At 45.6% G+C, this 62,082-nt stretch overlaps 1 protein-coding gene across 9 annotated transcripts; it reads right to left on the bottom strand.

Moving 5' to 3' along the window:
- Positions 1-5,799: 5,799 nt before the first annotated feature.
- LOC132393028 (MICOS complex subunit MIC26-like) lies at positions 5,800-45,467 on the bottom strand. 9 transcript variants are annotated; one of them, XM_059967735.1, is made up of 10 exons: positions 45,371-45,409; positions 44,737-44,838; positions 42,382-42,477; positions 27,028-27,147; positions 22,985-23,039; positions 16,630-16,728; positions 15,905-15,996; positions 9,137-9,253; positions 8,380-8,429; positions 5,800-6,364 (listed from the first exon to the last, which is right to left on the bottom strand). In XM_059967735.1, exons 3-9 carry the CDS (start codon positions 42,388-42,390, stop codon positions 8,388-8,390), a joined length of 534 nt encoding a protein of 177 aa, XP_059823718.1. In that variant the 5' UTR covers positions 42,391-42,477; positions 44,737-44,838; positions 45,371-45,409; the 3' UTR covers positions 5,800-6,364; positions 8,380-8,387. The 9 variants fall into 9 exon arrangements, with proteins under 9 accessions (XP_059823718.1, XP_059823717.1, XP_059823711.1 ...); XM_059967734.1 differs by lacking the exon at positions 45,371-45,409 and adding an exon at positions 45,160-45,358; XM_059967728.1 differs by lacking the exon at positions 42,382-42,477 and having other exon boundaries at positions 27,028-27,174; positions 45,371-45,467.
- Positions 45,468-62,082: the final 16,615 nt, after the last annotated feature.

Raw genomic sequence — 62,082 nt, 5'->3', positions numbered from 1 at the left:
TCCCAGTCTCCGGCCTCTCCCCAGACTGCTCTGACCGCTAATCCGGGTTCAGGAATATTGGATGGTATCTGTTCCTGAACCTGGAATTGTGGCAACTAAGGCTTCTGGCAGATGGTAGAAGTGAGAAGAGAGCATGGTCTGGAAAGTGGGGGCCTTGATGATGGATGCTGTGGTCGATAATCAGTTCTTTGATTTTGCCGACATTGAGCGAGAGATCGGCATTTTAACCAGCCTTTCAATCTCCCTCCTATACAAGCAACACACACAGAATGCTGGTGGAACACAGCAGGCCAGGCAGCATCTATAAGGAGAAGCACTGTCGATGTTTCGGGCTGAGACGCTTCATCAGGACTAACTGAAAGGAAAGAGATTTGAACTACAAGGGGATCAATATACTTGCAGGGAGGTTTGCTAGTGTTATTGGGGAGGGTTTAAACTAGATTTGCAGAGGGATGGGAACCAGAGTGCCAGAGTAAATAGTGGAACGGGGGTAAAAATAAATGATGTTAGTAGTTCATGCAAAGTCACAAATAGTAAGGTTGTGTGTGGTGGTAACAATCTTCTGAGGTGTATATATTTAAATGCAAGGAGTATTGTGGGAAAGGCAGATGAGCTGAAGGCCTGGATTGACACGTGGAATTATGATATCATAGCCATTAGTGAAACTTGGCTACAGGAGGGGCAGGACTGGTAGCTTAATGTTCCAGGGTTCCGATGTTTCAGACGTAATAGAGGCAGAGGGATGAAGGATTGGGGGGGGGGGGTGGCTTTGCAAGTCAGGGAAAATATTACAACAGTGCTTCGGCAGGACAGATTAGAGGGCTTGTCCACTGAGGCCATATGGGTGGAGCTGAGAAACAGGAAAGGTATGACCACTTTAATAGGGTTGTATTATGGACCACTCAATAGTCAGCGAGAATTGGAGGGCAAATCTGCGGAGGGATAATAGACAACTGCAGGAGACAGAAAGTTGTCATTGTAGGGGATTTTAATTTTCCACACATTGATTGGGACTCACATACTGTTAAAGGTCTAGATGGGTTAGAGTTTGTGAAATGTGTTAAGGAAAGTTTTTAAAATCAATATATAGATGTACCAACTAGGGAGGATGCAATATTAGATCTCCTATTAGGAAATGAGTTAGGGCAGGTGACAGAAGTGTGTGTAGGGCAGGGGTCGGCAACGTTTACCACTGAAAGAGCCAATATGGACCCATTTCCCACAGAAAAGAAAACACTGGGAGCCACAAAATGAAATAACACTGCATACAACGGGTTTTTTTGCCTTTATGCTATGTATAAACAAACTATAATGTGTTGCATTTATGAAATTGATGAACTCCTGCAGAGAAAACGAAATTACATTTCTGCATGCAACAAAAACATTTTGAACTCCGAAAAAAAGACGTTGGGTTGAAGGTTACTCCGTAGGTAGCCTACCTTGGATCGAAGAATTAAAAGAATGCGCGCACTGGTGGGTGTCAGGCATTGGCAGTTGTGATGTATATTAATAGCGATAAAAAAACACGTTGTAGCGCTGTGCTACACGCAGCGCTAAAATAAAGACTGCAGTCAAAGGTAACTTTATTCGAACTAAACAGCCTTGCTTTAAAGCCTCCCTCAACCCGTCCCCTTGGCCGCGGATGCTCCAAAAGACACGTACTCACAAACCCCCGTAGGCTATCTCCCTTAGCCGGAACGCTGGCTAATTGTGAGCCGGTTCGGATGTGCCAGGAAACGGTGACTCCGCAAAGTTTTCAGATTGTACAAGATCACCATAATCTTCAAATTTCGAATTACATTTCAAAAGCTAACAAACCACGGGGAGCCGCATCACAGAGATCAAAGAGCCGCACGTGGCTCCGGAGCCGCAGGTTGCCGACCTCTGGTGTAGGGGAACACTTTGGTTCCAGTGATCATAACACCATTAGTTTCAACTTGATCACGGATAAAGATAGATCTGGTCCTCGGGTTGAGGTTCTAAACTGGAAAAAGGCCAAATTTGAAGAAATGAGAAAGAATCTAAAAAGAGTAGGTTGGGACAGGTTGTTCTCTGGCGAGGATGTGATTAGTAAGTGGGAGGCCTTCAGAGGAGAAATTTTGAGAGTGCAGAGTCTGTATGTTCTTGTCAGGGTTAAAGGCAAAATGAATAAGAATAAGGAACCTTGGTTCTCAAGGGATATTGGAACTCTGATAAAGAAGAAGAGAGAGATGTTTAACATGTATAGGCACCAGGGAGGAAATAAGATGTTTGGGGAGTATAAAAAGAGTAAGAAAATACTTAAGAAAGAAATCAGGAGGGCTAAAAGAAGACATGAGGTAGCTTTGGCAGTCAGGGTGAAGGATAATCCTAAGAGCTTCTACAGGTATGTTAAGAGCAAAAGGATAGTAAGGGATAAAATTGGTCCTCTTGAAGATCAGAGTGGATGGCTATGTATGGAACCAAAAGAAATGGGAGAGATATTAAATGGGTTTTTTTGCATCTGTATTTACTAAGGAAACTGGAATGGAGTCTATGGAAACAAGGCAAACAAGTAGGGAGGTCATGGAACTTGTACAGATTGAAGAAGAGGAGGTGCTTGCTGTCTTGAGGCAAATCAGAGTAGATAAACCCCAGGACCTGACAGGGTATTCCCTCGGATGTTGAAAGAGACTAGTGTTGAAATTGCAGGGGCCCTGGCAGAAATATTTAAAATGTCGATATCCACGGGTCAGATGCCGAAGGATTGGAGGATAGCTCATGTAGTTCCTTTGTTTAAAAAAGGCTCAAAAAGTAAGCCGGGAAATTATAGGCTGGTAAGTTTGACATCAGTAATAGGTAAATTATTGGAAGGAATACTAAGAGATAGGATCTACAAGTAACACACACAAAATGCTAGTGGAACACAGCAGGCCAGGCTGCATCTATAGGAAGAAGCACTGTCGACGTTTTGGGCCGAGACCCTTCAACACTGCTTCTTCCTATAGATGCTGCCTGGAATGTGTTCCACCAGCATTTTGTGTGTTTGAATTTCCAGCATCTGCAGATTTCCTCGTGTAGGATCTACAAGTATTTGGATTAGACGGGGACTTATTAGAAAAAGTCAACATGGCTTTGTGCGTGGTAGGTCATGTTTAACCAATCTATTAGAGTTTTTCGAGGAAGTTACCAGGAAAATGGATGAAGGGAAGGCAGTGGATGTTGTCTACATGGACTTCAGTAAGGCCTTTGACAAGTTCCCGCATGGGAGGTTAGTTAGGAAGATTCAGTCGCTAGGTATACATGGAGAGGTAGTAAATTGGATTAGACATTGGCTCAATGGAAGAAGCCAGAGAGTGGTAGTGGAGGATTGCTACTCTGAGTGGAGGCCTGTGACTAGTGGTGTGCCACAGGGATCAGTGCTGGGTCCATTGATATTTTTCATCTGTATCAATGATCTGGATGATAATGTGGCAAACTGAATCAGTAAATTTGCTGATGATACATAGATTAGAGGTGTAGTGGACAGTGAGGAAGGTTTTCAAAGCTTGCAGAGGGATTTGGACCAGCTGGAGGAATGGGCTGAAAAATGGCAGATGGAGTTTAATGCGGACAAGTGTGAGGTATTGCACTTTGGAAGGTCAAACCAAGGTAGAACATACAAGGTAAATGGTAGGACACTGAGGAGTGCAGTAGAACAGAGGGATCTGGGAGTACAGATACATAATTCCCTAAGAGTGGTGTCACAAGAAGATAGGGTTGTAAAGAGAGCTTTTGGTACATTGGCCTTTATAAATCAAATATTTAGTATGAGAGTTGGAATGTAATGGTGAGGTTTTATAAGACATTGGTGAGACTGAATTTGGAGTATTGTGTGCAGTTTTGGTCACCTAATTACAAGGAGGATATTAATAAGGTTGAAAGAGTGCAGAGGTTTACAAGGCTGTTGACGGGAATTGAGAAACTGAGTTACAGAGAAGGGTTGAATAGGTTAGGACTTTATTCCCTGGAGTGTAGGAGAATGAGGGGTGATGTGATAGAGGTGTATAAAATGATGATGGGTATAGATAGAGCGAATGCAAGCAGGCTTTTTCCACTGAGGCCAGGGGAGAAAAAAGCCAGAGGTCATGGGTTAAGGGTGAAGGGGGAAAAGTTTAAAGGGAACATGGGGGGGGCTTCTTCAGACAGAGAGTGGTGGGAGTGTGGAATGAGCTGCCAGATGAAGTGGTGAATGTGGGCTCACTTTTGACATTTAAGAAAAACTGACAGGTACATGGATGAGAAGTGTATGGAGGGATATGGGATGGGTGCAGGTCAGTGGGACTAGGCAGAAAAATGGTTCAACACAGCCAAGAAGGGCCAGAAGGCCTGTTCCTGTGCTGTAATGTTCTATGGTTCTATTTGAAAGTAGGAGGGGGAGGGGGAAATGCGAAATGATAGGAGAAGACCAGAGGGGGTGGGATGAAGCTAAGAGATGGACAGGTGATTGGCAAAAGTGATACAGAGCTGGAGAAGGGAAAGGATCATGGGACGGGAGGCCTAGGGAGAAAGAAAGGGGGAGGACAGCACCAGAGGGAGATAGAGAGCAGGCAAAGGATGATGGGCAGAAAGAGAGAAAGAAAATAAATAAATAGATAAAAGGGGGGGGGGGGACTAAATATATCAGGGATGGGGTAAGAAGGGGTGGAGGGGCATTAACGGAAGTTAGAGAAGTCAATGTTCATGCCATCAGGTTGGAGGCTACCCAGCTGGTATATAAGGTGTTGTTCCTCCAACCTGAGTGTGGCTTCATCTTGACAGTAGAGGAGGCCATGGATAGACATATCAGAATGGGAATGGGATGTGGAATTAAAATGTGTGGCCACTGGGAGATCCTGCTTTCTCTGGCGGACAGAGCGTAGGTGTTCATCAAAATGGTCTCCCAGTCTGCATCGGGTATCACCAATATATAAAAGGCCACACCGGGAGTACCAGACTCAGTATACCACACCAGCTGACTCACAGGTGAAGTGTCGCCTCACCTGGAAGGACTGTCTGGGGCCCTGAATGGTGGTGAGGGAGGAAGTGTAAGGGCTCCCAGTGTGGCCTTTTATATATTGGTGTGGTGTACTGTATCCAGGGCTCCCAGTGTGGCTTTTAATATATTGGTGATGTAAGCGGAACAAGTGCTACACTTGCCCTTACACTTGATCCTTTCCCTTTTCCAGCTCTGTATCCCTTTTGCCAATCACCTTTCCAGCTCTCAGCTTCACTCCACCCCCTCCGGTCTTCTCCTATAATTTTGCATTTTCCACTCCCCCTCCTACTTTCAAATTTCTTACTATCTTTCCTTTCAGTTAGTCCTGATGAAAGGTCTCAGCCGGAAACGCGACAGTGCTTCTCCCTATAGATGCCGCCTGACCTGCTGCGGTCCACCAGCATTTTGTGTGTGTTGTTCGAATTTCCAGCATCTGCAGATTTCCTCATGTTTCCCTCCTATACAGTATGCCAATTCATCATTTTTGATTTGGCCAGCAACGGTGGTGTCAAAGGAGATTGTGTATGCAGTGCTGTTGTCTACACCCGTTCTCCTTGTCCCTTGGACATAGAGATTATTGATTTCGGTGGTCCTGAGTGAGTACCCTCCAGTGCATAGTGCAGGAAATGATACAGATGGCGAACAGGCCACAGTCGAGAAGACTGCTTTACCCTGACCAAGCAAGAACTGCTTCTATATCTTTGAAGTTATACTCACCCAGTCAGGTATCATAGTGGAGCCACTGCCTCACAGCACCACAGACAGGTTCAAAGTTGACCATGGGTGCACATACAATTATCACACAAAATATTCACCCATATTACTCGCTCTTTAATTGTGTTTTATTAGATTATATTGAATATACAGATTTCCAAGCAAAAATAAATTTCTGATTATTTAACTCATCAATAAAGTGTGATTAATTGAACAACAATCATTCAGGCTTATCTTGCTTCACAAGAAATACTACTTCACTCATAGCTTTGTTCCTTGAAATAAACCTTTTAAATTAGTCCACCTATCAGAAAATAATTTGGGGTCAGTATCTTTACGAAAGTATCAGACAGTTCTTTCCTGGTTAGGTGCCAGGGTGAGGAGGATTCAGGTGACATTGGAAAGCCGAGTTTCACTTGACACTTGTCTGCCACAGAGTACTTGCTGGAGGTTGTAGGGCCATCAGTATTAGGGAGAAATTATGTTGAAGAATTCTGCTCGTAAGGCAGGAGAGGCGAGAGTTGGACTTCTGTCAACCACACTGTGGTGGAGGTGTCTGTCTCCTCTGGCTGGCATTGCCTGAAGCTCTGGGGTGCTCTTAACACAAGGGATGTAGATAGTGGAATTTGGAGCCATAAACAATCTGCGGGAGGAACTCAGTGGGTCAGGCAACATCTGTGAAGGTAAAAGAGTGGTCAATTGTATAAGACTGAAACCCGGTATTAGGACTACTGGTATAAAGAGGTGGGGGGGGGGGGGGGGGTAAGTAATAGGTTGAACCAGGTGAGAAAGGGGATGATGGGAAAATGCAGTCAGCTGTCAGGAATGGAGGGAGTTGTGGGACAGCAGCTGATGGTTGATGGGCAGAGACAAAGCAGCACATAGAAAAAGGCCTATCTCCAGCACGTTTTTACACCACTGGGTCTCCTATCCTCTCCCCCAACTTGTTCCCGCTATCTGGAGGAAGCTGCCAACCTAATTGAAGATCCTTCTCACCCTAATCACTTTGTCTTCTCTCCTCTTCTGTCACGCAGAGGATAGAACAGCTTGAGAACACATACCATTCTCTGCCATTGTTATAAAACTCTTGCGAGCCTCATACCATAAACACAAAATCTTGACCTTTGAATCTACCTCATCACAGCTATAAGACATAGGAGTAGAATTAGGCCATTCAGCCCATCAACTCTGCTCCACCATTCCATCACATCCTCTGCATGTCTACTTGATCTTCTAATATTCAACGCTTCAATGAGATCCCCCCTCATTCTAATGATTCTTGAAAGATCAGTATTAATGCTTCCACAATCTCTTCAGCTACTTTTCAGAACTCTTGGGTATAGTCCATCTGGTCCAGCTGAGATACATATACCTTAATATTTTCCAGTTTTCCAAGCACCTTTTCCTTAAAAACAGCAATTACTCACAATTCTGTCCTAACGCTCCCAAATTTCTGGCATCCTATTGGTGTTTTACACAGTGAAGACTGATGCAACACAGTTGTTGAGTTTGTCTGCCATTTCTTTGTCCCCCATTCCTACCTCTCCAGCAGTCCAATATTCATTCATATTTATATATCTGAAAAAATTTGATATTCTCTTGTATTATTTTGGCTAGCTTATCTTCATATTTCATCTTTTCTCTTCCTATGGTATTTATGGTTGCCTTTTGTTGGTTTTTCAGAGCTTCCCAATCCTCTAACTCCCCACTAGTTTTTACTATATTGTAAAAATATAGCATACTCTTTTGCTTTAACACTGTCTTCCCTTGTTAGCCACAGTTACGCCATCCTGTCTTTAGAATACTTTTTCTTCTTTGAGATGCATCTATCTTACAAATTTCTCCCAGAAACTCCTTTTGCTCCACTCTAATACTGATACTTTGACTTTAGCTTCTTCCTCTCAAATTGCAGGATGAAGATTATCATATTATGATCACTGTCTCCTAAGGGTTCCTTTAACACCCTAATCATTACACAACACACATCCAGATTTGCCTTTCCCTTACTGGACTCAACCACAAGCTGCTCTAAAAAGCCATCTCACAGAAACTCTACAAATTCCCTCTCTTGGGATCCGTCACCATCATCATCAGCTTGACTATGAGCTGCTCTAAAAAGCCATCTCACAGAAACTCTACAAATTCCCTCTCTTGGGATCCGTCACCATCATCATCAGCTTGACCATGAGCTGCTCTAAAAAGCCATCTCATAGAAACTCTACAAATTCCCTCTCTTGGGATTCAGCTCCAACCTGATTTTCCCAATCTACTTGCTTTGGAAATCCCCATTGTCCTTTTCACTTGTCTATGAACCTTATTTGTCTTTGTGCATTGCACTTGCTGCAAACGTAATAGTATTTTCAATTCTTTTACTGTCCTTTTGCACTAACTCGATGTGATTATGTGTGGATAGCACATAAACAAAAGCTTTTCACTCTATCTTGGTACATTTGACAATAAAGTGATTATGCCTGAACATCATCCCTCCCTTATCTGGTTCCACTCACCACCTTTCTTAATTATCAAATTCCAACAACTGAATGTGGTAATTGTCACCACATTACCTACCAGCCTCCAGCCTCCCCTTCTCCCAGCAAGCTCCATCTCCCCCCTTTCGCTCTCTCCATGAGTGCTGTCAGGCAGTATTCAATGCCATCATTAGAGGACAGGGAAAAACACATGATGCCTACCTGTACTTTTAAGAGGAACTTTTTGCATCTGATATTTGAACCTTGGTAACCTTTAAAAAAAATTGTCAATAGATTCTTTTTAAAAAGAGTTGTAGAACAAACATAAATAATTTTTAAATAGTCATCATCCATATATGAAGTTAACGTGAAGCACCATTGTCTTGCATACCAATTCTTGAAGCAGTTTGTAGAGATACGTACTTCTGCATGATGTGTGTGGGGAAATGGAGTTAAGTCTGATAAACCATCTGTATAGTCGGTCAGAGTTGGGCGATTCTTTCATAATGTGACAATAAATCAGTGTGTTAGTGGACATGGAATCCATGTGTCAGAGGTGAGAGTATTTAATGAACCCTTGATCTATATAGACATATGCTGCAATGCAAGTGCTTCACAATGAGTCACTCTATCTGACCAAGATGTGGTGCAATACCATTCTTTACAAATCTATCTCTGTAGTACATGGTGACGTACAAACCTTTTCTAACATATTATGGAGTATAAGCGTCAGGTTGTAAAGAAAGTAAATGAGAGGAACTCAGCAGTTAGGCAGCATCTATGGAAGGGAATAAGCAGTTTCAAATTCAGGCTGAGACCCCTGGCCCATTACGTCATTCCCTTCCACAGATGCTGCCTGACCTGCTGAGCTTCTCCAGCATTTTTTGTGTATTTCCAGGATCTGCAGAATCTCGTGTTTAGAAATAGGAGGGCATACCTGGGTGCATCACAGCCTGGACAAGAGAAAAAGCGGCAGTACCTGACTATTCCCTGGTATTGGGGAAGCTCCTGGCTTCTGATCTCTGAATTTCTTCCACAGAGATTCAATTGTTAAATATGTTTGCATGGACAATTCATAAAGTGATGAACCAGTAGCCTGAGGAAAGCACAGTAATTAGCACATACCTTATCTACGTATCACAAATCATCATGACATTAGTACTTATATTGATTTTTTAAATAAGTTACTGCCTTCCCTCTCTGCTCTGGACCAGGGTTACACAGTGTCTTTAACTAGCTGTGAATCAAAACTCTCAGTGGCATCTCAAAAAGATCAAGTAGAAACGGCTGAGTATTCAGCACAGAACATGGTGCATCAGCCCATTAATCTCTGTTCATGCTTTCACCACACCTTGCGTTTAACATCAACCCTCCTGTCCCACTGCTCACGGTTGTTCCTTTTACTTCAAATCTTACTAAATGATTTCACTGGATAATGAAAGTTATGGATACAGTAGACATTTCCATTAGGACAGACTGAAATCTGAGAGCACAGCCTCAGAATAAGGGGATAGCCCTTTAGAACAGAGATGAGGAGGAATTTCTTCAGCCAGAGGGTGGTGAATCTGTGGAATTTCATTGCCACAGACAGCAATGCAGGCCAAGTAACTGGGTGTATTTAAGGCAGAGACTAAGTCATAGGCTCCTGATTGGTAAGGAGGTTAAGGTTATGGGGAAAAGGCGAGATAATGGATAGTTAAAACATTTATTTATTTTATTTAGAAATACAGAGTGAAACAGGCTTTCAGGCCCAATGAGCCATGTCACTCAGCAACCCACCTATTTAACCCAAGCCTAATCACAAGACAATTTACAATGACTCATTAACCTACTAACTGGTGCACCTTTGGACCGCAGGAGCAAACCCACGTGGTCACAGGGAGAACGTACAGATGGTGCCGGAATTGAATTCTGAGCTGGAATTCTGAGCACCCTTAACAAAAAATCAACCATGATTGAAGGCAGGGCAGACCTGATGGCCGAATTCTTCTCCTACATGTTTTGGAGAAGGAAGTCGGAGGATCAGAACGGGAGTGCGGCAGAGCCATCTTGAATTTTCTTATTCTCATCAGAGTTGAGAGAGGCGGGACTGTGCAGGCGTGTGATGGCGGGCAGTGAAGCGGGGAAGATTTAAAACGGGCAGAAATCCTGAATCGGTTTTCGTTTGGAGGAGGAAGTCGTAGGATCACAACAGGAGTGCAGCCGGAGCCATCTTGAATTTTAATAATAGGGGACTCGATAAATAGGGGGTCAGATAGGCGATTTTGTGAACGCGATCAGGATACCCGGATGGTAGTTTGCCTCCTTGGTGCCAGGGTTCCAGATGTTTCTGTTCATGTCCAAGATATCCTGAAGTGGGAGGGTGAGGAGCCAGAGGTCGTGGTACATATAGGTACCAATGACATTGGTAGGCAAAGGGAAGAGGTCCTGAAAGGAGAATATAGGGAGTTAGGAAGGCAGTTGAGAAGAAGGATCACAAAGGTAGTAATCTCAGGATTACTGCCTGTGCCACTTGACAGTGAGAGTAGGAATGGAATGAGGTGGAGGATAAATGCGTGGCTGAGGGATTGGAGCGGGGGCAGGGATTCAAGTTTCTGAATCATTGGGACCTCTTTTGGGACAGGTGTGACCTGTACAAAAAGGACGGGTTACACTTGAATCCCGGGGGACCAATATCCTGGCGGAGAGATTTGCTGAGTCTACTGGGGAGATTTTAAACTACAATGGTTGGGGGGTGGGAATCAAATTGAAGAGACAAGGAGTGAGGAGGTTAGCTCACAAATAGAGAAAGCTAGTAGACAGTGTGTGAGGGTGGATAGGCAGGTGACAGAGAAGGGGAGCGCTCAGACTGAAGATGAAGGGGAGAAGGAAGAAAAAGATAAACACCGTTAGGGATAAACAGAGAGCAAGAGGTAGAGAATTTCTTAAATGCATCTATTTTAATGCTAGGAGCATTGTAAGAAAGGTGGATGAGCTTAGAGCATGGATTGATACCTGGAAATATGATGTTGTAGCTATTAGTGAAACATGGTTGCAGGAGGGGTGTGATTGGCAACTAAATATTCCTGGACTTCGTTGCTTCAGGTGTGATAGAATCGGAGGGACAAGAGGGGGAGGTGTTGCATTGCTTGTCAGAGAAGATATTACAGCAGTGCTTTGGCAGGATAGATTAGCGGTCTCGTCTAGGGAGACTATTTGGGTGGAATTAAGGAATGGGAAAGGTGTGGTAATACTTATAGGGGTGTATTATAGACCACCTAATGGGGAGCGAGAATTGGAGGAGCAAATTTATAAGGAGATAGCAGATATTTGCACAAGGTTGTGATTGTGGGAGATTTTAATTTTCCACACATAGACTGGGAAGCCCATACTGTAAACGGGCTGGATGGTTTGGAGTTTGTAAAATGTGTGCAGCAATACATAGAAGTACCGACTAGAGAAGGGGCAGTGTTGGATCTCCTGTTAGGGAATGAGATGGGTCAGGTGACAGAGGTATGTGTTAGGGAGCACTTCAGGTCCAGTGATCACAATGCCATTAGTTTCAATATAATTATGGAGAAGGATAGGACTGGACCCAGGGTTGAGATTTTTGATTGGAGAAAGGCTAACTTTGAGGGGATACGAAAGGATTTAGAAGAAGTGAATTGGGACAATTTCTTTTATGGGAAGGTAAAACTTTGAGGGTACAGAATCTTTATGTTCCTGTTAGGTTGAAAGGAAAGGTTAAAAGTTTGAGAGAGCCATGGTTTTCAAGGGATATTGGAAACTTGGTTCCAAAAAAGAGGGAGATCTACAATAAATATAGGCAGCATGGAGTAAATGAGGTGCTCGAGGAATATAAAGAATGTAAAAAGAATCTTAAGAAAGAAATTAGAAAAGCTAAAAGAAGATACGAGGTGGCTTTGGTAAGTAAGGTGAAAATAAATCCGAAGGGTTTCTACAGTTATATTAATAGCAAAAGGATAGTGAGGGATAAAATTGGTCCCTTAGAGAATCAGAGTGGACAGCGATGTGTGGAACCGAAAGAGATGGGGGAGATTTTGAACAATTTCTTTTCTTTGGTATTCACTAAGGAGAAGGATATTGAATTGTGTAAGGCAAGGGAAACAAGTAGGGAAGTTATGGAAACTATGACAATTAAAGAGGAGGAAGTACTGGTGCTTTTAAGGAATACAAAAGTGGATAAATCTCTGGGTCCTGACAGGATATTCCCTAGGACCTTGAGAGAAGTTAGTGTAGAAGTAGTGGGGGCTCTGACAGAAATATTTCAAATGTTATTAGAAATGGGGATGGTGCCGGAGGGTTGGCGTATTGCTCATGTGGTTCCATTGTTTAAAAAGGGTTCTACGAGTAAACCTAGCAATTATAGGCATGTCAGTTTGATGTCAGTGGTGGGTAAATTAATGGGAAGTATTTTTAGAGATGGTATATATAATTATCTGGATAGACAGGGTCTGATTAGGAATAGTCAGCATGGATTTGTGTGTGGAAGGTCATGTTTGACAAATCTTATTGAATTTTTTGAAGAGGTTACGAGGAAAGTTGACGAGGGTAAAGCAGTGGATGTTGTCTATATGGACTTCAGTAAGGTCTTTGATAAGGTTCTGCACGGAAGGTTAGTTAGGAAGGTTCAATCGTTAGGTATTAATATTGAAGTAGTAAAATGGATTCAACAGTGGCTAGATAGGAGATGCCAGAGAGTAGTGGTGGATAACTGTTTGTCAGGTTGGAGGCCAGTGACTAGTGGTGTGCCTCAGGGATCTGTATTGGGTCCAATGTTGTTTGTCATATACATTAATGATCTGGATGATGGGGTGGTAAATTGGATTAGTAAGTATGCAGATGATACTAAGGTAGGTGGCGTTGTGGATAATGAAGTAGGTTTTCAAAGCTTGCAGAGAGATTTAGGCCAGTTAGAAGAGTGGGCTGAATGAGATGGCAGATGGAGTTTCATGCTGATAAGTGTGAGGTGCTACATTTTGGTAAGAATAATCCAAATAGGACATACATGGTAAATGGTAGGGCATTGAAAAATGCAGTAGAACAGAGTGATCTAGGAATAATGGTGCCATAGTTCCCTGAAGGTGGAATAAGGTGATGAAGAAAGCTTTTGGTATGCTGGCCTTTATAAATCAGAGCATTGAGTATAGGAGTTGGGATGTAATGTTAAAATTGTACAAGGCATTGGTAAGGCCGAATTTGGAGTATTGTGTACAGTTCTGGTCACTGAATTATAGGAAAGATATCAACAAAATAGAGAGAGTACAGAGAACATTTACTAGAATGTTACCTGGTTTTCAGCACCTAAGTTACAGGGAAAGGCTGAACAAGTTAGGTCTTTATTCTTTGGAGCGTAGAAGGTTGAGGGGGGACTTGATAGAGGTATTTAAAATAATGAGGGGGATAGATCGAGTTGACGTGGATAGGCTTTTTCCACTGAGAGTAGGGGAGATTCAAACAAGAGGCCATGATTTGAGAATTGGGGGCAAAAGTTTAAGGGTAACACGAGGGGGAATTTCTTTACTCAGAGAGTGGTAGCTGTGTGGAATGAGCTTCCAGTAGAAGTGGTAGAGGCAGGTTCGGTATTGTCATTTAAAGTAAAATTGGATAGGTATATGGACAGGAAAGGAATGGAGGGTTATGGGCTGAGTGCGGGTCAGTGGGACTAGGTGAGTGTAAGCGTCGGCACGGACTACAAGGGCCGAGATGGCCTGTTTCTGTGCTGTAATTGTTATATGGTTATATATGTTAAGGTCTCATGGACAGAAGCAGAATCAGGTTTAATATCACAGGCACATGTTGTGAAGTTTGTTGTTTTGCAGCAACATTGCAACACATAGTAATAAAAAACCCTACAAATGACAGTAAGAAAGTATACTGGATATATAGATAACTTGTATCAAATAAACAGTGCAAAAAGAGAGCAAAAATAGTGTGGTAGAATACAGGTGTCCCCCGCATTACGACTGTTCGCTTTGCGTCACTTCGCTTTTACAAAAGACCTACATTAGTAACCTGTTTTTGCATTACAAAGAGGATTTTTGCTTTTACGAAAATTTTTCCCATATAAATTAATGGTTCTTTGCTTTATGCCATTTCGGCTTAAGAAAGATTCCATAGGAACGCTCTACCCATGTGTTAATTGTCCATTCAGAAATCTAATGGTGGAGGGAAAGAAATTTTTCCTAAAATGTTGAGTGTGTGTCATCAGACTCCTGTACCTCCTCCTCGATGGTAGCTATGAGAAGAGGGCATGCCCTGGGTGTTGGGGGTCCTTAATAATGGATGCAGCCTTTCTGAGGCATCACTCCTTGAAGATGTGCTGATTGCTCGGGAGGCTCGTGCCCATGATGGAGTTTGCAGCTTTTTATGATCCTGTGCAGTGGCCCCTCCGTCCCAATTAGGATGCTCTCCACAGAACACCTGTAGAAATTTGCTGGAGTCTTTGGTGATGAAATCATCTCCCTTCGACACTTCACCCACTCTAATTCCACTGAGCTGTGCCCTGGCCGATAACTAATCGTCAGACTGATAACCTGGTGCACTTGTGAAGTAATTGGACTGCAGTTCCAATCCCGCTTCCACCGTGCTGTGCTCCACAGCACAGTACAGACCCTTCAGCCCACTAGGTTATGCTGACCCAAGATCACCTCTCTATAACCTTCCCTCCCACATAGCCTACATTTTTCTTTCATCCATGTGCCTATCTAAGACGAATCTCTTAAACATACCTAATGTATCTGACGATATCACCACCCCTGGCAGTGCATTCCATGCACCCACCACTCACTGCATGAAAAACATCCCTCCTATACATTCCAACGATCACCTCTTGTATTGATCATTTCCACCCTGTTGTGTTGTTAAAAAGTTCATAAATATTAAATGCTGATGCTTCAGAAATGTTATTTCTGTGAGGAATGCAGAGCCAATAGGTTTGACACATATCCTGAAAAAGTCGAAGTCACTCAGTTCAGGGACCATTAAGGATGGATAATAAATGCTGGATTTACCAACAACATCTACGTCAGATGAAGGTAAAAACAGGATTACTGCAGCAGATTAGCTGGTCAGATCAGTTCAATCAGCTAGCTGAAATACTCTCATCAACAGCCCATGGATACTGTCATGGGTACTACCTTCTGAAAGCTTCACTACATCTAGGCTATCTACTGATGTGGATGTGGCAGCATTTCCAGGAGCAGTGAGGGACTTTTCCCCAGCAAGGCAATCCTCCACCAACATCTACAGCAGATGCTTTGAACATTACGTTACACAGCCCAGTGGCATTTTCCTACAACAGCTGTACTAGCAAAGGAAAATCTGTAAAGGAGTTCTAAACAATCCATGATTGCAAGGGTTTAATTAATTAACTGCTTTCCTTTGCAGTAATGCTGTTTAAAGAAGGTTAAAAGAATGTTGTCATGACTTGATGGTCTGTGTTATGGGGCGAGACTGGGCAGGCTGGGACTTCATTCTTTGGACTGTAGGAACCTGAAGGTTGATTTTGTAGACATTGTAAAATCATAAGCCAAACGCAAGTGAGTAGGACCTTGCTCAGCATGGAAAAGTCGGATAGAAGAGCTTGTTGTCTTGCTGTATTACATTATGACTCTAATTAAAATTATTCTCAGGCAGGTATAAATCATCTTTGAGTAATTTAAACATCATAACATTAATTAATAAAGTTACAATATCCCCATGAGGTACAACCTCTGTACAAATGAAGTTGCAATGAAGCACTCACCTTTGCAATTTCAACAGTTTGTTGAGGATAATACAGAGAGGCACAAGCAGTTACAAACCCACATGAGTAAAACACTTTCCTTACACGGGAACCTATAATTAGATCAAAATAAAAATACTCAAATTAAACCAACGACAGACAAGAGTGGAGAAAAAATAAATCTCTTATTTAGAGAGGTTTTTGTTCCCCTCTCCCATTTTCCCATCAGCCCTCCCACTTCTCTTTGTTCCACGCTCCACCTTCCTCTCCCATCACATTCCATCATCTTTAGCCTTTTGTCACTTCCACCCAGCACCTTACAGACTCAGTCACTATCCCCACTCTCCCCTCCTCCATCAGCCCATCACCCCCCTCACTTAGATCCATCTATCACTTGCCAGCTCTTGCTTCACTCCTTCCCCCGTCTCAACCCAACAACCTGACTGTCCCATTTCCCCACTGAGATCCTGCAGTATTTGTGTTGGTTGGTTCAATATCTAACTGGATCTGGTGCTGCATCAAGGTGGTGGTACGATCTGACAAAGAAGAACAGAGTGGGGCATTTAGCTCCTAAATTGTTCTTTTTATACAATCTCAATCCATGGCTCTAGTTCAAAGGTGCCTTTGGGTTGAAGACAATATGTTTTGCCTGTGCCAGAAGGTCGCAGACTGAAGCCTGTGAATTTGACCATGCCAGGTAAAACACCAAACTGCATCTAAAACTAAAAGCTTCCTTCTGTTCCTACCCCTTCCAGCAAGCAGAAGGCCAGCCACACCAGCAAGTGCAATGACTCCAGTCCGTGGGTAGAATCCAGGTGGAGGATTATTCAGAAAGGTATAGCCATCTGCCGGAACAATAAAAAGAAGCATTTAACCAAAACAACTTCCACCCATCTATTCATCTTAATATTTCCTTTATCTAACAATTTTCTGCTGGTTACCTGGATAATGGTTACCTGTGCTGTCCATACATTGCCACAGGTGAATTTAATTAGCATTCCAAGTCATCAGATCAACTTTACCGATGTAATGAGAAGCCTGGGACCATTAATCCATTGGGTTCAATACCCATTGTGGCCCAGGTACCTCAACACTCTGGCAGCCCAATAGATTCAGAATGAGCTTTTGAGTGCACTTACCCTTGGAATATGTTTGTATTCATGGATTTACGACTAATGTTTTTTTAAAACAGAAAAGAAGGGAAAAGGCAGAAAAATTCTGTGCACAGAAGGAAAATAGCTGGTGGAGTGTTGTTGGGGGGAGGGGATTGATCAGAAGAACTAAGCTCAGAATGATAAAGTGGCCAGAAAGGGTGCACCTCATCAGGTTCATGTTGATTACTCGTTTGCTTCTTTAAGTAGTGCATGTAGAATGTAGTGTTGAAAGATAAAATGGGAGAATCTCTGTATGTTAGCATTCAGATGGGAATAACTATTGTGTCTCAAGTAAACCCTAAATATAAGAGAGGGGGAGGGAGGGGGAGGGAGGGGGAGGGAGAGAGGGAGGGGTAGAAAGGGTAGGAACAGCAGACAGCTGACCTCTTTACTGTATGGAATGTACATTTACTTGGTTTATTGCACTTGTAATTGGCTTTAGAGTGCAGAAGGAAAGCCATGATTTAGATAACCCATTTGATTCTTTATGAAGCTACTACACAACAACACACACATTCCCAATATTGATACTGGACTATCAAAATTTCACAGCAAATCACAGGACTACCAAAATTAAAAACAGAATAAAATGTGTATATGAGAAACCTTGAATTACAGTGAATTACCTTGAGATAAGGGTTTGATACATGACATTAAGAGCTTGACATAGAGTTGAAAGCACTTTAACATGAGAATGAGAATCAGAATCAGTTTTATCACTGACCTATGTTGTGAAATTTGTTCTTTTATGGCACCAGTACAGTGCAACACAGAAAATACACTGTAAATTTCAATAGGAAATATATAGTGCAAAAAAAGAGAGCAGAAATAGTGAAGTAGTGTTTGTGAGTTCATGGACTGTTCAGGAATCGTATAGTTGAATGGAAAAAGCTACTCCTGAAGTGTTGAAACAAGCTGGAGGAACTCAGCAGCTCGGGCAGCATCCGTGGAAACAAGCAGTCAACGTTTCAGGCCGAGAGCCTTCATCCTGACTGCTGTCATGATTTCTTCATAATTGCATCAATATGTTGGGCACAGAATAAATCTTCAGAGATGTTGACATCCAGGAACTTGAAACTGCTCACCCTTTCCACTGCTGGCTGCTCAATGAGGACTGGTGTGTGTTCCCTCAACTTCCCTTCCTGAAATCCAGAATTAACATCTTGGTCTACTGACATCGAATGCCAAGCGTGTTGTTGTGACACCGCTCAACCAGCCAATCTCTTTCACTCTTATATGCCTCTTTGTCACCACCTGAGATTCTGGCGACAATAGCTGTGTTATCAGTAAATTTTTAGATGGCATTTGAGTTGTGCCTAACCACACAGTCATGGTGTAGAGAGAGCAGAGCAGTGGGCCAAACATTCATGCTTGAGGTGCACCTATGTTGATTGTCAGCAAGGAGATGTTAAACATAGAAAACCTACAGCAAATTACAGGCCCTTCGGCCCACAAAGCTGTGCCAAACACGTCCCTACCTTAGAACTACCTAGGCTTTACCCATAGCCCTCTATTTTTCTAAGCTCCATGTAGCCATCCAGGAGTCTGTTAGAAGACCCTATCATTTCTGCCTCCACCACCGCTGCCACCAGCCCATTCCACACACTCGCTTTTCTCTGCATAAAAAACTTACCCTTGACATCTCCTCTTTACCTACTTCCAAGCACCTTAAAACTGTGCCCTCTCATGCTAGCCATTTCAGCCCTGGGGAAAAGCCCCTGACTATCCACACGATTAATGCATTATCTTCTACACCTCTATCAGGTCACCTCTCATTCTCCTTCACTCCAAGGAGAAAAGGCCAAGTTCCCTCAACCTATTCTCGTAAGGCATGCTCCCCAATCCAGGCAACATCCTTATAAATCTCCTCTGCACCCTTTCTAAGGTTTCCACGTCCTTCCAGTAGTGAGACAACCAGAACTGAGCACACAGTACTCCAAGTGGGGTCTAACCAGGGTGCTATATAACATTACCTCTTGGCTCTTAAACTCAATCCCACGGTTGATGAAGGCCAATGCACCGTATGCCTTCTGAACCAGAGTCAACCTGCGTAGCAGCTTTGAGTGTCCTATGGACTCGGACCACAAGATTCCTCTGATCCTTCACACTGCCAGGAGTCTTACCATTAATGCTATATTCTGCCATCATATTTGACCTACCAAAATGAACCACTTCACACTTATCTGGGTTGAACTCCTTCTGTCGTTTCTCAGCCCAGTTTTGCATCCTATCGATGTCCCGCTGTAAACTGTGACAGCCCTCCACACTGTCCACAACACCTCCAACCTTTGTGTCATCAGCAAATTTATTAACCCATCTCTCCACTTTCTCATCCAGGTCATTTATAAAAATCACAAAGAGTAAGGGTCCCAGAACAGATCCCTGAGGCACTCCACTGGTCACAGACCTCCATGCAGAATATGACCTGTCTACAGCCACTTCTGTGGGCAAGCCAGTTCTGGATCCACAAAGCAATGTCTCCTTGGATCCCATGCCTCCTTACTCTCTCAATAAGCCTTGCAAGGGGAACCTTATCAAATGCCTTGCTGAAATCCATATACACTACATCTACTGCTCTACCTTCATCAATGTGATTAGTCACATCCTCAGAAAATTCAGTCAGGCTCAGAAGGCATGATCTGCCTTTGACAAAGCCATGCTGACTTTTCCTAATCATATTATACCTCTCCAAATGTTGATAAATCCTGCTTCTCTGGATCTTCTTCATCAACTTACCAACCACTGAAGTAAGACTAACTGGCCTATAATTTCCAAGGCTATCCCTACTCCCTTTCTTGAATAAAGGATCAACATCTGCAACCCTCTAATCCTCTGAAACCTCTCCTGTCCCCATTGATGATGTAAAGATCACCACCAGAAGCTCAGCAATCTCCTCCCTCATTTCCCACAGTAGCCTGGGGTATATCCTGTCTGGTTCCGGTGACTTATCCAACTTGATGCTCTTGAAAAGCTCCAGCGCGTCCTCTTCCTTAATATCCATGTGCTCAAGCTTTTCAGTCCACTGCAAGTCATCCCTTCAATCGCCAAGATCCTTTTCCGTTGTGAATACTGAAGCAAAGTATTCATAAAGTACTTCTGCTATTTCCTCCGGTTCCAAACACACTTTTCCCACTGTCACACTTGATTGGTCCTATTCTCTCACATCTTATTCTCTTGCTCTTCACATACTTGTAGAATGCCTTGGTGTTTTCCTTAATCCTGTCCGCCAAGGCCTTCTCATGGCCCCTTCTGGCTCTCCTAATTTCATTCTTAAGCTCCTTCCTGCTAGCCTTATAATCTTCTAGATCTCTATCATTACCTAGTTTTTTGAGCCTTTCGTAAGCTCTTGTTTTCTTCTGGACTAGATTTACAACAGCCTTTGTACACCATGGTTCCTGTACCTTACCATCCTTTCCCTCTCTTACTGGAACATACCTACTCAGAACCCCACGCAAACATCCCCTGCACATGTGCCACATTTTTTCATACGTTTCCCTGAGAGCATCAGTTTCCAACTTATGCTTTCAAGTTCCCGCCCGATAGCCTTATATTTCCCCTTACTCCAATTAAACGTTTCCCTAACTTGTCTGTTACTATCTTTCTCCAATGCTATGGTAAAGGAGATAGAATTGTGATCACAATCTCCAAAATGCTCTCCCACTGAGACCAGGTTCATTTCCCAATACCAGATCAAGTACAGCCTCTTCTCTTGTCGGCTTATCTACATATGGTGTCAAGAAACCTTCCTGAACACACCTAACAAACTCCACCCCATCTAAACCCCTCACTCTCGGGAGATGCCAATCAATATTTGGGAAATTAAAATCTCCCATCAGAACAACCCTGTTATGATTACTCCTTTCCAGAATTTGTCTCCCTATCTGCTCCTCGATGTCCCTGTTACTATCGGGTGGTCTATTAAAAACACCGAGTTATTGACCCCTTCCTGTTCCTAACTTCCACCCACAGAGACTCCGCAGCCAACCCTTCCATGACTTCCGCCTTTCTTGTAGCTGTGCCACTATCTCTGATCAGCAGTGCCACGCCCCCAACTCTTTTGCCTCCCTCCCTATCCTTTCTGAAACATCTGAAGCCTGGCACTTGAAGTAGCCATTCTTGCCCCTGCACCATCCAAGTCTCTGTATGGCCACAACATCATAGCATCCATGCTCTAAGCTCATCCACTTTATTCATAACACTCCTCAGATTAAAACAGACACATCTCAAACCATCGGTCTGAGCGTGTCCCTTCTCTATCACCTGCCTATCCTCCTTTTCGCACTGACTCAAAGCTTTCTCTATTTGTGAGCCAACCTCCCTTTCCTCTATCACTTCAATTCGTTTCCCACTCCCCTGCAATTCTACTTTAAACTCTCCCCAATAGCCTTACCAAACCTCCCCACCAGGATATTGGTCCCCCTGGGATTCAAGTGCAACCCATCCTTTTTGTACAGGTCACACCTGCCCCAAAAGAGGTCCCAATGATCCAGAAATCTGAAACCCTGTCCCCTGCTCCAATCCCTCAGCCATGCATTTATCCTCCACCTCATTCTATTCCTATACTCACTGTCACGTGGCATAGGCAGTAATCCCGAGATTACTACCTTTGAGGTCCTGCTCTCAACTTCTTTCCTAACTCCCTGTACTCTGTTTCTCCAACCTCCTTCCTTTTCCTGTCTGTCATTGGTACCAATATGTACCACAACCTCTACTGCATTTCTTCCCTTCGTCCACAGAATTGCCCATCTAACCCCCTAACTATAGAGTTCCCTATCACTGCTACCATCCTCTTCCTTTCCCTACCCTTCTGAGCCACAGGGCCGGACTGTGCCAGAGGTGCGGCCACTGTTGCTTCCCCCAGGTAGGCTATCTCCTCCATCAGGAGTGCTTAGTGTTAAGGGGGACAGCCACAGGGGTACTCTCTGGCACCTGCTTCTTGCCCTTCCCTCTCCTGACTGTTACCCACTTCTTTGTCTCCTGTGGCCCCGGGGTAACTACCTGCCTATAGTTCCTCTCTATCACCTCCTCACTCTCCCTGACCAGACGAAGGTCATCGAAGGTCATCCAGTTCTGGTCTCTAAGAAGCTGCAGCTCGACACACCTGGTGTTACTTCTGATCTGCTCTGACTGTGGTCCATAAGACCATAAGACATAGGAGCAGAATAAGGCCATTCAGCCCATTGAGTGTGCTCTGCCATTGCATCATGGCCGATTCCCTATCCTATTCAACCTCATACACTCCCTTCTCACCATATCCACAGCCTCCCAATGAGGAAGAGGCAGTGGCTGGAGCAGCAGGGGCTGAATAAGCAGAGCATTGCTTGAATGTTTTAAATGGTCAGACACTGAAAGGTATTGGTGTTTAGAGGGCCCCAGCACCCTTACACTTGAGTTCCAGGACTAATGCGCAAGTTCAATAAAAATAACCCCAAAGGGTTTGGTTTCAAAGGAACTCAAGTACAAATGTAGAAACTTTGCTCTATTTATATATACAGCTGGAATAGTGGGCATAGGTATGATCCGCATACCCAAAGAAGATATACTTGCAATGGAGGAACTGCAGCAAAGGTTCACCAGAAGGGTAACTGATATGGTAGGTTTGAGGAGAGATTTTGCAGAGTTTATGAGAGGTGATCTCATCAAAACTTACTTCTTTGACTTCACAGTGTAGATGATTTCCCTGGATGAGGTGTCTAAAACCACTTAATGGGTAAAATAAGAGGATCAGAACAGAATAAATTAATTCACACAAAGAGTGGTTAACCTCTGCAATTCAGTACATTCAAGGGAAAAATGGACTGGCAGCTAACTAAAGTTGAATCAGCCTCAAGATAAAAGATCAGTCTTTAATGGAAGAGCTGGCCTGAGGGAGGGGGTGAATAGTGTAATTCTGTTTTTATTTCTTATATCATACAGAAATGGATGACAAACTCAGATAGTTTCTTACCTTTTCCAAGCTGAACAGTTTTTTCTATTTTAGGCTTAAGATCCTTGTAAACACCCTTAAAAGAGAAAAAAATGAAATAAATCAAAGTAAGATTCTATTCAATGAAGAAGAGTCCTCAAGAGCATACACCTCTTTACAACTAAAGTTAAAAGATTCTATTTCTATTTGAAGAATTTTTTTTTAGTACTATCCCTGACAGACCTGAATATTCTTAGCATCAGTTTATGAATGGAGCCCTTGTCTTTTAGAGCAGATCTGACCCACATGATAGGTTACCCATAGGGACCATCTACACCGCTCCATGGGGTGAACTTTGTGTATCTGTCTTCTTCAGATTGCCTGCCTGATGCCAGCAGACAATCTCTGATGGGTACTGATCATGGTTGGGATCACCATTTTGTAAAGATGCTGCCCAAAAGAAGGCAACAGCAAACCACTTCTGTAGAAAAAATTGCCAAGAACAATCATGGTCATGGAGAGAGAAAAGAGTGAGAAGGGCTTTCAATGGAAGACCATGATCGCCCATGTCATATGACACAGTACAAAATGATGATGTATTCTCCAGGACTTTTGTAATCTTTCTGCCGATTGGCAGAGTGAACAGTTGCTAAAGCAAGAGAAAAAAAAATAGTAACTGTTGCTGAATTTCACAGGGATTGACCATATAGAGTCTTAGCTCTATACCATTAGGGAGGGGAACAGCTTCTTCCCCAGGCTGTGAGACTACTGAATTACTTGCCACCACCAGGTCTTATCATGCCTGAATTGTCTTTACCGATATATTGTTTACCTTTTATATTGTGTTATAAATGCTATTCTTTGTTCACTTATTTGTGGTAATATTACTTTCTGTATAATGTGTGAGTTATATGTACTATGTTGTGCACCCTCGTCTGGAGGGACTTTGCTTCATTTAGCTGTATGGTTGAATGACAATAAACTGAATTTGAACTTGGCTATATTTCAATAATGTAATCAGAATTGCAACTGGTATTTGGTTTACCCAGGTAGATAATTTCATATATCGAGGTAGTACAAACGGAAAATGCGAATACAGTGAGAGAAGACGTGCCATGCAGGCAGGCCAAGTTGAAGGGTATGGTGTGCTAGACTGAGAGACCAAGAGTTCATCTTTAGTGTTTAGGTTGTCTGTTCTTGATGATTGGAACTGCAGTAGAGTTGAAGACTGTTTGCAAGATATAGACCAGTTTGACCAGGCAAAATATGATTTATGTAATAATAGACACTTAACACTGTTTACTGATTCTATGTTGACTATTCGTCATTTCAAATTTCTCACAGTGTTTATCTGGATGAAAGAAATTTCCTGCTATTGAATATGGAGAAGAATGAAGCCAGTGCTTTTGGTTCCTGCCACAAACTTAGTAACCTGGCCACCATTTCCATTGTAAGTTGTCCAGACTTGGTCTGTGTCAGACCTTCAGAGACTAATCCAGTCAGTCCTAGTCTCTTGTTCTCTTCAACAATGTCTCTTCAATCGTTTCTCTTGTGCCTAATTAATTTGTTTTGAAAACCTCAACTGATGACACTACCCGAACAGACAGAAATTCCAGAGCCTAATGGAGATGCTAGAATTTCCAGCAATAAACAACTTGCCAGGGGAACTCTGAAGGTTGATCAGCATCTATGGGGAAAAAGAAATTGTTCATGTTTTGGGTTGAACATTTCAGCTGGTTGAAAATTCCAGGCCCTAAACAGTGCATAAAGAAAACTTGCCCCCTGTATCTTTTGCCCATCACAGTAAATCATGCATCCAATTCCTGAATAGTCCACTAATGGAACAGTTTTTGTCTATTTATCCATCAAGACATTGTATACACCCATAAATCTCCTCTGCATCAGCTTCCATGGTTTTTACACCTCCAGCCTCCTTGAATGCTTGTCTGAACAACCTAACCTTAGCTCGCTCACCTTGTTCACCGGCTACATGGATTTCTGCAAGAGCACAGATTAAAGCAGTGCGGACAAATGTGCTTCAGCGAGCTCGAGGTAAAACGTGTACTGGGCAGTATGGGCAGAACAGTTTACATGAAGACAATGTAGGGTGAAACACTATTGTTATTGGGGAGTCTAGCGCAACAAGTGGACAGGTGAGGATTTAGGAGGGAGATGGGTTGAGACAAGTTCAGGGGCAGATGGGCAATGTAGTACTGTGGAAATGGTGCTTTTAACAGAGCAAGTATGTGGTGGACTCGGCCTAGAGTCAAATGTGAAAAACCTGGTTCAAATGAGAGGAGGAGGATGGATGAAGAGTAAGTAGATTGAATCTATGCTGTTCTGTGAAGTTGCTCGTCTTAAACAGAGCATTGATTGGATCAAGGCAGGTAGTAGGAGATGGAGCTGGTCTACAAGTGCAAGGTAACCAGGACTGAAAATGATGTAATCAAAAGGCCAGCACGTGGGGGGCGGGGGGGGGGGGGGGAAGGAGGGCAGATCCTTGTGATAGAGAAGTTCTGCCTCCGATTGAATACTTAACAGTGGAATTCCAATTGAGCCCTGGGGGATGACAATGTGATGAATGGTACCAAAGGCTGCAGAGATTTCAAGGGAAATAGCACCATGAAGCCATCAGAAGGTATCATTCAGGGCCTTTCCAGTCCTGAGACAGGGGGCAGATCACCAATCGTAAGATGCCCACATCAGCTGCTACCTACAGACGTCAATGGAAACAGCTTACTCATGTATACCGATGACCCCCGCGACACCCCGTCCCAACACTCCAACATGCAGTTTCCACTATCTCAATGTGATTCAATTACTGTTCTAACTTTCAAGGGATGAAAGAGAGGTGGATGAGCATAGGCTGTAGAGAAGGGATCACTTCAGCCACTAGAACGGTCATGAAGGAAAGTTCAGTGAGAATGGTGGGAGATACTGAAGGCACTGGAGTGAGGCTTGTGCTGAAAGTATAGTGGGAATGGAACAGGAATGGCAGCTTTGTGAGCAAAGTTGAGACAGATGGTCTCAATCCTAGAGGTTCATGAACTCCCCAGTGACAGGATGGTAAAATAAGTCGGATGGTAAGCCTGCCTTCATTGATTGGGGCAATGAAGAAGTCATGGTGCAGCTATATAAAAAACTTTGTTTAGGGTGCACTTTAGTCATCCATTACAGGAAGGATGTGGTGTTTTGAAAAGGATACAAAAAGGGATTACCAAGAAGCTGCCTAGATTAGATGGTATGAGCGATAAGGAGAGTCCGGTCAGTGTCAAAAGCTGAGGGAAGATAAGATATAAGTTTATAAGATTTTGAGAGTTAGACAGTCAGAATCTTTTTTTCCTCAGGGTAGGTGGCAAATACTAGAGGCATGCATTTAAAGTGAGGGGGAAAAGTTTAGATGAGACGTGCAGGGCAAGTTTTGTTTTACCCAGTAGCTGGAATGAGCTGCCAGGGGTGGTGGTGGAAGCAGATACAATAGTGACATCTAAGAAGCTATTAGACACACACATCGATATGCAGGAAATGGAGGGATATGGATCGAGTACAGGCAAAAGAGATTTAGCTGAATTCGGCAATATGCTTGGCACAGACATCGTGGGCTGAAGGGCCTGTTCCTGTGCTGTACTGTTCTAACATCTTTCAGTCAAAATCTTCAATTAATGAAAAGGATTGGCCATATGCTACGACAGCTTTATCAGCAATACAATAGGAATGCTTGTTAGATAGCAGAGTAATCTTTTAGACACATGCCCGCCTGCAAGACAAAAGTGCTTTAGGGCCATGTTTGACAAGACCCCTGAAGGATCTAGGTCTGTCTTCAAATGGGTCTCCATTTCTAGGGAGTTGTTATCAAATGGAGCACTCTCTTAATCAGGACCTGGACCTACATGCAACATATCCAAAGAATAACAGTAGCAATCCAACAACTAAAAAAAAAGGCAAAGGAATTACCAGTAGCTCAGATGATCCTGAAACCAATGTTCCTGGCAGCCAGAAACCTCTCCTAAGTCTGAAGGGAACATTAGATAACTCAAATCAAACCACATTCTTCCCAAAGGACACAGTCCAAATGTTTGCCATACCTGATACTGAGTGATATACGGTTCTGCTGACTTCCGTAAAACAGAGATGCTCTCTTCAAGATGAGTTGGTTTTGCTTCCTCAAAATGCGAAGTTTTAGTTGGGGTTGTATAAAGCGATAACTGCAAAACAAGGATGGGACGTGGCAACTGTAGGTACAGACCACTGAGTTACTCTCCTCAAAGCAAAATTAATGCCACCAATTCCATGCGATCACCTTATCAATGTAAATTACATTCTATATTAATCCAAAATTGATCCCACTGCCCAACTCATTTCTTGTAATCTTGCAACAATCCAACCAAAAGACCATTATCTCACTCTCCCCATTGCCTTGAATCGTTCGAGAATCAAATTCTACTGGCTCACTCTCTACTAAAGAAACATTAATTCCAATTGTTATATTTTGTAACTCCACTAACTGTAAGCAGAAAGACGGGAGTGCAGGAGAGCTTGTCTGAGTTTTGTTTTTACTTTCAGAGAGACATGTGTGTATGACGTGATGGCATAATGATGTGTGCCATTTATGTACTTTTACATATAAACCACAATGCATTATGTAAACCACAATGATGAATCAAACAGTATGTTTACAATATTACTCAAATATTACTGAAATATTAAATACACAGTTCCCTGCTTACCTACAAACATCTAATGGAATATGGAAAATGGAGCCCTGATGAGTTTAAACATAGAGTGTGGTAAATGGGGCCCTAGTGAGTTTAAGGGGAGTGTGGGTAATGGGGCCCTGGTGAGTTTAAAGAGTCTGGTAAACGGGGCCCTGGTGAGTTTAAAGGGAGTGTGGGAAACGGGGCCCTGGTGAGTTTAAAAGGAGTGTGGGAAACAGGACCCTGGTGAGTTTAAAGAGAGTATGGGAAACAGGGCCCTGGTGAGTTTAAAGGGAGTGTGAGAAACTGCGCCCTGGTGAGTTTAAAGGGAGTGTGAGAAACAGGGCCCTGATGAGTTTAAAGGAAGTGTGGGAAACTGCGCCCTGGTGAGTTTAAAGGGAGTGTGGGAAACGGGGCCCTGGTGAGTTTAAAGGGAGTGTGGGAAACAGGGCCCTGATGAGTTTAAAGGGAGTGTGGGAAACTGCGCCCTGGTGAGTTTAAAGGGAGTGTGGGAAACGGGGCCCTGGTGAGTTTAAAGGGAGTGTGGGAAATGGGGCCCTGGTGAGTTTAAAGGGAGTATGGGAAACAGGGCCCTGGTGAGTTTAAAGGGAGTATGGGAAACGGGGCCCTGGTGAGTTTAAAGGGAGTGTGGGAAACGGGGCCCTGGTGAGTTTAAAGGGAGTATGGGAAACGGGGCCCTGGTGAGTTTAAAGGGAGTGTGGGAAACGGGACCCTGGTGAGTTTAAAGGGAGTGTGGGAAACTGCGCCCTGGTGAGTTTAAAGGGAGTGTGGGAAACTGCGCCCTGATGAGTTTAAAGGGAGTATGGGAAACGGGGCCCTGGTGAGTTTAAAGGGAGTGTGGGAAACTGCGCTCTGGTGAGTTTAAAGGGAGTATGGGAAACGGGGCCCTGGTGAGTTTAAAGGAAGTATGGGAAACGGGGCCCTAGTGAGTTTAAAGGGAGTGTGGGAAACAGGGCCCTGATGAGTTTAAAGGGAGTGTGGGAAACTGCGCCCTGGTGAGTTTAAAGGGAGTGTGGGAAACGGGGCCCTGGTGAGTTTAAAGGGAGTGTGGGAAACTGCGCCCTGGTGAATTTAAAAGGAGTGTGGGAAACGGGGCCCTGGTGAGTTTAAAGGGAGTATGGGAAACGGGGCCCTGGTGAGTTTAAAGGGAGTGTGGGAAACTGCGCCCTGGTGAGTTTAAAGGGAGTGTGGGAAACTGCGCCCTGGTGAGTTTAAAGGGAGTGTGGGAAACTGCGCCCTGGTGAGTTTAAAGGGAGTATGGGAAACGGGGCCCTGGTGAGTTTAAAGAAAGTATGGGAAACGGGGCCCTAGTGAGTTTAAAGGGAGTGTGGGAAACAGGGCCCTGATGAGTTTAAAGGGAGTGTGGGAAACGGGGCCCTGGTGAGTTTAAAGGGAGTGTGGGAAATGGGGCCCTGGTGAGTTTAAAGGGAGTATGGGAAACGGGGCCCTGGTGAGTTTAAATGGAGTGTGGGAAACTGCGCCCTGGTGAGTTTAAAGGGAGTATGGGAAACGGGGCCCTGGTGAGTTTAAAGGGAGTATGGGAAACGGGGCCCTGGTGAGTTTAAAGGGAGTATGGGAAACGGGGCCCTGGTGAGTTTAAAGGGACTATGGGAAACGGGGCCCTGGTGAGTTTAAAGGGAGTGTGGGAAACTGCGCCCTGGTGAGTTTAAAGGGAGTATGGGAAACGGGGCCCTGGTGAGTTTAAAGGGAGTGTGGGAAACGGGACCCTGGTGAGTTTAAAGGGAGTGTGGGAAACTGCGCCCTGGTGAATTTAAAAGGAGTATGGGAAACGGGGCCCTGGTGAGTTTAAAGGGAGTATGGGAAACGGGGCCCTGGAGAGTTTAAAGGGAGTGTGGGAAACGGGACCCTGGTGAGTTTAAAGGGAGTGTGGGAAACTGCGCCCTGGTGAATTTAAAAGGAGTATGGGAAACGGGGCCCTGGTGAGTTTAAAGGGAGTATGGGAAACGGGGCCCTGGTGAGTTTAAAGGGAGTGTGGGAAACGGGGCCCTGGTGAGTTTAAAGGGAGTATGGGAAACGGGGCCCTGGTGAGTTTAAAGGGAGTGTGGGAAACTGCGCCCTGGTGAGTTTAAAGGGAGTATGGGAAACAGGGCCCTGGTGAGTTTAAAGGGAGTATGGGAAATGGGGTCCTGCTGAGTTTAAAGGGAGTATGGGAAACGGGGCCCTGGTGAGTTTAAATGGAGTATGGGAAACAGGGCCCTGGTGAGTTTAAAGGGAGTGTGGGAAACAGGGCCCTGGTGATTTTAAAGGGAGTATGGGAAACGGGGCCCTGGTGAGTTTAAAGGGAGTGTGGGAAACTGCGCCCTGGTGAGTTTAAAGGGAGTATGGGAAACAGGGCCCTGGTGAGTTTAAAGGGAGTATGGGAAATGGGGTCCTGCTGAGTTTAAAGGGAGTATGGGAAATGGGGCCCTGGTGAGTTTAAAGGGAGTGTGGGAAACAGGGCCCTGGTGAGTTTAAAGGGAGTATGGGAAACAGGGCTCTGGTGAGTTTAAAGGGAGTGTGGGAAACAGGGCCCTGGTGAGTTTAAAGGGAGTGTGGGAAACAGGACCCTGGTGAGTTTAAAGGGAGTATGGGAAACAGGGCCCTGGTGAGTTTAAAGGGAGTATGGGAAACTGCGCCCTGGTGAGTTTAAAGGGAGTATGGGAAACAGGGCCCTGGTGAGTTTAAAGGGAGTATGGGAAACGGGGCCCTGGTGAGTTTAAAGAAAGTATGGGAAACGGGGCCCTAGTGAGTTTAAAGGGAGTGTGGGAAACAGGGCCCTGATGAGTTTAAAGGGAGTGTGGGAAACTGCGCCCTGGTGAGTTTAAAGGGAGTGTGGGAAATGGGGCCCTGGTGAGTTTAAAGGGAGTATGGGAAACGGGGCCCTGGTGAGTTTAAAGGGAGTGTGGGAAACGGGGCCCTGGTGAGTTTAAAGGGAGTGTGGGAAACTGCGCCCTGGTGAGTTTAAAGGGAGTGTGGGAAATGGGGCCCTGGTGAGTTTAAAGGGAGTATGGGAAACGGGGCCCTGGTGAGTTTAAAGGGAGTATGGGAAACGGGGCCCTGGTGAGTTTAAAGGGAGTGTGGGAAACGGGGCCCTGGTGAGTTTAAAGGGAGTGTGGGAAACGGGGCCCTGGTGAGTTTAAAGGGAGTGTGGGAAATGGGGCCCTGGTGAGTTTAAAGGGAGTATGGGAAACAGGGCCCTGGTGAGTTTAAAGGGAGTATGGGAAACGGGGCCCTGGTGAGTTTAAAGGGAGTGTGGGAAACGGGGCCCTGGTGAGTTTAAAGGGAGTATGGGAAACGGGGCCCTGGTGAGTTTAAAGGGAGTGTGGGAAACGGGACCCTGGTGAGTTTAAAGGGAGTGTGGGAAACTGCGCCCTGGTGAGTTTAAAGGGAGTGTGGGAAACTGCGCCCTGATGAGTTTAAAGGGAGTATGGGAAACGGGGCCCTGGTGAGTTTAAAGGGAGTGTGGGAAACTGCGCTCTGGTGAGTTTAAAGGGAGTATGGGAAACGGGGCCCTGGTGAGTTTAAAGGAAGTATGGGAAACGGGGCCCTAGTGAGTTTAAAGGGAGTGTGGGAAACAGGGCCCTGATGAGTTTAAAGGGAGTGTGGGAAACTGCGCCCTGGTGAGTTTAAAGGGAGTGTGGGAAACGGGGCCCTGGTGAGTTTAAAGGGAGTGTGGGAAACTGCGCCCTGGTGAATTTAAAAGGAGTGTGGGAAACGGGGCCCTGGTGAGTTTAAAGGGAGTATGGGAAACGGGGCCCTGGTGAGTTTAAAGGGAGTGTGGGAAACTGCGCCCTGGTGAGTTTAAAGGGAGTGTGGGAAACTGCGCCCTGGTGAGTTTAAAGGGAGTGTGGGAAACTGCGCCCTGGTGAGTTTAAAGGGAGTATGGGAAACGGGGCCCTGGTGAGTTTAAAGAAAGTATGGGAAACGGGGCCCTAGTGAGTTTAAAGGGAGTGTGGGAAACAGGGCCCTGATGAGTTTAAAGGGAGTGTGGGAAACGGGGCCCTGGTGAGTTTAAAGGGAGTGTGGGAAATGGGGCCCTGGTGAGTTTAAAGGGAGTATGGGAAACGGGGCCCTGGTGAGTTTAAATGGAGTGTGGGAAACTGCGCCCTGGTGAGTTTAAAGGGAGTATGGGAAACGGGGCCCTGGTGAGTTTAAAGGGAGTATGGGAAACGGGGCCCTGGTGAGTTTAAAGGGAGTATGGGAAACGGGGCCCTGGTGAGTTTAAAGGGACTATGGGAAACGGGGCCCTGGTGAGTTTAAAGGGAGTGTGGGAAACTGCGCCCTGGTGAGTTTAAAGGGAGTATGGGAAACGGGGCCCTGGTGAGTTTAAAGGGAGTGTGGGAAACGGGACCCTGGTGAGTTTAAAGGGAGTGTGGGAAACTGCGCCCTGGTGAATTTAAAAGGAGTATGGGAAACGGGGCCCTGGTGAGTTTAAAGGGAGTATGGGAAACGGGGCCCTGGAGAGTTTAAAGGGAGTGTGGGAAACGGGACCCTGGTGAGTTTAAAGGGAGTGTGGGAAACTGCGCCCTGGTGAATTTAAAAGGAGTATGGGAAACGGGGCCCTGGTGAGTTTAAAGGGAGTATGGGAAACGGGGCCCTGGTGAGTTTAAAGGGAGTGTGGGAAACGGGGCCCTGGTGAGTTTAAAGGGAGTATGGGAAACGGGGCCCTGGTGAGTTTAAAGGGAGTGTGGGAAACTGCGCCCTGGTGAGTTTAAAGGGAGTATGGGAAACAGGGCCCTGGTGAGTTTAAAGGGAGTATGGGAAATGGGGTCCTGCTGAGTTTAAAGGGAGTATGGGAAATGGGGCCCTGGTGAGTTTAAAGGGAGTGTGGGAAACAGGGCCCTGGTGAGTTTAAAGGGAGTATGGGAAACAGGGCCCTGGTGAGTTTAAAGGGAGTGTGGGAAACGGGGCCCTGGTGAGTTTAAAGGGAGTATGGGAAACGGGGCCCTGGTGAGTTTAAAGGGAGTGTGGGAAACGGGACCCTGGTGAGTTTAAAGGGAGTGTGGGAAACTGCGCCCTGGTGAGTTTAAAGGGAGTGTGGGAAACTGCGCCCTGATGAGTTTAAAGGGAGTATGGGAAACGGGGCCCTGGTGAGTTTAAAGGGAGTGTGGGAAACTGCGCTCTGGTGAGTTTAAAGGGAGTATGGGAAACGGGGCCCTGGTGAGTTTAAAGGAAGTATGGGAAACGGGGCCCTAGTGAGTTTAAAGGGAGTGTGGGAAACAGGGCCCTGATGAGTTTAAAGGGAGTGTGGGAAACTGCGCCCTGGTGAGTTTAAAGGGAGTGTGGGAAACGGGGCCCTGGTGAGTTTAAAGGGAGTGTGGGAAACTGCGCCCTGGTGAATTTAAAAGGAGTGTGGGAAACGGGGCCCTGGTGAGTTTAAAGGGAGTATGGGAAACGGGGCCCTGGTGAGTTTAAAGGGAGTGTGGGAAACTGCGCCCTGGTGAGTTTAAAGGGAGTGTGGGAAACTGCGCCCTGGTGAGTTTAAAGGGAGTGTGGGAAACTGCGCCCTGGTGAGTTTAAAGGGAGTATGGGAAACGGGGCCCTGGTGAGTTTAAAGAAAGTATGGGAAACGGGGCCCTAGTGAGTTTAAAGGGAGTGTGGGAAACAGGGCCCTGATGAGTTTAAAGGGAGTGTGGGAAACGGGGCCCTGGTGAGTTTAAAGGGAGTGTGGGAAATGGGGCCCTGGTGAGTTTAAAGGGAGTATGCGAAACGGGGCCCTGGTGAGTTTAAATGGAGTGTGGGAAACTGCGCCCTGGTGAGTTTAAAGGGAGTATGGGAAACGGGGCCCTGGTGAGTTTAAAGGGAGTATGGGAAACGGGGCCCTGGTGAGTTTAAAGGGAGTATGGGAAACGGGGCCCTGGTGAGTTTAAAGGGACTATGGGAAACGGGGCCCTGGTGAGTTTAAAGGGAGTGTGGGAAACTGCGCCCTGGTGAGTTTAAAGGGAGTATGGGAAACGGGGCCCTGGTGAGTTTAAAGGGAGTGTGGGAAACGGGACCCTGGTGAGTTTAAAGGGAGTGTGGGAAACTGCGCCCTGGTGAATTTAAAAGGAGTATGGGAAACGGGGCCCTGGTGAGTTTAAAGGGAGTATGGGAAACGGGGCCCTGGAGAGTTTAAAGGGAGTGTGGGAAACGGGACCCTGGTGAGTTTAAAGGGAGTGTGGGAAACTGCGCCCTGGTGAATTTAAAAGGAGTATGGGAAACGGGGCCCTGGTGAGTTTAAAGGGAGTATGGGAAACGGGGCCCTGGTGAGTTTAAAGGGAGTGTGGGAAACGGGGCCCTGGTGAGTTTAAAGGGAGTATGGGAAACGGGGCCCTGGTGAGTTTAAAGGGAGTGTGGGAAACTGCGCCCTGGTGAGTTTAAAGGGAGTATGGGAAACAGGGCCCTGGTGAGTTTAAAGGGAGTATGGGAAATGGGGTCCTGCTGAGTTTAAAGGGAGTATGGGAAATGGGGCCCTGGTGAGTTTAAAGGGAGTGTGGGAAACAGGGCCCTGGTGAGTTTAAAGGGAGTGTGGGAAACAGGGCCCTGGTGATTTTAAAGGGAGTATGGGAAACGGGGCCCTGGTGAGTTTAAAGGGAGTGTGGGAAACTGCGCCCTGGTGAGTTTAAAGGGAGTATGGGAAACAGGGCCCTGGTGAGTTTAAAGGGAGTATGGGAAATGGGGTCCTGCTGAGTTTAAAGGGAGTATGGGAAATGGGGCCCTGGTGAGTTTAAAGGGAGTGTGGGAAACAGGGCCCTGGTGAGTTTAAAGGGAGTATGGGAAACAGGGCCCTGGTGAGTTTAAAGGGAGTGTGGGAAACAGGGCCCTGGTGAGTTTAAAGGGAGTGTGGGAAACAGGGCCCTGGTGAGTTTAAAGGGAGTATGGGAAACAGGGCCCTGGTGAGTTTAAAGGGAGCATGGGAAACTGCGCCCTGGTGAGTTTAAAGGGAGTATGGGAAACAGGGCCCTGGTGAGTTTAAAGGGAGTATGGGAAACGGGGCCCTGGTGAGTTTAAAGAAAGTATGGGAAACGGGGCCCTAGTGAGTTTAAAGGGAGTGTGGGAAACAGGGCCCTGATGAGTTTAAAGGGAGTGTGGGAAACTGCGCCCTGGTGAGTTTAAAGGGAGTGTGGGAAATGGGGCCCTGGTGAGTTTAAAGGGAGTATGGGAAACGGGGCCCTGGTGAGTTTAAAGGGAGTGTGGGAAACGGGGCCCTGGTGAGTTTAAAGGGAGTGTGGGAAACTGCGCCCTGGTGAGTTTAAAGGGAGTGTGGGAAATGGGGCCCTGGTGAGTTTAAAGGGAGTATGGGAAACGGGGCCCTGGTGAGTTTAAATGGAGTATGGGAAACGGGGCCCTGGTGAGTTTAAAGGGAGTGTGGGAAACGGGGCCCTGGTGAGTTTAAAGGGAGTGTGGGAAACGGGGCCCTGGTGAGTTTAAAGGGAGTGTGGGAAATGGGGCCCTGGTGAGTTTAAAGGGAGTATGGGAAACAGGGCCCTGGTGAGTTTAAAGGGAGTATGGGAAACGGGGCCCTGGTGAGTTTAAAGGGAGTGTGGGAAACGGGGCCCTGGTGAGTTTAAAGGGAGTATGGGAAACGGGGCCCTGGTGAGTTTAAAGGGAGTGTGGGAAACGGGACCCTGGTGAGTTTAAAGGGAGTGTGGGAAACTGCGCCCTGGTGAGTTTAAAGGGAGTGTGGGAAACTGCGCCCTGATGAGTTTAAAGGGAGTATGGGAAACGGGGCCCTGGTGAGTTTAAAGGGAGTGTGGGAAACTGCGCTCTGGTGAGTTTAAAGGGAGTATGGGAAACGGGGCCCTGGTGAGTTTAAAGGAAGTATGGGAAACGGGGCCCTAGTGAGTTTAAAGGGAGTGTGGGAAACAGGGCCCTGATGAGTTTAAAGGGAGTGTGGGAAACTGCGCCCTGGTGAGTTTAAAGGGAGTGTGGGAAACGGGGCCCTGGTGAGTTTAAAGGGAGTGTGGGAAACTGCGCCCTGGTGAATTTAAAAGGAGTGTGGGAAACGGGGCCCTGGTGAGTTTAAAGGGAGTATGGGAAACGGGGCCCTGGTGAGTTTAAAGGGAGTGTGGGAAACTGCGCCCTGGTGAGTTTAAAGGGAGTGTGGGAAACTGCGCCCTGGTGAGTTTAAAGGGAGTGTGGGAAACTGCGCCCTGGTGAGTTTAAAGGGAGTATGGGAAACGGGGCCCTGGTGAGTTTAAAGAAAGTATGGGAAACGGGGCCCTAGTGAGTTTAAAGGGAGTGTGGGAAACAGGGCCCTGATGAGTTTAAAGGGAGTGTGGGAAACGGGGCCCTGGTGAGTTTAAAGGGAGTGTGGGAAATGGGGCCCTGGTGAGTTTAAAGGGAGTATGGGAAACGGGGCCCTGGTGAGTTTAAATGGAGTGTGGGAAACTGCGCCCTGGTGAGTTTAAAGGGAGTATGGGAAACGGGGCCCTGGTGAGTTTAAAGGGAGTATGGGAAACGGGGCCCTGGTGAGTTTAAAGGGAGTATGGGAAACGGGGCCCTGGTGAGTTTAAAGGGACTATGGGAAACGGGGCCCTGGTGAGTTTAAAGGGAGTGTGGGAAACTGCGCCCTGGTGAGTTTAAAGGGAGTATGGGAAACGGGGCCCTGGTGAGTTTAAAGGGAGTGTGGGAAACGGGACCCTGGTGAGTTTAAAGGGAGTGTGGGAAACTGCGCCCTGGTGAATTTAAAAGGAGTATGGGAAACGGGGCCCTGGTGAGTTTAAAGGGAGTATGGGAAACGGGGCCCTGGAGAGTTTAAAGGGAGTGTGGGAAACGGGACCCTGGTGAGTTTAAAGGGAGTGTGGGAAACTGCGCCCTGGTGAATTTAAAAGGAGTATGGGAAACGGGGCCCTGGTGAGTTTAAAGGGAGTATGGGAAACGGGGCCCTGGTGAGTTTAAAGGGAGTGTGGGAAACGGGGCCCTGGTGAGTTTAAAGGGAGTATGGGAAACGGGGCCCTGGTGAGTTTAAAGGGAGTGTGGGAAACTGCGCCCTGGTGAGTTTAAAGGGAGTATGGGAAACAGGGCCCTGGTGAGTTTAAAGGGAGTATGGGAAATGGGGTCCTGCTGAGTTTAAAGGGAGTATGGGAAATGGGGCCCTGGTGAGTTTAAAGGGAGTGTGGGAAACAGGGCCCTGGTGAGTTTAAAGGGAGTATGGGAAACAGGGCCCTGGTGAGTTTAAAGGGAGTGTGGGAAACAGGGCCCTGGTGAGTTTAAAGGGAGTGTGGGAAACAGGGCCCTGGTGAGTTTAAAGGGAGTATGGGAAACAGGGCCCTGGTGAGTTTAAAGGGAGTATGGGAAACTGCGCCCTGGTGAGTTTAAAGGGAGTATGGGAAACAGGGCCCTGGTGAGTTTAAAGGGAGTATGGGAAACGGGGCCCTGGTGAGTTTAAAGAAAGTATGGGAAACGGGGCCCTAGTGAGTTTAAAGGGAGTGTGGGAAACAGGGCCCTGATGAGTTTAAAGGGAGTGTGGGAAACTGCGCCCTGGTGAGTTTAAAGGGAGTGTGGGAAATGGGGCCCTGGTGAGTTTAAAGGGAGTATGGGAAACGGGGCCCTGGTGAGTTTAAAGGGAGTGTGGGAAACGGGGCCCTGGTGAGTTTAAAGGGAGTGTGGGAAACTGCGCCCTGGTGAGTTTAAAGGGAGTGTGGGAAATGGGGCCCTGGTGAGTTTAAAGGGAGTATGGGAAACGGGGCCCTGGTGAGTTTAAATGGAGTATGGGAAACGGGGCCCTGGTGAGTTTAAAGGGAGTGTGGGAAACGGGGCCCTGGTGAGTTTAAAGGGAGTGTGGGAAACTGCGCCCTGGTGAGTTTAAAGGGAGTATGGGAAATGGGGCCCTGGTGAGTTTAAAGGGGGTGTGGGAAACAGGGCCCTGGTGAGTTTAAAGGGAGTATGGGAAACAGGGCCCTGGTGAGTTTAAAGGGAGTATGGGAAATGGGGCCCTGGTGAGTTTAAAGAGGGTGTGGGAAACGGGGCCCTGGTGAGTTTAAAGGGAGTGTGGGAAACGGGGCCTAGTGAGTTTAAAGGGAGTATGGGAAACGGGGCCCTGGTGAGTTTAAAGGGAGTGTGGGAAACAGGGCCCTGGTGAGTTTAAAGGGAGTATGGGAAATGGGGCCCTGGTGAGTTTAAAGGGAGTGTGGGAAACTGCGCCCTGGTGAGTTTAAAGGGAGTATGGGAAACAGGGCCCTGGTGAGTTTAAAGGGAGTATGGGAAACGGGGCCCTAGTGAGTTTAAAGGGAGTGTGGGAAACAGGGCCCTGGTGAGTTTAAAGGAAGTATGGGAAACAGGGCCCTGGTGAGTTTAAAGGGAGTATGGGAAACGGGGCCCTAGTGAGTTTAAAGGGAGTGTGGGAAACAGGGCCCTGGTGAGTTTAAAGGGAGTGTGGGAAACTGTGCCCTGGTGAGTTTAAAGGGAGTATGGGAAACCGGGCCCTGGTGAGTTTAAAGAAAGTATGGGAAACGGGGCCCTAGTGAGTTTAAAGGGAGTGTGGGAAACAGGGCCCTGATGAGTTTAAAGGGAGTGTGGGAAACTGCGCCCTGGTGAGTTTAAAGGGAGTGTGGGAAACGGGGCCCTGGTGAGTTTAAAGGGAGTGTGGGAAATGGGGCCCTGGTGAGTTTAAAGGGAGTGTGGGAAACGGGGCCCTGGTGAGTTTAAAGGGAGTGTGGGAAACGGGGCCCTGGTGAGTTTAAAGGGAGTGTGGGAAACTGCGCCCTGGTGAGTTTAAAGGGAGTATGGGAAACGGGGCCCTGGTGAGTTTAAAGGGAGTATGGGAAACGGGGCCCTGGTGAGTTTAAAGGGAGTGTGGGAAACGGGGCCCTGGTGAATTTAAAGGAAGTATGGGAAACTGCGCCCTGGTGAGTTTAAAGGGAGTATGGGAAACAGGGCCCTGGTGAGTTTAAAGGGAGTATGGGAAACGGGGCCCTGGTGAGTTTAAAGGGAGTGTGGGAAACGGGGCCCTGGTGAGTTTAAAGGGAGTGTGGGAAACGGGGCCCTGGTGAGTTTAAAGGGAGTGTGGGAAACTGCGCCCTGGTGAGTTTAAAGGGAGTGTGGGAAACTGCGCCCTGGTGAATTTAAAAGGAGTGTGGGAAACCGGACCCTGGCAAGTTTGAAAGGAAAATGAAACAGTATCAGGTTAACCTGAGGCTGAACTGTCAGGATTTGCAATCATCGGGACAGAGGATTAACAGAGCTTTCCAAGTCAGGGTAGCATGTGAGCTGGAGGGGCAGGCGGGTGATGCTGGGTGACTGCAGTGCATTTTGTAGAAGGTACATAATGCAGTAATAACCTGCTGCTGCCTTAAGGAAGGTGGGTGGGGCACTAATTAAGAGGATTGTTTTGACCTGCTTTTCATTAAGAGCTTCTGTAAAGTTGGTGCTGCCCTCATCCAGCCCAGCTCTTGACTTGTGCCTCGTGGATGTTGGCCCAAAGAACGCTTCTGTCTCAGGTGATATTTGAGAAGTTGGTTAGATCACTGCATAGCTCTCTATATGTACACAGTGAGGGCAGCAGAGTGAAAAGATAACGTCTTCAGAGGCATTGCCCGCGGTCTGGAGATATGTCTGGACGCCGAAATCAATGTTCGCTTGCGACTCGAGTAACGTTGATCACCAAGATCTGGAGCCAGGTCAGAATGTGGCTCATCTATTGCAATGCACAATTCGCATAGCTCCAGCATGAACTTGCACCAAAGCTTAAGTTGAGATACAAATTGAGAAGGCATGAGCAGAGCATGTACAGAGTTTCCATGAAGTGTGCTTGAGGAAGAGGGTAGAGCTAAGGCTGCCTCAGGTGTATGAAGCAGCAGCTGACTTAGACAGTTGAGTCTATAACCAGAACCAGTCACGCTTTGCCGTCACAAGAGCCAATGAATCTTACTAAAGAATATGTCCAAACCTATTTTGGCTACAAAAAACATCAGTGGTACAGCTCTACACGAAGCAGTCCTCACCTCTCATCAGCATGTATTTCATAGTCCAGGTTTTGACAGTCAAGGTCTACAGCAGCAAAGTCCCACAACATCCCTTCCAAATTTTTTATCATAGTGAAGAGTTGCTCCTGATGCCAATCCCATCTGCAGACATGGAGAGACTGAACTGCCATCCACCCCAGGAAAAAAAATTTGGCAAACCAGTTTCCACAATGCTCTCATTCAGGAGCTGCAGGTGGCTTGAGACCGAGTCACAGCAGGAATAAAAGTGTTCCAGTTATCTGTCCTGGAAGTCAAGCTTTCACAACACCATCGAAAGACAAAGTCTCAAACCAAGCAAAAAGCTAGACCTTCTCTGTAATGGCCTGGTGGGGAGTCACTGCAACATGCAACAAGGGTTAAGGCAGTTCACATGAGTAGTCCAACCATAGGGTACAAATGCTGTGGTAGAGGCTGGACAAACACTGTGGCTTTCCAGAGGCAAACAAAGAATCTCCCTTTAATAGACTTGATACTTTCTAAAGCTCTCACACAAAGAACCACGGAAGCTCCGGGAACTTGTAGTTCTGAAAACAGATCTGCCAGCTGCGAAAAGCAAGGGTTACCTCCTAGGACTGAGTTTCTTGGACACTGCAAGAGGAATAAACCCTATAGTGGAGACACAACCAAACAGCATGCAAGAGCAATGGATAACTGAAGGGTTCAAGTATCACGTCCCCATTCACCATTTTCATTCTTTGTGGACTTCATCTGCCACCATGCAGAATTGCAAAATGACCCTGATTTTATCCTCTCAACCTCTGGTAACACCTCATTCAAAGAGAGGTCTCCAGCAAAAGTATGGAAAACCAGAACCCCTATCACGGTCAACAAAACTGAAGTAGAAAACTCTATCATGAACCCCGATAGACAACATCCTCCCCTTAAGGAACCTCACCTCTTAAGGAAATGCAAAGCATTCAGAAAAACAAAAATGCTTCCAGACCAGAGGCACTTTCTAAAGGAGCACTCAATATATTTCAAATGTTGTGCTTCAATAGCTCAACAATCAAAAGACTAAAGCTCTCTTACACCGCACGAAGTGACCAGCACACATCAACATTCCATTCAGGGTCAGCACCTTGGCTATGACTGGCTCCAGCACACCCGCAGCAGGTCATAGTGGGGAGCCAGCTGAGCATCCATTGGGTGCAATACGTCCCCGTGCACACAGGTATGCAGGAAAGGCTTCCAAGACCAACCCTGCTTTAAAATACGTTGAGTCAACATCGACCTAAAAGGACATCCCGAGCAAAAAATAAAGGCATATGTGATATTGAAGATCAGAGCAAAGTGTCATTGGCAAATTCAACATTCTTTGACACATTCAATATTCAAAGTTCCCCCTTACGTTCTAAAGACATGCCAGGAGAAGAGCCAGGGATTTGTCGTGGTCAGTAGGAAGGGTGGTCTGCTTACCCTCGCCATATATCATTGAGTGTGACCACAATCCCAACAGCAGATGAAATCCCAACTCCTGAGGCTGCACACGGCCATTCACATCATCCTAAGGCTACAGCTGACACGACCCTCCCACTTAGACACTTCTGCTGAAATTCTCCTGCTGCTCGGCAGAGGCACCATCCGTGCACACAAGGTACATGAACCTAGTAATGGTTGGCATGGTGCACCTTAAACCCAATGACTGGACCTGGGTTGGGTCACAGTGGGTGAGGCCTGCCTTGATGGTTTCAGACTTATGTCCTAGAGAACAAGTGCGGAATTCATTTCAGATCCTGTGAGAGCAGAATTTGTATGAAACAGAAGACTGTCGGAAAGCAAATGAAGCACATACTTACGTACTCACACTGACAACCAGATTCAGGCAAGCCAGTCGCTGTCACTTGGAAGACAATAAAAAGCTGGCATCTTCCACCGAAAATGCAATCTCCCTTCGAATCATGAACAGAGTTTAGTAGAGATGAGTCAAATACTTGGGCAGCTCCCTTCCCTTTCTGCACTCAACAACTTCTACCAAAGAATAGAGAATAGACCCTTGGCCAATTCATGTCCCCAGTCACACACTGAGAAGGAAACAGGAATGAAAGATCATTATGTGGAGTTGAATCTTCAGGAGCAACCGTGCTGAGTTACTGCCTTCACAAGATTCCAGCAAAGAAAACTCACAGAAACCTGCACAAATATGAACCGTCTTTGATTCAAGTGTGCAGTTCAAAGGCTAATCACTGAACAGTATGCTCCTATGGGGTCCAGACCTCAATAACAGTGTGCTCAGGGTCCTCATGCGTTTCAATACTGAGTCCATCGCAGTGATGGCAGACATCGAGCAAATGTTCCCTCGCTTCCCAGTGAGAGAGGATCAGAGACTACCTCAGACTCTTGTAGTTTTGTGACCACCAAATGGACAATAATATTCAGAAGTACCCACAAGAGCTCATGTATTTGGTAACTGAGTCACAGCAGCTGAGGCCTGAAAAGGACCGCTATCAAGGAAGAGAATGAATTTGAACTGAAGCATGAAGGTACACAGTGAGGCATTTCTATTTCAGTGATGGTCTGAAATCATTTTCTAGTGCAGAAGAAGCAGTCAATGCACTGAAAGCAGCGCAATACACGTTGACTGTCTAATCTCAGACCACGTAAGATCACATCCAACAGTACTGAGGTCATGCAAACATTCCCACCTGAAGATCTGGCCAAAGGTCTGCAGAATCTTGCTCTTGGACTGGACCTGCCTTCTATGCAGCATAGTCTGGGCATTGGATGTGACCTCATTACTGGCACCCTTACTTTGCAGATTACTGTAAGACCCTTTACCCACCATGGCCATCAACAGCCTATTGATTTGCTGCTCCAGTCAGTAAGCAGGGATGCTTCATGTTGACCTCAGATGCTTGTGGATGGGATGTCGTGCTCCCTAAAGAGAAACATATACAGTGGCAGCAATAGTATTCCTCCCTTCAGGATCTTAAAAGATCTGAAAATTCCAAGAACCTACAGAACAATTCCAGCATCTACAACTCAAAAGAAAGAGGTCTGCATCTTCTGTGATGCGTCATCTAAAGCTTTTGCTGCTGTTGCACAGAAGCAGTTGGATATACTGAAATTAGATTCATTCTGGGCAAGGCAAGGCTTCTCCCAAACCAGATCTCACCACACCAAAGCCTGAACTCAGTGTTGTACATAATAGGATCCAACATTTCACACATCAGGCAATCAATTGAGAAGTGCCAATGGAACTATGTTCCTACTGATCTTGCTCAAGGAGGGATACAAGCTTACACTCCCCTCATGGTTAACTGGCCCAACATTTCTTGCTGATGCTCAACAGGAACATCACAGGAATCTTTCAAATTAGCTGACCCTGAAGCAGATGTAGAAGTATGTCCTTAAGTGTTGACCAACTCCACTCATTTATCATGCTCCAATTCTGCAGTGCCTTGTTTGGCTTAGTAGACGATTGCCCAGCTCTCACATATTGCTCATTCCTTTACCGGAGTAACTGACGACAGCCTTTGCAATGGTTGGCGCATTTGCAAGCAATCTCTCGGCACAGAGCAAGCTTTCCCTGATTCAGCTGAAAGCATCTCCCTCAGAGTCAAGAAAGGGGCACAGTTTACTAAGGGGACTTCGGTTTGGGAGCAATTCCTGCTTTGTGAGACACTGCACTTCCTCTGTAAGCTGGTGTATGAACGTGTGAATTTGTAAATAAAATTGCCAGTGTTGATTGCTACATCGCTTTAGAGAACAACGCGATTCAAAATGATAGGGCACTGTCACAGAAACTGGCCCTTTGGCCTACCTAGTCCACGTTGAACTATTATTCTCCCCATCGCTGAGCACATCTACGTGGAGCGCTGTCGCAGGAAAGCAGGGACCCCCATCACCCAGGCCATGCTGTTGCCATTGGGAAGACGGCACAAGAGCCCCAGGACCCACACCACCAGGTTCAGGGACAGTTGTTGTTGGTTCAGTTCATTTGGGCTATGTAAGCATTTAGTCAGCATGTGCACTTTCCCCATTATGGGCATGCAAGCGAGGGGTGAAGTGGGATGGTGCTGGCTCCCTTGTGTTGATCAGAGACGATGGAAGTTCAAACAAAATCAACAATTGTCTTTGTTATTTGAGGGTTAACAGTTATTAACCCTCAACCATCAGCCCTTTGAACCAGAGTAGATAACTTCATTTGCACATCACTGAACGAGAGTCACATTTAAGGACTCTTCACCTCATGTTCTTGATTGCTTATATTGCTTATTTATTTATTTTTCCCCCTCAGTTCAAACCAGAGATACAGGCAGTGCCAAGTACATTTAATTCTCAATTGCTAGGAAGCTTTGGACCATTCTAGTGGTGTTTAGTGTTGTGGCTTTCTGGAAATTTACATAAATATTGCTGTGTAGGACTAATTGTTTGCTATTGTGCAGTGACTTTGGGAGGATACCAGTGGTAGATATTACTACTGGGACAATGTATCCTCTGTCATGTTCCACAGTCTTTCAATTTCCTCTTTTAATTCAGCATATTTCTGGTGATTTTTAACTCTTTGTTAAAGATAAGTTGTGTGTATTTGGAATGGTTAAGTAAGTTGTTCTTGCTCGTTTATCCTGTAATATTATACTCCAGACGGTTATTATGGATTGCTCTAGCTGTATTAATACATTGGTCATAATATAATTAATTCCAAAACTGGATCAGGCACGTATTTACAGCAAGGAATGGAGTCTTTTATGAGTTTGTATTTTAAGCAAGATTTGGTGAATGATGCTTGCCATTTGATTTTGCTGGTGTAAGGAATCAGATTGAGTTAAACTGCTGCTCAATCCTATAATATGTTGGATTGTTTCTGGTTTCTCTAGGCATTTTCTGCATTTATCATCCAGAATTTGTTAAGTCTTTTATTATTTATTTTTGTAATTTCTTGTGTTGACATATTACTAATGTTACTTTTTTCTCTTTCTTTTTGTACTTGCACTGGTTTTTTGCACACTGGTGTCCATCCTGTTGGGTGAGGTCTTTCAGATTCTATTGTTTTTTGTATTTACTGTGATTGCCCAGAAATAAATAAATCTCACGGTTGTATATGGCAACATGTAAGTACTTTGATAATAAATTTACTTTGAACTACAAAATAAAAACATATCAATATTAGCAGACTACAAAATAAGAGCATTACCTGATCAACTTTGAGAATCCCTTTCATGTCTTTGTTACTCTGTGCGAACACAGGCATTGGAACGAGTCCCAGGTATGTGTGGAACCTTTCCACTCCCACAATCTGCAAGAAATGGTACCGAGTTACACAGTGCCCAACCTTCAATGGTTGGGATACTACCCTCACCCACTGCGCCTGTGAGCACACAATCCAGTCTCCACGCACCCTTTTATAGCCAGCTATGTAAAACTTGGACACTACAGTTCTGGCCATCTCACTGTAGGATATGGAGGCTTTGGAAGACGTTTATCAGATGTTGTCTGGATTACAATAATAAAAGTCATACCCCTCAATCGCCACACTGCATGGACTGAAATATTTCCTTCGCCCATAGTCACGCAGTACAGACTGCCCAAAATACCCTTCCAAACTAGTCCCATTTACCTGCGTTTGACCCTTTCCTATCCACACCGCCCTGTCCAGGTGCCAGTAAAATGGAACCGGAATTCTCGCACCAGTGCAGCTGCTGACTCCACAAGTCAAGGACTGTCCTGCACTGAAACCTACTTCCCACCATCCACCGACTGTTGGGATTGTTTCCACACCTCTATCTGGCCCACCCACCCGCAGGCCGCGTCCCGCGTCCCGGACTCACCGTCCTGTCCGTCCCCGTTCCTCCCACCTACGGCGGCCGCGGAGGTCAGACTCACAACGCAAATTCAAAATCGGCCGCAGCTCACCCTCTCCAGAGAACGTTACAGCTCAGAAACAGGCCTTTTGGCCCTTCTTGGCTGTGCCGAACCATTTTTCTGCCTAGTCCCACTGACCTGCACCTGGACCATATCCCCCCATACACCTCTCATCCATGTACCTGTCCAAGTTTTTCTTAAATGTTAAAAGTTACACTTCATCTGGCAGCTCATTCCACACTCCCACCACTCTGCATGAAGAAGCACCCCCCCCCCAATGTTCACTTTAAACTTTTCCCCCTTCACCCTTAACCAACGTCCTTTGGTTTTTTTCTCCCCTGGCCTCGGTGGAAAAAACCTGCTTGCATTCACTCTATCTATACCCATCATAACTTTATATACCTCGATCAAGTCTCCCTTCATTCTTCTACGCTCCAGGGAATAAAGTCCTAACCTATTAAACCTTTCTCTGTAACTCAGTTTCTCAAGTCCCGGCATCATCCTGGTAAACCTTCTCTGCACTCTTTCAGCTTTATTAATATCCTTCTTGTAATTAGGTGTCCAAAACTGCACACAATACTCCAAATTTGGCCTCACCAATATCTTATACAACCTCAACATAACATTCCAACTCTTGTACTCAATACTTTGATTTATAAAGGCCAATGTACCAAAAGCTGTCTTTACGACCCTATCTACCTGTGATGTCACTTTTAGGGAATTTTGTATCTGTATTCCCAGATCCCTCTGTTCTACTGCACTCCTCAGTGCCCTACCATTTACCTTGTATGTTCTACCTTGGCTTTTCCTTCCAAAGTGCAATACCTCACACTTGTCCGCTTTAAACTCCATCTGCCATTTTCAGCCCATTTTTCCAGCTGGTCCAGATCCCTCTGCGAGCTTTGAAAACTTTCCCCTCTGTCCCTGTCCCTGTCCCCAGAGGAGAGAGGGTCCTGGGGATAAGGGCAGCACAGTCAATAACAGTTTGTAGGACCCCCCCCCCCCCCGTATTGTGAGTGTGTGAATACCCCAGTGTTTCTTGTGTGTGCCTATGAGAGAGGGAACGTACTGTATGTTGTGAGTAGGAGAGAGATCCTACTTGGTGTGTGTGAGATCGTGTGTTATACATTGTGTGTGTGAGAGAGTCAGGCCCCCTGCTAGAGTAAATACAGCACAAAACAAGCCCTTTAACCCAACCTGTCCACCCTGACCAAGGTGCCCACCTGAGCTAGTTCCACTTGGCAACATCATTTGCCCATATCCCGCTAAAGATTTCCTATCCATGTACACATCCAAATGTCTTTAAAATGCTTTAGTTGTTTACCTGTCTGTGGGAGATAGCTGCATGACAGGTAAAAGACCTCATATGGACGGTGGAGATGAGCCTTGCTCATCTTTCCCTTCTCTCCTCAGTTAAAGGGACAGTATATGTCACCTACCACTGACATCATAAAGCTCAGCTCCTTCTTACTGTGACTGCAATGTATTTCACTCCATCTCCTTATGGGTTCATTTCACCCACTGGGTTCATCCCTGCCTTTTTTGCCAATGTTACACATTAAGCAACAAGTCACTCTAGTACTGCATCCTCCCAGACCAAATCACTGGAGAGCCACATTATGGGGAAAGGTGGTAGCCTGCTGGATGGATATTGAGATTAAAGTTTCCTTAGGCTAAATGGGCACTGAACCACCAGGCTGTCCCAGCAAAAGAAAGGAGCCAATGATCCTTCAGCATTCACGTCACAGGTACTATGATACCACTTAGTCCAAGAGTCCTCATTTCAAGCCAGGGACCAGTAAATGAAGCCCATGTTAGGCAGTTGTCCAAGACAGCTAATAAATGCTCAAATCAATTTTTTAAAATTGAGCTCTTTCAGTTTTTCTTGTTTTGTGGCTGATTGTAGGCAGACGAATCTCAAAGTTGCATTTGCACATACTTTGATAATAAAAGTACTTTGAACTTTGAACACTAGGATTATTTCTGCCAAAGGGAAAATTGTTCATGATTTGATTTCAATGTTCCTACATGTAACTAATGTGCAATTCCTCCAAATTTCTAACCGAAGTTCCTTTTGTATGATCCAGAATCAAGGGAAAAAAATCCTCTGGTATTATGTTGGTCTCTCAATAATCCAGTGACAACAGTATTGGTTTTGGTTTATCATTGTCACATCTATCAAGATACAGTGAAAAGCTTGTCTTGCATACAGATCAAATCATTACAAGGTGCATTGAATAAGATAAAACAATAATTATGCAGAATAAAGTAAAAGCAACGGGGAAAGCTCAGTGCAGGTAAACAAGATGTTCCTGATCACAGTGGGATAGAAGCTGTCCTTGAGTCTGTGTGGTCAGGCTTTTGTATCTGAGAGAAGGGGAAGAGAGCATGTCCATAGTGGGTGGGGTGTTTGATTTTACTGCCTGCTTTACAAAAGCAATGGCCAGACAGTGGAAGAGGTGACTACAGGCCTGTCAGCATGATCAAACCGAGGGAAAGCCTGGCAGAGGAATTATCCCGCTCCGCTTGGGAAATAGTGCAAGAATCGAGAAGGCAGGAGACGGGAGGAGGCCGAGAGAAGTATATCAGGAAGAGACCGGGAGTTACCCAAAGACAGTCCTCACTCCCTTCAGAAGAGCCATAAGGTTTGGCTAACTTTAAAAATGTTGAGAAGCTAAACAGAAGCAAAAGTAGACAGTGATATACCTTTCTCGAGAAATTATAATGTGGATTTTATATTACTTAGGATTGAGTCTATTAAAATGAATATACTGCCCAGACTTTTATATCTCTTTCAGACCCTACCAATAGAGATTAATCAAAATCAATTCAATGAATGGAACAAGATGCTATCAAGGTATATTTGGCAGGGTTAAAGGCCTAGAGTTTGTCTCAAAACTTTGCAATTAGCAAAGGAAAAGGGGGGATGGGGCCTACCTTCTCTTAGAGATTATTATTTTGCAGCACAGTTGAGAGCTGTGATATGTTGGTGCAACCCATCATATGACGCTCAAAGGAAAAACATTGAGGAGCGGGTACTTCCCATCCCCATACAAGCGATTTTGGCTGATAACAACCTGCAAAGGTACATAAATACTATTGATAACCCATGGGTGAAATTGACTCTTAAAATATGTTAAACTACTATAAAAGACTATAATCCAGTTCTTAAATGGTGTGCATATGACTCGGATTTTACACCAAATAAATTGGATGCTCGATTTAAGGACTGGACAGTTAAAGGAATAACAGTTCTTTGCAACATAATGAAAGAAGGAACACTGTTCAGTTTTGAAATGCTTAAAGAGAAACACTTATTAGAAAAAACAAGATTTTTATCGGTATTTACAGATGCTACAATATGTTAATAAGACACTTAAAAATGTAACCAAGGCAAGTACATGCTTGATAGAGCTATTTAGAAAAGCATATAATTCAGATAACGGTAGTAGAATCATTTCAAGCATGTATCCGGGTAGCCAAATCTTAAAACACATTCGACTTCATACATTAAAACAAAATGGGAGAAGGAAGGAGGGATAATTATATCTGAGGAAGAATGGACAATAATATGGAGGTATCAATGGAAGTGTACCAGTTCACAGAAATGGAGGGAATTTGGATGGAAAAACTTGATAAGATATTCTATTACCCCCTCTCAGAAATCCCATTGTGATAGTAACCTCCCTGTTTGCTGGGGAAATTGTGGAAATCAAAATGCAAATCATTGTCATATTTTTTGGGACTGCCCTGTTATCAAAAACTATTGGAGGGGGATACACAATGCCCTACAAGACATCTTTAAATGTGAAATACCCTTAGAGAGTAAGACCATATATTTTGGGTATATACCTCAAGAATGGTTGAAAAGAGATAAATATTTAATGAATATATTGTTGGTGGCTGGTAAAAAGACTCTTACTAGGAAATGGTTATCACAGGAGAGCCCAACTTTAAATACATGGATGGAAATTACAATGGACATTTACAAAATGGAGAAGATAACAGCATCTGTTAACCATAAGCTGGAACAATTTGATTCATACTGGGAAAAATGGTTTAATTATGTAATGCCTCATAGGCCTGATTTTATTCTCACAAATCAATGAATCTGTTGTAAAAAAAGATCACTCCCTACTTGTACATAGTTCTTTCCTTTTGCTTGATTTTTCTTTCCACTCTTTTCTATAAGTGTATACCTCAGATAAATACTTTGTGGAGATTTGTGATATATATGATTATATGATATACATGTACAATGTCTGAAATACATCTTATGGAAATGTTTGTTTGATGATGAGCTTTAATAAAAATGTAAATTACATAAAAAAACAAAAGCAGTGGGAGGCAGACAGAAGGCTGGTTCCTTTGAAGCGCTGAGCTGCCATCCACATCTCTCTGCAGTTCCTTGTGGTCACATGCAAAGCAATTATCATACCAAACCATTATGCGTCGAGACAGAACACTTTCTGTGGTGCGTTAATTAAAAAATTGACAAAAGTCGACAAGGACATGCTAATTTCCCGAGGAAGTAGAGGTGTTGGTGAGCTCTCTTGACCATAATGTGATTGAAATAGGTCAGTCTATTGGCAATGTTCACAGCTAGAAACTTGAAACTCTAAACTTCAACACCATTGATATAGACAAGCTTTCAGACCTTTCAGACCTTTAATCATTGTAAGACCGTAGGAGATGGGAGCAGAAATAGACTATGTGGCTCACTGAGTCTGCTCCACCATTCCATCATGTAAAATTTGCCAAGAATAAACATGGTCTAAGACCACGTTGACCCAAGTCATACAACACGACACAAAATGATGATGTCAAACAACAGAGGACAGAATGACGATGATGATTAGCCTCTGCATTCAATAGACTCAACGACCTGGCCTCCACAGCAATGATGGATAAAGAAATCCCACCTCATCTCTCCTCTAAAGGGTCATCCTTTTACTCAAGGTTGATTTGAAGCACCAACTGTTCCTTCATCCAATAATGCTGCCTAACCTGCTCAGAACATGCAACAGTTCAATCTGGGGCCAAAAGCTGCTGGTGGTGGTCTCTTCAATCACTCCGTGAGATAAAAATTTCCACATTCTAACCAGCTTCTGACTGTAAAGTATCACCCAGCTGGATTGATTACCGGAAGGAATCATTTGATATCTATCATGCTTTAGCTTTTAAATACATTATTCCCCATCTACTGTAAGTATTCCAAATTCTAAAGTCAGCTATGTTGCTCTGAAACACTATTGATGTTACAAATTAGCTTCACACTTCTCAATGTTTCCTGTCTGGATCACCCAGGTGGTGGAACTTTGCACCGAATAAATAACTCTGTCTGTTTGACATTCATTGCCATCACTGCTCATTGCACCTATCCACTGTGCTTTTTCTCCATTAACACCTCCACACAATAGGACTCCAGGCTCAGCAATTCTGGGGCAAATCACTTCACCTCATCAGACAATTTTTTCAAAGTGCAATTGTTGCTACCCTTAAGCAACCAGTTTTAAAATTCTTCCTCCACCAGACTAAATAGGTTTTGTCTTTTTAATATAGCAATATGTAATTAAGTGTTGTGTATATGTGGAGGTGATAACTGTGCTTTATGTAAGGGTGACGCTGTGTGTGTGTGTGTGTGTGTGTGTGTGTGTGTGTGTGTGTGTGTGTGTGTGTGTGTGTGTGTGTGTGTGTGTGTGTGTAACTCTGTACTGTGTATGTATAGGGAGGTGACTGTGGTGTGTGGGTGTATATATTCAACACATACTATGTTGTGCGTGTGTGTGTGTGTGTGTGTATAGGGAGGTGACTGTGTTGTGTGTGTGTATGTGTGTGTGTAGGGAGGTGACTGTGGTGTGTGGGTGTATATATTCAACACACACTATGTTGTGTGTGTGTGTGTGTGTGTGTGTGTGTGTGTGTGTGTGTGTGTGTATGTATCGGGAGTTGACTGTGTACTGTGTGTATATAGGGAGGTAACTGTGTTGTTTGTGTGTGTGTGTGTAGGGAGGTGACTATGGTGTGTGGGTGTATATATTGAACACACACTATGTTGTGTGGGTGTGTGTATCAGGAGGTGACTGTGTAGTGTGTGTGTGTGTGTGTGTGTGTGTGTGTGTGTGTGTGTGTGTAGGGAGGTGACTGTTGTGTGTGTATATATTCAACACACACTATGTCGTGTGTGTGTGTGTGTGTGTGTGTGTGTATCGGGAGGTGACTGTGTTGTGTATGTGTGTGTGTGTGTGTGAGTGTGTATCAGGAGGTGACTGTGTAGTGTGTGTGTGTGTGTGTGTAGGGAGGTGACTGTGGTGTGTGGGTGTATGTATTGAACACACACTATGTTGTGTGGGAGTGTGTATCAGGAGGTGACTGTGTAGTGTGTGTGTGTGTGTGTGTGTGTGTGTGTGTGTGTGTAGGTAGGTGACTGTAGTGTGTGGGTGTATATATTGAACACACACTATGTTGTGTGGGTGTGTGCATCAGGAGGTGACTGTGTAGTGTGTGTGTGTGTGTGTATAGGGAGGTGACTGTTGTGTGTGTGTGTGTGTATATATTCAACACACACTATGTTGTGTGTGTGTGTGTATTGGGAGGTGACTGTGTTGTGTGTGTGTGTGTGTGTGAGTGTGTATCAGGAGGTGACTGTGTAGTGTGTGTGTGTGTGTGTGTGTAGGGAGGTGACTGTGGTGTGTGGGTGTATATATTGAACACACACTATGTTGTGTGGGAGTGTGTATCAGGAGGTGACAGTGTAGTGTGTGTGTGTGTGTGTATAGGGAGGTGACTGTTGTGTGTGTGTGTGTGTATATATTCAACACACACTATGTTGTGTGTGTGTGTGTGTATTGGGAGGTGACTGTGTTGTGTGTGTGTGTGTGTGTGTGTGTGTGTGTGTGAGTGTGTATCAGGAGGTGACTGTGTAGTGTGTGTGTGTAGGGAGGTGACTGTAGTGTGTGGGTGTATATATTGAACACACACTATGTTGTGTGGGTGTGTGTGTATTGGGAGGTGACTGTGTTGTGTGTGTGTGTGTGTGTGTGTGTGTGTGTGAGTGTGTATCAGGAGGTGACTGTGTAGTGTGTGTGTGTGTGTATAGGGAGGTGACTGTTGTGTGTGTGTGTGTGTGTATATATTCAACACACACTATGTTGTGTGTGTGTGTGTATTGGGAGGTGACTGTGTTGTGTGTGTGTGTGTGTGTGAGTGTGTATCAGGAGGTGACTGTGTAGTGTGTGTGTGTGTGTGTGTGTGTGTAGGGAGGTGACTGTAGTGTGTGGGTGTATATATTGAACACACACTATGTTGTGTGGGTGTGTGCATCAGGAGGTGACTGTGTAGTGTGTGTGTGTGTGTGTATATTCAACACACACTATGTTGTGTGTGTGTGTGTGTATCGGGGGTGACTGTGTAGTGTGTGTGTATCGGGAGGTGACTGTGCAGTGTGTGTGTATCGGGAGGTGACTGTGTAGTGTGTGTGCATCAGGAGGTGACTGTGTTGTGTGTGTGTATTGGGAGGTGACTGTGTAGTGTGTGTGTATCGGGAGGTGACTGTGTTGTGTGTGTGTGTGTGTGTGTGTATCAGGAGGTGACTGTGTAGTGTGTGTGTATCGGGAGGTGACTGTGCAGTGTGTGTGTATCGGGAGGTGACTGTGTAGTGTGTGTGCATCAGGAGGTGACTGTGTTGTGTGTGTGTATTGGGAGGTGACTGTGTAGTGTGTGTGTATCGGGAGGTGACTGTGTTGTGTGTGTGTGTGTGTGTGTGTATCAGGAGGTGACTGTGTTGTGTGTGTGTGTGTGTGTGTGTGTGTATCGGGAGGTGACTGCAGTGTGTGTATATATTCAACACACACTATGTCGTGTGTGTGTGTGTGTGTGTGTGTGTGTGTGTGTGTGTGTGTGTATCGGGAGGTGACTGTGTTGTGTATGTGTGTGTGTGTGTGTGAGTGTGTATCAGGAGGTGACTGTGTAGTGTGTGTGTGTGTGTGTGTAGGGAGGTGACTGTGGTGTGTGGGTGTATATATTGAACACACACTATGTTGTGTGGGAGTGTGTATCAGGAGGTGACTGTGTAGTGTGTGTGTGTGTGTGTGTGTGTGTGTGTGTAGGTAGGTGACTGTAGTGTGTGGGTGTATATATTGAACACACACTATGTTGTGTGGGTGTGTGCATCAGGAGGTGACTGTGTAGTGTGTGTGTGTGTGTGTATAGGGAGGTGACTGTTGTGTGTGTGTGTGTGTATATATTCAACACACACTATGTTGTGTGTGTGTGTGTATTGGGAGGTGACTGTGTTGTGTGTGTGTGTGTGTGTGAGTGTGTATCAGGAGGTGACTGTGTAGTGTGTGTGTGTGTGTGTGTGTAGGGAGGTGACTGTGGTGTGTGGGTGTATATATTGAACACACACTATGTTGTGTGGGAGTGTGTATCAGGAGGTGACAGTGTAGTGTGTGTGTGTGTGTGTGTATAGGGAGGTGACTGTTTTGTGTGTGTGTGTGTATATATTCAACACACACTATGTTGTGTGTGTGTGTGTGTATTGGGAGGTGACTGTGTTGTGTGTGTGTGTGTGTGTGTGTGTGTGTGTGTGTGTGAGTGTGTATCAGGAGGTGACTGTGTAGTGTGTGTGTGTAGGGAGGTGACTGTAGTGTGTGGGTGTATATATTGAACACACACTATGTTGTGTGGGTGTGTGTGTATTGGGAGGTGACTGTGTTGTGTGTGTGTGTGTGTGTGTGTGTGTGTGTGAGTGTGTATCAGGAGGTGACTGTGTAGTGTGTGTGTGTGTGTATAGGGAGGTGACTGTTGTGTGTGTGTGTGTGTGTATATATTCAACACACACTATGTTGTGTGTGTGTGTGTGTGTATCGGGGGTGACTGTGTTTTGTGTGTGTGTGTGTGTGTGTGTGTGTGTGTGTGTATCGGGAGGTGACTGTGTAGTGTGTGTGTATCGGGAGGTGACTGTGCAGTGTGTGTGTATCGGGAGGTGACTGTGTAGTGTGTGTGCATCAGGAGGTGACTGTGTTGTGTGTGTGTATTGGGAGGTGACTGTGTAGTGTGTGTGTATCGGGAGGTGACTGTGTTGTGTGTGTGTGTGTGTGTGTGTATCAGGAGGTGACTGTGTTGTGTGTGTGTGTGTGTGTGTGTGTGTATCGGGAGGTGACTGCAGTGTGTGTGTATCGGGAGGTGACTGTGTAGTGTGTGTGCATTGGGAGGTGACTGTTGTGTGCGTGTGTGTATGTGTGTGTGTGTGTGTGTATCAGGAGGTGACTGTGTAGTGTGTGTGTATCGGGAGGTGACTATGTTGTGTGCGTGTGTGTGTGTGTGTGTATCAGGAGGTGACTGTGTAGTGTGTGTGTATCGGGAGGTGACTATGTTGTGTGCGTGTGTGTGTGTGTGTATCGGAAGGTGACTGTGTTGTGTGTGTATCGGGAGGTGACTGTGATGTGTGTGTATCGGGAGGTGACTGTTGTGTAGTGTGAGTGTATCGTGAGGTGACTGTGTAGTGTGTGTGTATCGGGAGGTGACTGTGTAGTGTGTGTGTATCGGGAGATGACTGTGCAGTGTGTGTGTATCGGGAGGTGACTGTTGTGTACTGTGTGTGTAGGGAGGTGACTGTGTTGTGTGTGTGTGTGTGTGTGTGTGTGTGTGTGTGGAGGTGACTGTGTAGTGTGTGTGTAGGGAGGTGACTATTGTGTGTGTGTGTGATTGGGAGGTGACTGTGTAGTGTGTGTGTATCGGGAGGTGACTATGTTGTGTGCGTGTGTGTGTGTGTGTGTGTGAGTGTGTATCAGGAGGTGACTGTGTAGTGTGTGTGTGTGTGTGTGTGTGTGTGTGTGTGTAGGGAGGTGACTGTGGTGTGTGGGTGTATATATTGAACACACACTATGTTGTGTGGGAGTGTGTATCAGGAGGTGACAGTGTAGTGTGTGTGTGTGTGTGTGTATAGGGAGGTGACTGTTGTGTGTGTGTGTGTGTATATATTCAACACACACTATGTTGTGTGTGTGTGTGTATTGGGAGGTGACTGTGTTGTGTGTGTGTGTGTGTGTGTGTGTGTGTGTGTGTGAGTGTGTATCAGGAGGTGACTGTGTAGTGTGTGTGTGTGTGTGTGTGTGTGTGTAGGGAGGTGACTGTGGTGTGTGGGTGTATATATTGAACACACACTATGTTGTGTGGGAGTGTGTATCAGGAGGTGACAGTGTAGTGTGTGTGTGTGTGTGTATAGGGAGGTGACTGTTGTGTGTGTGTGTGTGTATATATTCAACACACACTATGTTGTGTGTGTGTGTGTGTATTGGGAGGTGACTGTGTTGTGTGTGTGTGTGTGTGTGAGTGTGTATCAGGAGGTGACTGTGTAGTGTGTGTGTGTGTGTGTGTGTAGGGAGGTGACTGTAGTGTGTGGGTGTATATATTGAACACACACTATGTTGTGTGGGTGTGTGCATCAGGAGGTGACTGTGTAGTGTGTGTGTGTGTGTGTGTGTAGGGAGGTGACTGTGTTGTGTGTGTGTGTGTGTGTGTATAGGGAGGTGACTGTTGTGTGTGTGTGTGTGTGTGTATATATTCAACACACACTATGTTGTGTGTGTGTGTGTGTGTGTATCGGGAGGTGACTGTGTTGTGTATGTGTGTGTGTGTGTGTGTGAGTGTGTATCAGGAGGGGACTGTGTAGTGTGTGTGTGTGTAGGGAGGTGACTGTGGTGTGTGGGTGTATATATTGAACACACACTATGTTGTGTGGGAGTGTGTATCAGGAGGTGACAGTGTAGTGTGTGTGTGTGTGTGTATAGGGAGGTGACTGTTGTGTGTGTGTGTGTATATATTCAACACACACTATGTTGTGTGTGTGTGTGTGTGTGAGTGTGTATCAGGAGGTGACTGTGTAGTGTGTGTGTGTGTGTGTGTGTAGGGAGGTGACTGTAGTGTGTGGGTGTATATATTCAACACACACTATGTTGTGTGTGTGTGTGTGTATTGGGAGGTGACTGTGTTGTGTGTGTGTGTGTGTGTGTGTGTGTGAGTGTGAGTGTGTATCAGGAGGTGACTGTGTAGTGTGTGTGTGTAGGGAGGTGACTGTAGTGTGTGGGTGTATATATTGAACACACACTATGTTGTGTGGGTGTGTGCATCAGGAGGTGACTGTGTAGTGTGTGTGTGTGTGTATAGGGAGGTGACTGTTGTGTGTGTGTGTGTGTGTATATATTCAACACACACTATGTTGTGTGTGTGTGTGTATTGGGAGGTGACTGTGTTGTGTGTGTGTGTGTGTGTGAGTGTGTATCAGGAGGTGACTGTGTAGTGTGTGTGTGTGTGTGTGTGTGTAGGGAGGTGACTGTAGTGTGTGGGTGTATATATTGAACACACACTATGTTGTGTGGGTGTGTGCATCAGGAGGTGACTGTGTAGTGTGTGTGTGTGTGTGTATATTCAACACACACTATGTTGTGTGTGTGTGTGTGTATCGGGGGTGACTGTGTTTTGTGTGTGTGTGTGTGTGTGTGTGTGTGTATCGGGAGGTGACTGTGTAGTGTGTGTGTATCGGGAGGTGACTGTGCAGTGTGTGTGTATCGGGAGGTGACTGTGTAGTGTGTGTGCATCAGGAGGTGACTGTGTTGTGTGTGTGTATTGGGAGGTGACTGTGTAGTGTGTGTGTATCGGGAGGTGACTGTGTTGTGTGTGTGTGTGTGTGTGTGTATCAGGAGGTGACTGTGTTGTGTGTGTGTGTGTGTGTGTGTATCAGGAGGTGACTGTGTTGTGTGTGTGTGTGTGTGTGTGTGTGTGTGATTGGGAGGTGACTGTGTAGTGTGTGTGAATAGGGAGGTGACTGTGTAATGTGAGTGTATCGGGAGGTGACTGTGTAGTGTGTGTGTGTGTGTGTGTGTGAGAGTGTGTAGGGAGTTGACTGTGTTGTGTGTGTGTATCGGGAGGTGAATGTTGTATAGTGTGTGTGTATCGGGAGGTGACTGTGATGTGTGTGTGTGTGTGTGTGTGAGAGTGTGTATCAGGAGGTGACTGTGTAGTGTGTGTGTGTGTGTGTGTGTGTGTGTGTGTAGGGAGGTGACTGTAGTGTGTGGGTGTATATATTGAACACACACTATGTTGTGTGGGTGTGTGCATCAGGAGGTGACTGTGTAGTGTGTGTGTGTGTGTATAGGGAGGTGACTGTTGTGTGTGTGTGTGTGTGTATATATTCAACACACACTATGTTGTGTGTGTGTGTGTGTATCGGGAGGTGACTGTGTTGTGTATGTGTGTGTGTGTGTGTGTGAGTGTGTATCAGGAGGGGACTGTGTAGTGTGTGTGTGTGTGTGTGTGTAGGGAGGTGACTGTAGTGTGTGGGTGTATATATTGAACACACACTATGTTGTGTGGGAGTGTGTATCAGGAGGTGACAGTGTAGTGTGTGTGTGTGTGTATAGGGAGGTGACTGTTGTGTGTGTGTGTGTATATATTCAACACACACTATGTTGTGTGTGTGTGTGTGTGTGTGAGTGTGTATCAGGAGGTGACTGTGTAGTGTGTGTGTGTGTGTGTGTGTGTAGGGAGGTGACTGTAGTGTGTGGGTGTATATATTCAACACACACTATGTTGTGTGTGTGTGTGTGTATTGGGAGGTGACTGTGTTGTGTGTGTGTGTGTGTGTGTGTGTGTGTGAGTGTGTATCAGGAGGTGACTGTGTAGTGTGTGTGTGTAGGGAGGTGACTGTAGTGTGTGGGTGTATATATTGAACACACACTATGTTGTGTGGGTGTGTGCATCAGGAGGTGACTGTGTAGTGTGTGTGTGTGTATAGGGAGGTGACTGTTGTGTGTGTGTGTGTGATTGGGAGGTGACTGTGTAGTGTGTGTGAATAGGGAGGTGACTGTGTAATGTGAGTGTATCGGGAGGTGACTGTGTAGTGTGTGTGTGTGTGTGTGAGAGTGTGTAGGGAGTTGACTGTGTTGTGTGTGTGTATCGGGAGGTGAATGTTGTATAGTGTGTGTGTATCGGGAGGTGACTGTGATGTGTGTGTGTGTGTGTGTGTGTGAGAGTGTGTATCAGGAGGTGACTGTGTAGTGTGTGTGTGTGTGTGTGTGTGTGTGTGTGTGTGTAGGGAGGTGACTGTAGTGTGTGGGTGTATATATTGAACACACACTATGTTGTGTGGGTGTGTGCATTAGGAGGTGACTGTGTAGTGTGTGTGTGTGTGTATAGGGAGGTGACTGTTGTGTGTGTGTGTGTGTATATATTCAACACACACTATGTTGTGTGTGTGTGTGTGTGTGTGAGTGTGTATCAGGAGGTGACTGTGTAGTGTGTGTGTGTGTGTGTGTGTGTGTAGGGAGGTGACTGTAGTGTGTGGGTGTATATATTGAACACACACTATGTTGTGTGGGTGTGTGCATCAGGAGGTGACTGTGTAGTGTGTGTGTGTGTGTGTGTGTGTATATTCAACACACACTATGTTGTGTGTGTGTGTGTGTGTATCGGGGGTGACTGTGTTTTGTGTGTGTGTGTGTGTGTGTGTGTGTGTATCGGGAGGTGACTGTGTAGTGTGTGTGTATCGGGAGGTGACTGTGCAGTGTGTGTGTATCGGGAGGTGACTGTGTAGTGTGTGTGCATCAGGAGGTGACTGTGTTGTGTGTGTGTATTGGGAGGTGACTGTGTAGTGTGTGTGTATCGGGAGGTGACTCTGTTGTGTGTGTGTGTGTGTGTGTGTATCAGGAGGTGACTGTGTTGTGTGTGTGTGTGTGTGTGATTGGGAGGTGACTGTGTAGTGTGTGTGAATAGGGAGGTGACTGTGTAATGTGAGTGTATCGGGAGGTGACTGTGTAGTGTGTGTGTGTGTGTGTGTGAGAGTGTGTAGGGAGTTGACTGTGTTGTGTGTGTGTATCGGGAGGTGAATGTTGTATAGTGTGTGTGTATCGGGAGGTGACTGTGATGTGTGTCTGTGTGTGTGTGTGTGAGAGTGTGTATCAGGAGGTGACTGTGTAGTGTGTGTGTGTGTGTGTGTGTGTGTGTGTGTGTGTAGGTAGGTGACTGTAGTGTGTGGGTGTATATATTGAACACACACTATGTTGTGTGGGTGTGTGCATCAGGAGGTGACTGTGTAGTGTGTGTGTGTGTGTGTATAGGGAGGTGACTGTTGTGTGTGTGTGTGTGTGTATATATTCAACACACACTATGTTGTGTGTGTGTGTGTGTGTATCGGGAGGTGACTGTGTTGTGTATGTGTGTGTGTGTGTGAGTGTGTATCAGGAGGGGACTGTGTAGTGTGTGTGTGTGTAGGGAGGTGACTGTGGTGTGTGGGTGTATATATTGAACACACACTATGTTGTGTGGGAGTGTGTATCAGGAGGTGACAGTGTAGTGTGTGTGTGTGTGTGTATAGGGAGGTGACTGTTGTGTGTGTGTGTGTATATATTCAACACACACTATGTTGTGTGTGTGTGTGTGTGTGTATTGGGAGGTGACTGTGTTGTGTGTGTGTGTGTGTGTGAGTGTGTATCAGGAGGTGACTGTGTAGTGTGTGTGTGTGTGTGTGTGTGTAGGGAGGTGACTGTAGTGTGTGGGTGTATATATTGAACACACACTATGTTGTGTGGGTGTGTGCATCAGGAGGTGACTGTGTAGTGTGTGTGTGTGTGTGTATATTCAACACACACTATGTTGTGTGTGTGTGTGTGTATCGGGGGTGACTGTGTTTTGTGTGTGTGTGTGTGTGTGTGTGTGTGTGTATCGGGAGGTGACTGTGTAGTGTGTGTGTATCGGGAGGTGACTGTGCAGTGTGTGTGTATCGGGAGGTGACTGTGTAGTGTGTGTGCATCAGGAGGTGACTGTGTTGTGTGTGTGTATTGGGAGGTGACTGTGTAGTGTGTGTGTATCGGGAGGTGACTGTGTTGTGTGTGTGTGTGTGTGTGTGTATCAGGAGGTGACTGTGTTGTGTGTGTGTGTGTGTGTGTGTGTGTGTGTGATTGGGAGGTGACTGTGTAGTGTGTGTGAATAGGGAGGTGACTGTGTAATGTGAGTGTATCGGGAGGTGACTGTGTAGTGTGTGTGTGTGTGTGTGTGTGAGAGTGTGTAGGGAGTTGACTGTGTTGTGTGTGTGTATCGGGAGGTGAATGTTGTATAGTGTGTGTGTATCGGGAGGTGACTGTGATGTGTGTGTGTGTGTGTGTGTGTGAGAGTGTGTATCAGGAGGTGACTGTGTAGTGTGTGTGTGTGTGTGTGTGTGTGTGTGTGTGTAGGGAGGTGACTGTAGTGTGTGGGTGTATATATTGAACACACACTATGTTGTGTGGGTGTGTGCATCAGGAGGTGACTGTGTAGTGTGTGTGTGTGTGTATAGGGAGGTGACTGTTGTGTGTGTGTGTGTGTGTATATATTCAACACACACTATGTTGTGTGTGTGTGTGTGTATCGGGAGGTGACTGTGTTGTGTATGTGTGTGTGTGTGTGTGTGAGTGTGTATCAGGAGGGGACTGTGTAGTGTGTGTGTGTGTGTGTGTGTGTAGGGAGGTGACTGTAGTGTGTGGGTGTATATATTGAACACACACTATGTTGTGTGGGAGTGTGTATCAGGAGGTGACAGTGTAGTGTGTGTGTGTGTGTATAGGGAGGTGACTGTTGTGTGTGTGTGTGTATATATTCAACACACACTATGTTGTGTGTGTGTGTGTGTGTGTGAGTGTGTATCAGGAGGTGACTGTGTAGTGTGTGTGTGTGTGTGTGTGTGTAGGGAGGTGACTGTAGTGTGTGGGTGTATATATTCAACACACACTATGTTGTGTGTGTGTGTGTGTATTGGGAGGTGACTGTGTTGTGTGTGTGTGTGTGTGTGTGTGAGTGTGTATCAGGAGGTGACTGTGTAGTGTGTGTGTGTAGGGAGGTGACTGTAGTGTGTGGGTGTATATATTGAACACACACTATGTTGTGTGGGTGTGTGCATCAGGAGGTGACTGTGTAGTGTGTGTGTGTGTGTATAGGGAGGTGACTGTTGTGTGTGTGTGTGTGATTGGGAGGTGACTGTGTAGTGTGTGTGAATAGGGAGGTGACTGTGTAATGTGAGTGTATCGGGAGGTGACTGTGTAGTGTGTGTGTGTGTGTGTGAGAGTGTGTAGGGAGTTGACTGTGTTGTGTGTGTGTATCGGGAGGTGAATGTTGTATAGTGTGTGTGTATCGGGAGGTGACTGTGATGTGTGTGTGTGTGTGTGTGTGTGAGAGTGTGTATCAGGAGGTGACTGTGTAGTGTGTGTGTGTGTGTGTGTGTGTGTGTGTAGGGAGGTGACTGTAGTGTGTGGGTGTATATATTGAACACACACTATGTTGTGTGGGTGTGTGCATTAGGAGGTGACTGTGTAGTGTGTGTGTGTGTGTATAGGGAGGTGACTGTTGTGTGTGTGTGTGTGTATATATTCAACACACACTATGTTGTGTGTGTGTGTGTGTGTGTGAGTGTGTATCAGGAGGTGACTGTGTAGTGTGTGTGTGTGTGTGTGTGTGTGTGTAGGGAGGTGACTGTAGTGTGTGGGTGTATATATTGAACACACACTATGTTGTGTGGGTGTGTGCATCAGGAGGTGACTGTGTAGTGTGTGTGTGTGTGTGTGTGTGTATATTCAACACACACTATGTTGTGTGTGTGTGTGTGTGTATCGGGGGTGACTGTGTTTTGTGTGTGTGTGTGTGTGTGTGT

The sequence above is a fragment of the Hypanus sabinus genome, chromosome 4 (assembly GCF_030144855.1).
Source record: "Hypanus sabinus isolate sHypSab1 chromosome 4, sHypSab1.hap1, whole genome shotgun sequence".
NCBI classification, from domain to species: Eukaryota; Metazoa; Chordata; class Chondrichthyes; order Myliobatiformes; family Dasyatidae; genus Hypanus; species Hypanus sabinus.
This window is presented reverse-complemented; position numbering and strand designations above follow the sequence as displayed.

Excerpts from the sequence above, each read along its gene's own strand:
- LOC132393028 (XM_059967728.1), bottom strand. The coding sequence starts at position 44,793 with ATGCCTGTGTTCGCACAGAGTAACAAAGACATGAAAGGGATTCTCAAA. Across the intron at positions 15,997-16,629 it reads CCTTCTGCTTGCTGGAAGGG|GTTCCCGTGTAAGGAAAGTG; the intron begins GTAGGAACAGAA and ends ATCTAATTATAG. Across the intron at positions 9,254-15,904 it reads AAACTGTTGAAATTGCAAAG|GCTACTGGTTCATCACTTTA; the intron begins GTGAGTGCTTCA and ends TGCTTTCCTCAG.